At 40.2% G+C, this 60,948-nt stretch overlaps 2 protein-coding genes and 2 pseudogenes across 3 annotated transcripts; 2 read left to right on the forward strand and 2 right to left on the reverse strand.

The window, feature by feature from the left end:
* The first annotated feature begins 36,006 nt into the window (after positions 1-36,006).
* Positions 36,007-37,522, forward strand: LOC126609168 (uncharacterized; annotated as a pseudogene).
* Positions 37,523-37,535: 13 nt separating this feature from the next.
* Positions 37,536-39,828, forward strand: LOC126608332 (uncharacterized; annotated as a pseudogene).
* Positions 39,829-47,389: 7,561 nt separating this feature from the next.
* On the reverse strand, positions 47,390-49,631 carry LOC126608337 (calmodulin-like protein 11). Of its 2 annotated transcripts, none has more exons than XM_050276202.1 (4): positions 49,354-49,631; positions 49,019-49,176; positions 48,820-48,900; positions 47,390-47,767 (listed from the first exon to the last, which is right to left on the reverse strand). In XM_050276202.1, the coding sequence occupies exons 1-4, from the start codon at positions 49,460-49,462 to the stop codon at positions 47,630-47,632; spliced, it is 486 nt and encodes a 161-aa protein (XP_050132159.1). In that variant the 5' UTR covers positions 49,463-49,631; the 3' UTR covers positions 47,390-47,629. The 2 variants fall into 2 exon arrangements, with proteins under 2 accessions (XP_050132159.1, XP_050132160.1); XM_050276203.1 differs by having other exon boundaries at positions 49,387-49,617.
* A 2,229-nt stretch (positions 49,632-51,860) lies between these two features.
* On the reverse strand, positions 51,861-59,965 carry LOC126608335 (2-methyl-6-phytyl-1,4-hydroquinone methyltransferase, chloroplastic-like). The gene is made up of 3 exons (XM_050276199.1): positions 59,265-59,965; positions 58,538-58,844; positions 51,861-52,302 (listed from the first exon to the last, which is right to left on the reverse strand). Exons 1-3 carry the CDS (start codon positions 59,837-59,839, stop codon positions 52,147-52,149), a joined length of 1,038 nt encoding a protein of 345 aa, XP_050132156.1. The 5' UTR covers positions 59,840-59,965; the 3' UTR covers positions 51,861-52,146.
* Between the last annotated feature and the right edge of the window lie 983 nt (positions 59,966-60,948).

Raw genomic sequence — 60,948 nt, forward strand, 5'->3', positions numbered from 1 at the left:
GGTTTTGCTTCACATTGTCTTGATCAAGAGTGTGTGAAGCTTTCTACGAGTTGTAATGTTTGCATTGTTACAGAGGGGGAAATGTCTGAAGCAGATGCAAGAGGGCTGAATAGCTTGATCTTCGTATGCCATGCACTGAAGTTGTTGTTGGCTTGCAATAAGGCTTTGTTGGTGACTATAACTCTTGTTGGGCATAAGTGCTCCCATAGTTGAGTTGTCAAGCTTGAGGGTTTTTTTTTAATTTTTGAATGTTAGGAGTTCACAAGTACAAGTTATAACACTGTCTTCTGGTAGGTGGAATGAATGGTGAGTTGCTTTCATCACTTGGTTGGTGGTACGAAGGTGAGTTCCTTTATCACCTTTCATCGCATTTCATCACCTGGTTAGTGGCACGAAGATGAGTTCATTCTTCACCTAGTTAGTGGCATGAATGGCAAGTTGCCAAATGATATTAGAGTACGAGTTGTACATTTCATCACCTGGTTAGTGGCATGAAGGAGAGTACGGGTTGTACATTTCATCACCTGATTGGTGGCATGAAGATGAGTTCCTTCTTCACCTGGTTGGTGGCATGAAGATGAGTTCCTTCTTCACCTGGTTGGTGGCATGAGTGGCAAGTTGGCAAATGATATTAGAGTGCGGGTTGTACATTTCATCACTTGGTTGGAGGCATGAAGGAGAGTACGGGTTGTACATTTCATCACTTGGTTGGTGGCATGAAGGAAAGTACAGGTTGTACATTTCATCACCTGGTTGGTGGCATGCAGATGAGTTCCTTCTTCACATTTCATCACCTGGTTGGTGAGAATAAGGGCAAGGTGTCGAGGCACATTATAGCAAGTGTTGAATGACACAAAGTATGTTGAACCTTTTCGAAGCATAGTTGGCTTATGTATGAATGTGTTGGAATGTATGATTGAACGAATATACTGTGAAGCTGTTCGTTTATTTGTATAGTCTTGTTGACATATACTTAGACTTTGTTTCATGTTGGAAACATTCATGTTGAAGCTTTGAACCCGAGTGTTTCATTGCTAGGAATGTAAGAGGATTAGGTTCAAGTTATCTAAATCACCTCTTTATTAAATTCATGCCAAATAGTCTTCGTTACATAGGATGTTGAACGGCTGAAGCTTAACACTTGTACAATGTGAGTTTACTTGTAATAGTACTTTAAGTGATCAGCGTTCCATGGATGGCCAAGGGTCTTACCATCGAAGCTTCTAACCTTGTAAAAGCCAGGGCGACTGATGCCAACAACTTCAAACAGTCCATCCCAGTTTGGACTAAGTGTTCCTTCACTCGGGACTCTGTCGTAGAGTAATCTTTTCTTCAATACCCAGTCCCCCACTTTGAAAGAATGAGGTTTGACCCTTGAGTCATAGTAGTTGGAGATGCGCTGCTTATAGGTGACATTCCTCAAGTGAGCCTGGTTTCTGTGTTCCTTGACTAGATCTAAGTTGAGGGTAAGTTGTTTGTCATTTTCGCTTTGCACGTAGTTCTGGACTCGGAACGTTGCTTGCTCAAGCTCAATTGGGACAACTGCCTCTATACCAAAGGCAAGTGAGAATAAGGTTTCTCTTGTTGATGTCCGATACGAAGTGTGGTATGACCAAAGAACTTGGGGTATAAATTCTAGCCAACAACCTTTAGCCTTGTCCAAGCTGGTTTTCAAAGTTCGCTTGATTATTTTGTTGATGGCTTCGACTTGTCCATTAGACTGGGGATGAGTTGGGGAGGAAAAACATAAGTTGATGTTGAACTTAGAGCAGAACATCCTGAACTTATTGTTGTCGAACTGTCGCCCGTTGTCAGTGACTATCGCATTGGGAATGTCGAATCTGCAAAGGATGTTCTTCCATACGAAATCTTCTATTTTTGCCTCAGTAATGTGTCACGCCCCGGACCCGGGGTCTGTAGTAAAAAATAACTCTGAATCCGAAACGTGAGCTAAAAACTTAATAAATAAAAGGAAATCGACACGGGTTGAAAAATAAAATCCTCTTATTAAAATAACTCCATAATCCTTACAGGGTGTACAAAAGTAATAAATTAAAATCCTTAAACTTCTCCTCAATCACAACCTCAGCTCTTCTAACACCTGTCTTGCCAAATAACTCATCTGTAAAATAATAGGTGAGAAGTGAGCAACAACCACCGTCGCTCAGTAAGTAGAATATATAATATGCCAATCAAGCTTGTTATTTTAATCATACTATAAAATAGGATAATAATATCAAAGCTTTAACCACTTAATTGCATATCACATCATCCCTTTACGTGTTCATTACATCCTTCATAAATTGTAACTCACCACGTGACCCCTATTGGCCTTTCCGCCCTAATGTCCTCGTGTGCGGTTTACATTTATCCCTCGAATTAATGCAACACTAAAGTTCTCATGCTCCATGAACATTTCCAAATAATCCACATATCACGATATATAATAACTCCAAAACATTTCAACAAATCCAACATGCTTGACTTGAAATAGATAGAGATTTATAAATAGATAAAACCCATAATAGTTCGTGGCTTTCATTTATCGAAAATAAGAACTTTTAAACACATTACATAAACCACTCACCTCGATAATCCAAGCTTTGGCAAGACAACTCAACTAACATTTCTACAAACCTCAAACCCTAGCTCGCTATCTCTATCTCTTTCTATATATATAGCATAAGTACAAAACATGTTTGCATGCATTTGCATGTCAAACTCTCATACTTTCTTTCTCTGCAAAGGCTTAACATGCACGCCTTGCATGTAATGATATATCTGACTACACCGTCCAACCCGTGCATCAGTTGGTAACCAAAACCAAAGGAATGAAGTCCCTATTTATAGGGAAAAAGGCAGCTACCAATGTAATTTGATTGGATGATGTGACAGCAAGGATAAAACCAATGGACCTGTCTAGATCTTCTACAAGCTCCTGCATGTAAAGATGAGAAAAGCTGATACTGTGCATCCAACACCAAATTGCTTAGTCATTTAGTTGATTCAACAGGTGTCAATAGACACTCAAAAGATTTAACCTGCACCTGCCACCTACAAAAGTGCTTACAAGCACCTTAATTCAGATTGCTAAGAACCAAGTCATAACACGTCTAACCTTAGGTGGATCTCTAAGTTTACTGGAATTACACACCTACTAATCTGCATGAAACATTTAAGCGACCTCCCACCTTTAATCCTCTTAACTCCAACCTTAATCATAAAAATAAGATAGTGTCAATATGCATAACTACATGCATAGTACGTCCACTTTGGTAATTTATCCTAGTTAGAAAAATAATATCCATAATAAATTCTAATAATTTGGGATCTTACATGATGGTTGCCAAGGGTTCTACTTCAGCCCACTTTGTGAAGTAGTCAACTGCAACGATTGCATAGCAGACCTTACCCTTCCCTGCAGGCATTGGGCTGATCAAATCAAGTCTCCATTGGGCGAAGGGCGAAGGGCTGATAATAGGAGTGAGCGGCTTGGGAGGGGAGTGAGGAATACTTGCGTAGCGTTGACATTTATCACATAAGCGAGATATTCTGATGGCATCTTGGTGGAGTGTTGACCAGTAATATCCTTGGTGAAAAGCCTTGTGTGCTAGGGATCGAGATCCAGCATGATCTCCGCAAACTCCTTCATGTATTTCCCGAAGGACAATTTCCGCCTCTGCTGGCGTAAGGCATCTTAGGTATGGTAGGTTAAAATCCTGCTTGTAGAGTTGGTCATTAATGATCAAGTAATTGGTAGCCTTGTATCGAATCTGCTTAGCTTGGACTTTGTCATTTGGAAGGGTGCCATGAGAAAGGAATCTATAAATCGGGGTAATCTAACTATCCCCCTGTTGTAAGTTGCACACTTCCACAACCATGGTGCTTGGTACAGCCAACAATTAGACCTGAATTTTTCTCCCAATCTTGTCTTCCACAGCTGAGACGAGGCGAGCCAAAGCATCTGCATGACTGTTTGCTGCTCGAGGAATTTGGGTGATTTGGTAGTGGAAGTGTTTGAGCAACAATTGTGTTTGTGCCAGATATGTTGCCATCGAGCTATCCTTAGCGTTAAAGTTGTTGGTGACCTGGTTAACCACCAATTAGGAGTCACTGAAGATATCAATTTGTTTAACCCCAAGGTGTTTGGCCAAACGTAAGCCTGCTAAGAGGGCGTCATATTCGGCCTCATTGTTCGACACCTTGAATTTGAAACGAAGAGCATACTCCATCGCCATTTTGTCAGGTCGTAAGGACTAGTCCTGCTCCACAACCCTGTTGGTTGGATGAGCCATCAACATATAGAATCTATGATGGGGCTGCTGGTTCTATTTTCTGAGATTTCGAGGGTAATAAAACCACTTCTTTAGGCGTAGAAATAATGTCAACAGGATATGTGAAGTCGGTGATGAAGTCTGCCACTGTTTGGCCCTTTTCAGCTGGTTTTGGTTGGTAGGAGATGTCAAACTCACCCAATGCTATCGCCCATTTTATCATTCACCCCGAAGTGTCAGAACTTTGGAGTATCTATTGAAGAGAATGATTGGTAATCACGATGATGGAGTGGGCTTGGAAGTAAGGGCGAAGTTTTTGAGCAGACATGACCAATGCTAGAGCCAATTTCTCAATGTTGGAGTATCGTGTCTTCGCATCTTGTAAGGCCTTACTAGCATAGTAGATAGGCCGTTCGACATTACCATCATTTTGAATGAGAACGAAACTTACTGCTGAAGTCGATACCGACAGATAGATAATGAGAGTGTCACCAACCTCAGGTTTGGAGAACAGAGGGGCTTTACTCATGTAGTCTTTGAGGTTCTTGAATGCCTCGGCACATTCATCAGTCCATGTAATGTACTTCTTACTTTCCTTAAGTGCTTTGAAGAAATGAGCACATTTGTTTGTGGCCTTAGAGATGAACCTAGTTAAGGCTGCCACCTTGCCAGTAAGGCTCTGAATGTCTTTTGAAGTTACCGGTTCCTTATCGGGATTAGCCTCAATGCCTCGTTGGCTTATCATGAAGCCTAAGAATTTTCCAGAGCCTACGCCGAAGGCACATTTGTTGGGGTTCAACCTCATTCGATACTTCTTCATAATGGTGAAAGTTTCAGATAGGTTAGCGATGTGTTGGTCAGCATGTTTGCTCTTGACTAGCATATCATCAACGTAAACTTCCATGCTCTTCCCAATCTGTTCGGCGAACATTGAATTGACTAGTCTCTGATAAGTCGCTCCTGCATTTTTTAGGCCGAAAGGCATGACTTTATAGCAATATAGTCCCCTGTCAGTAGTGAAGGTTGTGTGTTCTTAGTCCGGAGAGTTCATGAGGATTTGGTTGTATCCTGAGTAAGCATCCATGAAGCTCAGGAGTTCACACCCTGTCGTAGAGTCTATAAGTATGTCAATGAAAGGAAGAGGAAAGCTATCATTCGGGTATCATTTGTTTAGGTCGATGTAGTCGACACACATTCTCCACAAGACCTTTTGGAGCAAGAGACTTTCTTTGGTCGGATTTTTCTTAACAAGGACCACATTTGCTACCCATGTTGGGTAATTGACTTCGCGGACGAAGCCTATGCCTTTGAGTTTTTAAACTTCTACCTTCATTGTTTCGTATCATTCAGCGTCATAAGATCTTCACTTCTGTCTCACCGGCTTGGTCTTGGGGTTAATACTCAAGAGATGACATATGATATCGGGAGAGATGCCTGGCATGTCCTCCTATGACCAGGCGAAGACCTAAGTGTTCTCTTGCAAAAAAAAGATCAATGCCAACCGAATGGGTGGTGACAAGGTGGTGCCAATCTTCACCATGCGATATGGATAATCTTTTGATATAGAAACCTTCTCCAACTCTTCAGCGGGTTGTGCTTGCTGGGTGAAAGAGTCATCTCGAGAATCGTTGGGTTGACTGTTGCCACCATGAAGATCCAAGTTGGCTTTGTCTGGGCTGGTTTTTATGACTTGGTCATGTATAGAAAAGGTTTCCTTGGGCACAGGCAGGTGTTGTTGCTTGACCGAAGTGTTGTAACATAACCGTGCACTAAGTTGATCTCTTCTGATGTAACCATTGTCATAGGGGGTTGGAAATTTCATCAACAACATATGTGTGGATACCATGGCCTTGAGATCATTGATGCCTGTGCGTCCAAAGATGACATTGTATGTCGTTGGGCAATCAACTACCAAGAAGTTAATGGTAATGGTAGCTGTGTAAGGGCCTGTACCAATGGTGAAAGGTAAGTGTATGCTCTCTATAGGGTGCACGATATCACTGGAAAAGCTTATTAGAGGAGAAATCGAGCGATCGAGCAAGTATTCAGCTACATTAAGTGCCCTAAAAGCTTCAGCAAGCATGATATTGAGCGAAGCCCCGGTGTCTACCAGGATTCGTCTTACTTCAAAGTTGGCTATGTGAGCCTCCACGATCAGTAGATCGTTATGAGGGTAGATGATACCTCTTTCTTCCTCAAGGTAGAAACATATTGGATCCTAGTTAGGCTTTTGATACTTGCCTCCCCTGATGTTTTCCACGTGAAACACTTGGTGGCCAGGCCTTAAAGCTCGTTCGCTGTTTTTCATGGCCCCATTGGAAGATTCAGATATGGGTGTGCCACCGCTTATGGAATATATCACATTCACTTGGCGTTGGTTACGGTTATCCTTTGAAGGGTGAAAGAAGAATCGATCAATTTTTCCTTCACGTGCCAAAGCTTCAATATGATCACGAAGGGTGATACACTTATGACCATTATGTTCGTGGTAGCAGCAAAACGTGCCCGTGTTCTTCGCGGGCTTGTAACCCGACTGCCTCGGCATTGGCTTCGGTATCAGGTGTGCTATGCTGAGGTAAATGGCCACGCATGTGGCGTTCAAAGGCGTGTATGTCTCATACCTCGAGGTAGGGCCTGTCCTGACACATGCTTGGCCCACTGTGTTAATTGCCTGGGGGCGGGCATTATCGTGGCGATACTCTTAGTTATCGCGATAGTGTCCCTTACTCATTTTACTAAAATAGGACTAGTGAGGATGGAAATCTTTCCTTTTGCCCTAAGATTGATATGTGTGTTGACTTGGCGAAGTATTAAGTGAGGCAAGAAGAGGCACCGCTGCCATTTGGAAGGTCAAGGTCTTCTTATTTGGTTGGATCTGGCTTTCACTCCCTACTTGCTGATAAGGGATGGTTGTGGGGGGTTTCCCTTAATATGTCATTGCGTCAGTTGAGGCATGGTTGTAAACCTATGCCATCACCTCAAAGTAAGTCTTCCAAGTGTTGGCATTAATCATGTACTTGAAGAAACAATCACGTAGGCCTGCCGTGAAGGCTTTGAGGGAAGTATTGTCGTCTGCCTAGGCACAACGGGAATACTCATGGCTGAAGCGGCCAGTATACATACGTAATGACTCGTCTAGCTTCTGCGAATAGTGTACAAGTCATCCACAGAGTGCAAACGATCGGTCTGGAAAATGTGTTGAGAAACAAACAGTTTCCTCAATTCCTCAAATGAGTCTACTGTCTCAGGTGGAAGACGACAATACTAGTTTAGAGTTTCGCCAAAGAGGGTGGAGGGGAAGAGAAGACATCGCTCTTCGTCGGTGTGCATCCGGTATGCCATGGTGGACTGAAAGAGGTTAAGGTGTTCAATCTGGTCCTCCTTTCCAGTATAGAGTTGCAAGCCAAGCTTCTGCTTTGTCTTTGCTTGAAAGGGGGTGTTGAGGATCCTCCTTGTAAGAGGGCCAAGCCTAGGTTGGTTCTAATCAGGTATCTCAGCTTGTCATTCGGCCTTCAACTTGTTTACTTCCTTAAGGAGTTGTAGGACAAGAGGGTCCTGAGTGGAGTCATATACCACTGGAGCTTTCTTTCGTAAATCTCCATCTCCTCTTGGAAGTAGGAAAGTTTGATCAAGAGCATGTGATTTTTCCCTGGACTCGCCCTACTAACTTCCAAGGAATGTCTGTTGGAACATCTCTGAGTCCCCTATACCTTCGTGTTTCTCTAGGACTTGTTGCCCCTTCCCTAAATTGGTAACCGGCCTAGGATATGAGAGGGGACCGAGTATTTTAGAGACCCTTGGGTCATTGATCTTCAAGCTTACATGGATGGGATTGTCTCGACGTTGCTTTAGGGAGTCTCGACAGTCGCGAAATACGGCTTTCGATCCTTCCACTCCTTCTGTAAGGAAGTGTCTTCCTCCACTCCTCCTGCTTCGGGTCGAATCAGCTAGGTTGAGAGAAGTCTCATGTTAGTCGCCATTTTGATTAGTAGCTCGCTCATTAACAGGAATACCCTTGTCGAGGGCAAATGACCCTCGACGTTGGGGGGCACCCAGTTGATTGTTGACTTCCACAGGGGTGATGAGCTTGTGTGTTTTAGTATATCTAGCCTCGTGGAGCATCTCGAAGACCTTCTCATACTGCTCTTGAAGGATCTCATTCTTTATCGTTATCTTGTTGTTCTGAGCCTTCAACTCATTGACTTTAGCCTGAAGAGCAAACTTCTTTTGTTCCTTCTTTCGTTGCTTCGTACCAGGTGCAAGAGGGGTGTTATTCTATGTGTTGTGGCTTCCTTCGCTCCCCATGTTGGAAAGGAATTTCTGGTCAAAAGAGAGTGTACGAATGGTGGAAACCAGCTTAACAAAGCTGAAGAGAATGGGAATAAGTGTTGTTCCCACAGACGGTGCTAAATGTTGATGCACAAAATCAGTGAGGACTTTGGTACAACAGAAAATGTTAAGTTTGTGACCTTCGCTAGATTGCTTCGGTCACTAGTGTGGATAAGTATGTAAATGATAGAGACAGGGAAGCAAACATAAGATGTACGTGGTTCACCCAGATTGGCTACATCCACGGAGTAGAAGAGTTCTCATTAATTGTGAAGGGTTTACACAAGTACATGGGTTCAAGCTATCCTTTAGTGAGTACTAGTGAATGATTTAGTACAAATGACATTAGGCAATATTGTGGGAGAATAATCTCCTTTTATAGAAGAGAGTTTCTAGCTTTGTTTTGACATTGACACGTGTCGTGTTATGATTAGCTTATGATGTTGACACGTGTCACACTATGATTGGCTTCTGATGTCAACACGTGTCGCGCTGTAATTGGCCTCCTGGTTGGCGGGAAACTCTTCTGGGTCCTTGACGGTATAACGTTGACTGGTGCTCGGTAGTTTCGGGATCTGTCAAGTATGGTACAAACAAGACTAATGGTTTGCAATTTGTTGTATTTGACTGCTACTAGACTAGATATAATGTTTTCTGCTAGTCTAGGCAATGCTAATTGCCTGATGTGACAATGACTGGAATGTGTAAGAACTAAATCACAGATCATTGACATGTCAATTGAATTACCTATACTCTAAAACAAACCAGGCAATAAGTCTATGACCAAGAACAAAGATTGCTGTGAACATACCTGCAGAATTCGAACTCGAAGAAGCCATAGTAGCTTACAACCAATCAATCTTCTGCTCTCTACAAAACAAAAGTGCTCTTTGAACAATAGGTATCAGTACAATATGAGCAGCGCATTTGCAAGAGCAGTGAATGAGGTTATATATAATATTAATCCAACTCATTCTCCATTTAGAACTCGTGTGGAACAAACCTTATCATTAATTTGGTGTATAGCAAATCAGAGGAACAACTTGCTGATATTTTTACAAAAGCTTTACCTAAGCATCAGTTTCACTACTTGAGAAATTTGCTTGGTGTCAAAGCTACAACAACCTTAGAAGAGAGTGTTGAGGTATAAGGATTGCTGTAGAGTCTGCTCAATGGTTGCAACGATGAAGGATTAATTGTAGGTTGAATTGGGATGAAGAATGTCAGCCCTTGTTCTCTGTTCTTGTATCGAATGTAAATGAACGGTCAAGATTAGACTAGCTCATAGACTAGGATTAAGACATCTGTCATAACAAATGTTTGTTTTAAGTTGGTCCTATGTAGTGCACGTGAGTTTGTTTACACGAGCAAACTGTGTGAAGACTAATGGTAATTTCTTGTACTATTTACTCCATCAGAACTTTTGTGTGAATGAGAGTGTGTGTGATTGTGTAATTGAATCCAAGAAAATAGAGATAGAGCAATGAACTCTCCATTTTTAGAGCTCCATTGTTCTTGTTTTCAATTTTCCAGAAACAACATATAAGAAACTATATAGAAGTACAGAAATGAACAATTGGCACCATTAATAAGTCAAAAATACAGTTGCTTGATGATACAAACTATTCTTCATCCTGCATTCAGTCCTCCAAGTTTTTCTTCTTTTTTTTTTTGGTAAAGAAACCCCAAACAACCTAACTTAAAACATAAGTCCAAGCTTCAATCCTTCAAGATGCTAAAGGAAAAAGAGGGAAAATATCAGTGACAAGTAAAACATGGCAAGGTAGCAAATTTGATGGGTTAATTACAATAACACCCCTTGAGATTTATCGTGCTTTCAAAAAACTCCCTCACGTTTGAAATATTACACAAACACTCTCTAAGGTTGAGCAAATAGGTGTTGACTTAGTTTCTTTTGCAGTTGATTCTAATCCCGATGTTGATCCGACGCAACTTACCGGTGATAGTCGCAGCACCAAGAGCTTTCAAGGGAGGCAGACATGTATAGAAGCTGATAGTGGCATACCTTCTGGATCGAGGGTCCCACCCGGTAAACACCATACAGGAAAAATACCAACACTAGGTGGGGGGGGGGGATCCAATAATCTAAGCACCAGAAGAAATTCTTATAGTTGAATAGGCCTTGTTTGATAAGTTCAATCTTTTCAATATGTTATATTTTGCTTAGTCTCACAAAGTAGGGGATTCCCAAATAGATACGATAGGCATGAAATGTAGAATAGCACGCCACGTTCCACATAAACTTTGTCTAGACACCTCTTCATAAGCTTAGCTTGAGCCATGGAGGCTCCCTTAAACAAAATGAGGTCATTCGCAAAAAAGAAATGTGAGAATCTAATTTCCTTTCACATAACCCCTCAAAGATACTTTTTTTACCCTTTAAATTAATTTTTTTACAAAATAATAAACCTTTTTGAATAAAAAGAAAAACGAAAAAGGAAAAAAAAAATCATAGGCATCTCCTTGCAGTGTATCATCTTCTTCTCCTCCCATATTTTTCCCAGCAACTATCCCCCAAATTTTTGCAGCCACCAAAACTCTCTCTCTCATATGAGATGTTTATAAGGGCATCGTGATTATTAACCTAAATTGGCTAGCTAAGATGATTCACTCTATTTTTCTAAAGTAACACACTTTGACCCGAAATGTCCACCTGAACTTTGAATAGAGCTGTGATGACCGACACCAGGAAAGTGGTGAAGCCATAAGTGTAGTGATAAGGAAAATGTGAGTAAATTTAAAGGGATAGTTTAGTTGCAGTCCCTGATTCCTAACTATTATAGACTCAAATCTTATGCATTTTAGGTTTTTGATTGAAGTCTCTCTCCTGCCACATAAATGAGAAGTCTCTCTCCTGCCACGTAAATGAGATAATAATAAAAAGAAATGCAATAATACTAATAAATACTCAACTATTTTTTTTGCTTTCATTTACACTACCAATTCAATTATTCAAAATTGCTTATGGGTTTTGATTAAAAAAATAATAATAGCATTCTAGATTATAAAATAATTAAAAAAAGGATTTTATTTTATTTTTATAAAGTATGAGTACATGTATATAATAAAATTTGGCTACATTTTACGTATAAAAAATTTGGTACATTTATATAAAAATGTGGGTACATTTTACATACCAAATTGATACATTTAATAAAAAAAAAAGGGGGGGAATGTTTTATATAACAAAAAATGGGTACAATTTATATAAAAAACAATGGGTTGTTGTAAGCCTATTTGATTGAACTAATCTAGGGGATTAGAGAGAGAGGGGGCCGGCAGCAATTAGAGAGAAGAGAGTGATTTAATTGTGAGGTGTGTTTGAGTCACCCCATTGTGCCTTCATTTATACTAGTAGGATAGGCAAAAACCTTTCCCTTTAGGATTACAAGTCTTAATAGGTAATCAACTCCTAATAGGAATATAAGATACATTCTCATATCTAATAGGATTTACACAATCACATTCCTATTCTAAATATGATTGCAACACTCCCCCTTGAGTGTGCAAATACTCAACAAACCATCGCATCAGATATTCAACAAAGAAGGTAAAATAGTTGATGAAGTAATCGGCACAACGGGTGAATGCGAGTCTCAAATTTAAGAAAGTATGCATTTGTAGTAAAACGCACAAAACCTTGCTATGGTAGAACCCAAAGGTATGGGAAAAACCTATAGACTAAAGAGAAAAGTGAGACATATGCATAATGTCTAAAATAAACGTCAAACAGAACAAAAGTAGTGAACTCAATGGAGTATGATCATCCCAGGATGGGTGCCTTGTCAAAACCTTGTCAGGTAGCAAAAACCCAATGGAAAAAATGCCCCTAATCGTAGGAAAAAGAGTACATTAAGATCAAGTAAGTATGCTTCTGGATACTCCCCCTAAGTTAGACATAACTTCTAAATAAGAGAACTACAAGCGATTCAACTTAGATAATTTACGCATATCGATTCCTTGGATGAGCTTCTGAAAAGTAGACCTGGGCAATGACTTGGTGAAGAGATCGATTAGGTTATCCTGGGAACAGATTTTCTTGGCTTCAATGTTTTGCTGACGCTATTGTTGGTGTGAGTAAAAAAAAATTTGGCGCTATGTGCTTGGTGTTGTCTCTCTTGATGTATCCATTCTTTAATTGCTCGATACATGCTACATTATCTTCAAAGATCGTCGTAGGAAGGTCAACAACTGATGTAAGACCACCAGTGCTTCAAATATGTTCCATGACTTCTCTTAGCCAAAAGCACTCACGCGATGCTTCATGCCGAGCGAGAATCTCAGCATGGTTCGACAAAGTTGCAACTAGCGTTTTCTTGGTAGACCTCCAAGATATAGCGGTATCTCCAATGGTTAAGACATAACCCGTTTGACAACGTACCCTATGTGGATCAAACAGATATCCAGCATTTGTGTAACCAACAAGGCGAGAATCAATTTGAGAACTATAAGGAGAGACAATACTCAAAGATTCACCGGTATAGAACAAGCCCAAATCCGTAGTACCCTTGAGGTAGCAGAAAATGTCTTTAACACCATTCCAGTGCCTACGTGTAGACGCATTGTTGTATCTTGCCAAAAGATTAACGGCGAAAGAGATGTCGGGTCTAGTACACTGAGCCAAGTACAATAAAGCCTCAATTACACTTAGGTAAGGAACTTCGGGTTCCAAAATCTCTTCATCATCCTCCTTTAGATGGAAGGGATCTCGTTTAGCATATAGAGTCCGAACGATCATGGGTGTACTCGAAGGCTTCACTTTATCCTCATTAAAACATCACAACACCTTTTGGGTGTAGTTCGATTGATGTACTAGGATTCCATCCGAACAATGCTCGATCTCCAGGCCAAGATAGTATCAAGTTTTCCCAAGATCCTTCATGTCAAATTCTGATTTCAAGTGTGCAGCAATTTCCTCAAGCTCTGCAAAAGTCCCAATAAGGTTCATGTCATCTTCATAAACTACAACGATTGCAAATCCGGAATATGACTTCTTTATGAACACACATGGGAATAATTCGTTGTTCACATAACCCTGACTTGTCAAATATTCACTCAAATGGTTATACCACATCTGCTTGAATTGTTTCAATCCGTAGAGTGACCTCCTCAACCTAATTGAGAGAGTGTTCCGTGGTCTAGAACTATTTGAACCAGTCAATGAAAGTTCTTCTGGAACTTTGATGTATATTTTCGTATTTAGATCCCCATAAAGATATGCGGTCACCACGTCCATAAGCTGCATATTCAGTTTTTTAGAAACTACCAAACTGATTAGGTAACAGAACGTTAGAGCGTCCATTATGGGAGAATACGTCTCCTCGTAATCAATCCCAGGGCGCTAAGAGAAGCCTTGTGCTACGAGACGTGCTTTGTATTGCACTATTTCATTCTTCTCATTACTCTTTCTCATGAAAACCCACTTGTAACCAACGGCTTCAGGCGTGGTGGTGTAGGAAATCGAGTTCAACTTTGATTACGCGAGCGAATCGAGTTCAAACACTTTATGTTTCGCGAGCGAATCGAGTTCAACTTTGATTGCTTGTTTTCAGTTTGACCACCAATCGATTTTACGTCGACATTCATCAACAGAACGTGGTTCAATGTCATCGCTAAGCATGATGTTAGTAGCTACAGAGTACACAAATGCACCATCGACGATCATCTCATTCCTATTCCAAGCCTCATCCAATACTGCATAGTGGACCGAATTTCGTGATTCTCAGGAAGCCGGCATGTTTCATCTAAAACATCATCGTAATCTAGAATAACCTCATGAGTTTGAACGGATGAGTGAGCGAAGGTCGGATTCAAACTAAGGTCACTAGTTAGTGCCATTTTCCTCTTCCGAGGTTGTGAATCCTTTAAACCAAGGGGTCTGCCACACTTCCGGGTCGGAGCAGATGATTGGCTAGTCGCCAATGTACCTTACCACGTGGAAAGTGCAGCCTCCCTACCTTCGGGGATGGTCCGACCTTCCTAGGTAGGTTGTTGACGTACGCGGGGTACATATCCTTGCAGGTGTGTTTGTAGCGGGTATATGTGATCTTGTCACCTTTGCTAGATCATTAAAAGCATCCAACATGTTTTGAGCAATGCTTTGAAGATCTATAATTCAACGTACCTCAGTTTCAGACTAGGCAGTGCGGGGATCTAAATGAGACATAGTGGGAGCATACCATTACAATTCGCAACGTGCGGTTCAAACAATTTATGGCAAATCATAACCGACATAGATTCCTATTTTTCTCTGATGACCCATTTTGGTACGTAGGGACGGCGCTATTGGCACATAAATGGAGCACCCAAACACCCATAAATGCGAGATGTTAGGCTCGTATTCAGTAACCAACTGTAACAGTGAATGTGGTTGAGTAGCGGTGGGCCTCATGCAGACCAACATAGTTGCGTGCAATATTGCATAGCCCCAGGCAAATACCGGTAATTTGGTTCTCATAACAAAAGTTAGAGCTATCAATTGAAGGCACTTTATGAAAGCTTTTGCCAGGACATTTTGGGTGTGAACATGGGGTACAAGATGTTCCACATCAATCCCTACTGACATGCAATAATAGTCAAAAGTCTGTGACGTAAACTCTCTAGCGTTATCCAGTGGAATCGACTTAATCAGATAATCAGGGTGATGAGCCCTTAGCTTAATAATTTAAGCTAGGAGTTTAGCAAACACAACATTGCATGTGGACAACAGGCAAACATGTGACCAACATGTCAATGCATCAACCAACACCATAAAGTATCTAAATAGTCCGCATGTTGGTTAGATAGGTTCACAAATGTCTCATTGAATCCTCTAGAGAAACTTAGAGGGATCGTGAATAATCTTTGTATGTGAGGGTTGAGTATTCAACTTCCTTATAGAACAAGCTTAGAACAAGCTTTGCATAGCGGGAGTCCAACATAGGGAGGTAATCGATGCCCATGTGAAAATTTGAGGATATGGCACATCATGTCATGTCCATGATGTCCCAAACGGTCATGCCAAAGCAACAAAGTGTCCTGGAACTCAAGCATAGGGCCGGCCACACTATGGGCTTTTATGCCGCGAATGGTTGTGATGTACATCTTACTTGACAGACGTTCCAACTTCTCGTGAATACACTTCTGGCCATATTTATACGAAGTGATACAAAGAAATTTAGAACCATTATCTTCAGTGGTTTCAATATGATATTGATTATCTCGAATATCTCTGAAACTCAGCAATGTTCTTTCAGAACATGGAGAATAAAGTGTCTCCTTAATGGTTAAAATAGTACCATTGGACAACATGATACAGGCATTTCCGTATCCTTCAATCAGGTTGGATGGGCCTGAAAAAGTTGTCAAATGAGCTTTCTTGGGTATTAAGTTAGTAAAATAGCGTCATTCACGCAAGATGGTGTGCGTGGTTGCACTATCTTCCAGACAACTAACTTCCCCACTAAACATACCCAGAAGTAAATTGATTGAATTGGTCACATGTATAAATATAAGTCCATTCATTCAATTAAGCAGTTTGAGAAATAATATCGATTCAAAATAACAATCCATAATTCAAAACAAACCAAAACCAAACAAATTACTCCAAATACTTAGAAAAATTGTTCAAAATTAAACCATAAACCTAGAAAAATAGAGGGGAAGGGGTCGGCCACTCCTAGTTGGTTCAGCCACTAAAGGTAAACACCCTAAAAACATGTCTAATTTATTCATCCATAGGAGCTAACACCTCATGAAAATATGATATCTCCATTGATGTAGTAGCATCTTCCAGATGATCCACATGTTCAAAGTTAGACTCACGAAGGGAATGATACTTGGTAATAGCCTCGGGACTAGCTCAGCATATGTGTGACCAATGATTTTTTGATCCACAGCGGTAGCACATGTCCAGTTCAATAGAAGCAGGCTGAATGAGAGTTTTTCCCTTGTTCTTGAAGTTCGAGGCCTTAAGGGCAAATGGTGAACGATGCTAGGTCACATTTCCTCCTTTAAGTGTGGTTCTATTGACCTTGGGCCTGTAGTTGGGCTTGCTGCCCATTACCATGACCACAACAGTTCTTTCGTCATTTGTGGCTACTAGAATTGGTCGCATACGCTTTAGGCACGGCGTTCGAGCTAGTGGGTCAAGCTTGATGATTCTTCATCAAAAGCTAGTTTTGCTTTTCAACGAGAAGTAGTACAGAGATCAAATTCGAAAACTTGGTGAATTTCCGTGCCCTATATTGTTGCTGCAAGACAATATTGGTGGCATGGAAGGTTAAATAAATCTTCTCCAAGAGATCTAATTCGGTTAATTCCACTTTACAGAATTTTAGCAGTGATCGAATTCTACAACCTTCAGTGTTGTATTCATTCATGAACTTAAAGTCTTGGAAGCGAAGATGATGTCAGTCGTGTCTTGCTTTAAGCAAGTAGATGTCTTTCTGGTGATCAAAACGGTCGGCCAGAGCAAGCCAGAGGGTGTGTGGGTCCTCCTGAGCGAGGTACTCGGTCTGCAATGCATCATGGGTGTGTCTTTGAATGAAGATCATTGCATTAGCTTTTTGAGCTTCGTCGACAAGTTTGTCGTTGGTAAGTGCCTTAATGGTGGCTCTAATACCCTTTGCAGTCAGATGGAGCTTCACGTCTTGAACTCACTTCAGGTAGTTTCTTCCGGAGACTTCCAGAGCGGTGAAATTGAACTTGTTCAAGTTCGACATGTCCCTAAAACAGAGGGAAAATACATGATTAGTCATATGGTAAGCCATAAACATATATTGTAGAACATACAAGTTCTATAGACATGTATTGGTTTAATTTATGCATGAAAACTACAGGTTTCATGTGGTATGTTTTGAATGAAAACTTCAGGTTTCAAATGCACTAAATATAAAACTACAGGTTCAATTTAGTTTTTATGAACAATTAGTTCATAAAGGAGAAGTTCCTGCAAGAAACACATAATGCAATATACTAATTTAAGAGTAGTGGGTTTGAGTTTCTTCGGGAACTCAAGTGTGAGAGCTTCGTTACTACGAAACTATGTCAACGGTTCAAAGTATAAAAATAAATTATTGAATCATTAATGTCCAAAAGTGATCTTCAGGTCAATAATTTTGGATTCATTATTAGATTAATGGACTACAGGTCACTTTTAATTAATTCAATAAATTGGGCCATACATGGTCGATTTTAGAAGCAAAAATAATAATAACATTCGGGTTACAATTATTTAGAATGCTAAAAATTAGCATTAGATCGAAACATATAGCCCCAAAAATATTTGGGCTCGCGTTGGCTGCAATATGCAATTCATAGGTGGCTTCAGGCCACGGGCCAAGAGCATGGAGCCCAACAACAACAGCTATTGGATATTTGGGCTAAAACGTGGGCACGAATTAGGCCTAGCGAAATGCTAGCCTAGGGTTCACATGGGGAGCCCAACCGAGGCTTGGTCCAAGTCGGGGTAGGCTTCAACCTATAGACAAAGCTACAGGAAGCAGGTCGGGGTGCGTGACATAGCCCAATAGGCTATGAGCTGCTACAGGCAGGCTCAAAACATGGGACAACAGGCTAAGAAAAAGGCTGCAGGTTTTCTTGGATGGGCTTAAAGGACTTCGGGTCCTATAGAGCTAAGTAGACCGAATGCCTGGTTTGTCTAGGTCAGCATAGCAAGCCTAAAGGCTGCTGCCTTGTGATCCACTCGAATGGGCTTCAGGCCAGTGGTGGTCCATGGAGCCACAATGGCTGCTACGGCGGTGGTGCTGCACAATGCCTAATGTATTTTTTCGACATGGTTAGGGTTTTACAAACCCTGGATTTGCTTCTAATTTATGAATATACTTTGACTCACAATTCCACATAGCAATTTAATTGCGTAATGCATGAAACAATTATATATATTGACAAATATATGAACATACACAATATATATATCGTAAGGAAAAATAAACATAAAGGGGTTCATGCATCATGAGGACTGTTTTCATGCTTCGTGGACGTTTCAAATATCTTCATTTATTTTAAGCGTACCTAATTGGTAAAAAACAAAGAGAAGCCTTTGAATTTTTGTCGAAGATAGCCTCCTCCTACGATCCATCAATTCCTTAGCTTCTGGCAAGAGCGTGCTGATATCGTGTTATAGGCCTATTTGATTGAACTAATCTAGGGGATTAGAGAGAGAGGGGGCCGGCGGCAATTAGAAAGAAGAGATAGTGATTTAATTGTGAGGTGTGTTTGAGTCACCCCATTGTGCCTTTATTTATACTAGTAGAATAGGCAAAAACCTTTCCCTTTAGGATTACAACTCTTAATAGGTAATCAACTCCTAATAGGAACATAAGATACATTCTCATATCTAATAGGATTTACACAATTACATTCATATTCTAAATATGACTGCAACATGGGTACATTTTATATAAAAAAACAATGGGTACATGTTATATAAAAAAATCATAGGTACATTTTAGATTAAAAAAAATAAATAGATTTACATTAAAAAAATGGGTACATTTTACTTAAAAAATGGTACTTACAAAAAACAAAAAACAGGGATACATTTTGCGTATAACAAAGTGGTACATTTATAAAGAAAAATGGGTACATTATAAATAAATTATGGGTACAAAAAAAAGTTGCAAATTAAAAATGGGTACAAACTAGAAATAGAAATATATGACAAAAAGTTTAGCCATAAATATAAATATACCAAATGAAACGGTTCTAACACTAAATGAATATATTTAAAAATAAAATTTAATTATGTTGACATGTAAATATTTTATTTTTGAAATAATTAATGACGTTTATTAAAACCCAAGGACCTTGATCAAAAATTGAAAATGAATAAGGTTTTAAATAGGGATGCGAACCTAATTTCTCCAAATTTAAAACTATCAGTGACTAAATGCAAGAGTGCGCATGTGAGCTGGATTGAACCCAAATCAAACGTAATGTCAAAGCAAAAGTAAAGTACAGTAAAGGTAGGATATGAATTATACCATCGAAGGTAATCTCCTGAACCAACATTTGCCAGGAATCCTCATCGACACAAAAGCTCTGCCACTAAAACTTGGAGGGGTGAAAAATGAGGGTGAGTGGGCCTAAAATAAAGCTTTGTAAAACTTTTTCAAAAATGTAATAACCTCTCGCCATAAAATAAGCATAGTTTCCAAAATAGTATACTACGTATAGTATGAAAATACTTACTGTAACCTGTAATATCTTGAGAATGCAATACTTCACAATATTTCGTAAATAAACACATAACATTCGGTAATCACAATATCTCTCATAAATGAATATATCATATCGAGTGCTCATCAACATATGCTGACACACGAGTTTATGCAGAGATATTCTAACATGAACAAGACTGGTGTAATAATGATTTACGCTCTAGTACTACAATCACATGAAGACACGCTATGCATCACATACGAGTCTTAATTGCCTATAGCAATCTAGGATAGGACTGGCACCTACAATGGATCCAAAGTGAACGTACGGTGCAATGTAAACATACACATGAAGCCTGGCCCTGGCCCGGGCGAGTACTAACACCAATGTAGCACAGGATGAGTAGATAATGTAAATATGATCATGCAACAGTAAATTGATAAGTCGAGTTGACATAATACTATTCATGGCTGTAAATATAATTAAGGCGTCTTGTAGGATTTACAATGATCTCATAATCTCATCACTACGACATTTCTTATAAACGTTAGTTTATTTATGGCATCACGTAGAAAATGCATTATTAATATGTATGGAAACTAAATAAATATATATACTATATAAAAGAAAAGACCCACTCACAGATACTAGCAAGATCACATCTGTTCGAGCTAGGAAAGTCGGAGTCTCTGATAGTAATTGCACCTAAGCATAATATTGGGTCTCATTAATAGAACTCAATTAAAATGTTTAAATTTGAAAAAAAAAATGGATAGCGGATTCGGAATCAGGGCTTCGAAATATGCTAAGAATGGTCCTGGCAAAATTTTGTAAAAAGTCAACAAGAAAGTCAACAATCAACTAGACCCGGCAATTTCTTACACGACACAGTGACACGATACGAAAACGACACGAAAATAACGGGTTTCGAGTCAACATGATAACTAATCGGGTCATTGTCGGGTGAGCCATTAAGAACCCATTAATCACGGGTTCTTAACGGGCATATACATGGGTAACCCATTTCAACCTGATAAGAAAAAAAATATTTTGATAATTTTAAAGTTTAATTACCAAAATATTTATTATAAAATACAATAGCCATATTAATATATACAATATATTTTATATTAAATATATAGTTTTGTATTATTATTCTATATAAGATTGAAAAAAAAAGTTTTAATCATTATTTATTTTTATTATGAGAGTTCTTTATTATCATTATTAGGATAAATTTTACTTAACATGTTGTGGTCCAAAATTAAAATAAACTAGTATAGTATTTGTATAGGCAAGAACTAAGAAGACATACATACAAGTATGAAAAATGTGAAAGAATATATAAACACTCGTGATTCCTCATTATTCCTCCACGAGTAAATAATGGTTACACTTACATTATCGTTTATATTTTTAAAATCCTCCAAACCCTCATGAATAATGTTTTTTATTTGAGGGCAAAATTAATAATAATTATTGTAGAAGTGTAGAAGTATAAAAAATGTAAAAAAAAAAAAATATATATATATATATATATATATATATATATATATATATATATATATATATATATATATATATACAATCACTCATAATGATAAGCTTTACAACTTTCATGAAGGAGTCAGCTTCGAAATCCAACACTATAATCCATAAACCTTAAATTTTTATTTAACTGTCAATTGTCATTTACGCTTTATTCTTCTTACTGAATTTCATTTTTTAAATTTTCTTTTTTGAAAACATGATTATCTGGCGGATGTAAGAAGATGAACGGTTCAGATCTTTGATATCACATTTCGATATTTATGGTTAACTGAAATATGAGTCGATATCATATAGTTTATAGAAACTTTATAAACATCAAGCAAATTTTCACTAACCGTAAAACTTTGAATATAATATCAACGATCCAAACCGTTCATCTTCCTGCATCCTTTAATAGATCATGTTTTCCAAAAAAAAAAAGAAGCGTAAATGTAAACAACAATCAACGGTTAAATTTTGATCTATGATTTATATGATTATAATAGCGAATTTCGAAGTTAAGCTCTTCATGAAAGTTGTAAAGCTTGTCATTACAAGCGTTTATATATTTTTACTATATTTTTTACACTTCTATATTAATTAAAAAACTATTAAAGACTTTACTTAATTAATTAAGCTATTGATTAATTTATACCCATTTTGTTTCAGAAGTAAAGGATGATAGAGATTCAGATTCAGTAAACCTAAGTGATAAGGAGTCCATAGAGATTATAATGGGAGCAGAACGAGATCTTGGAAGCCAAAGTACAGACAATACAAATACGAGTCTTGCATAGAAAAAGGCTAGAGCAATCAATTTAGGTAAGCGAAAATATACTTAAAGAAAAATGCGTTTTTATGTTTTGGATGTAACAATATGGTATGTATACACTTATTTAGTATTATGTTTTTCATTTGATTATTTATTGGTTTAAAATATATTTTCCTTAACGGGTAATGGGTCGGGTCATATTACATGTTAATATTATCGGCAGTGTTCGAAAACGCGGCCTAGGCGGAGCCTAGGCGCTGGGCGGTGGTTCGCCGCCGCGATTAAACCAAAATCGGTGAAGAAATCGGACAGGATATTAGGCGCCGCCTAGACGGGCGCTGGGTTGGCTAGGTGGCCTCGGCAACCGCCTAGGCGGCTTTGAAGGTAAGTCGACGTCGTTCTTCCGTTGTGGTAATGAGGTTGGACGACTGGGCGACCATCCCGACATTTCGATCTGCAGAAAACGAAACGATTTGGCTGGGATGAGAGCGATAAACATCTATCTGCAATTAAAGAATAGAGGATATGCAATTGCAAGGTAAAGAAGAAGGACGACTTGGCTGTTGGGAGAGAGGTAGAGAGAGAGAGGTAGAGAGAGAGAGAGAGATAGAAAAAGGTACCTGCAAATGGGGCGGCGCGGCTGTGCGTGAATAATTAGAGTTAGGGTTGTTTTTTCTTTTTTAAATGGAGAGGAAGATGAACGAGCAACTATTCCGCAAAAGCTGCAGGAACTTATTGCTAAGAGCTTTGAATCTTCAGACCTTAACTTTTCAAGATACGGTGACACCTTTTTTGAGGCAAGCTTCGTAATAATGTACAGACTTTTGGTCTCTTTATTTTTTCCTTTGGATGTAACCTTGGATATTGTTTTGTTTTTAATGTGGTAAACAAAGGAATAAACTAAGGAATAATTAGAGTTAGGGTTGTTTTTGCAGTTGGGCTCTCCCGGTTGGGCTCTCCCCATTGAGTTTCTTTAAAAACTAAGGAATAAACATTGTTTTGTATTAATAAGAAAACAAAGCCCAATTCATTTTAATGAAAAACAAAGGTCCAACAATGATTAAAATAAATAGACTGACTAAATGTTACAAAATCAATATAAAAAGTCCTAAAATTTTACACATATACTTAAATCCGCCTTGGCCGCCTAGGCGTCCGCCTAGACCCTGCCTAGGCGCCTAGGCGCTAGGCCCCTGCCGGCCGCCCGACTAGCGCCTAGCGTTTTTTAGAACCTTGATTATCGGGTCGATTTTGAGTCAGGTCATTTTACCCGTTTATTTTAACGGGTATTACATGACACGACCCGTTAAGATATTGGGTATGACACGAAAACGACATGAACACGTAAAACACGACACGAATGCCAGGTCTATAGTCAACCAAAAAGCCAACCAAGCTGCCCAGGCGGTCAACTACGTTAAAACTTTGGAATTTCACTAAATGGATGCCAAAAATGGACTCGGGGCATCGAAATTAGCCTAGGAGGGAAAATTTTGAAAAAGTCAACTAACGGTTAACAGTTAACTTTAACGGATTATTCCATCCTCAAACAGAATATTCTGGTAAATTAACAGGTTCGAGTTTGGTTTGAGTCAATGGGTCGGATCCCATATTGGATCTGGGTTTTGGGCTATTGGGTCAGGTTGACTCGTTTGGGCTCACGGGTTGCACCCGCCAGACCCATCGAAGAAGAAGACTAGATTTCGTAGGAATTTGGCCGAGAAACTTCCCGAGCTCTGTTATGGGTCCAAACCTAACCTTTTTCAACATACTATATATGGATTTGAAGTTATGGAAGAGTAGATTAGGAATATACCAATATGGGAACGAGTAGTAGCCGAAAACAGCCGGGAAATGGTTTGCAAAACTCGTGGACTTCGCTGAAATCTGGGAAATAGTTTCCCCGAGTTGGTTCTGCATTCAAACATCACTAAAAAATCCTTAGAGATACTAGAAACGTATATTAAGACATGATCCAGGAAGATTTAGGTTAGTTTCGATGCTCACCATTGTCGAAAACTCGAGAACTCACCAGAAGAAAATATGAACAGTGGCGGTGCCACTGTGCAGAGAGAGACCTTAGCCTGGTCTAGGATCGTGACTATGAGAATCTTAAGGTAGTGGTTGCTGGTAAAGATGCTCGTCGGAGTAGCGAGTAAGGTTGGAGGTGATGTTGCCGGTGTTGCAACAAATGAGAAGGACGGGAGATGAGAAAGAGACGAGAATGTTGAGGGAATAGAGAGTTCGAGATATTGGGGAAAGGGACACACGGCAGGGAAGGGAAGAAGGAGAAAAGGGTGTGGGCCCCACTGCCACAAAAAAAATCCTACCTAAAAAAAATATAATCTAAAATAATTAAATAATTAAAAAGGTAATTTTACAAAAATATATTTCGGATTCATAGTTCCGTCGAATCTTCGTTGTAACTCCAATTTCAGTTCCACTTGAGCCTGCACGTTCGTAGCGACAAGTACTACAATAATATGCTAAGAGAATAGTTCATACGTGTTGCGATACGACGGTCAACGAAAGTCAAAATCCTCGCCTCTAGGAGCATTTTGGTCGTTTCACACTTTTAATATTAAAACATCGTAAAAATCAGGGTCAGGTCCTAACAATCTACTCCCTTTAAGAAAATTTCGTCCTCGAAATTTGCCATAACTTGTTGTATGTATAATACCCAAGAGGTAGGAAGAAATATATATAAAGAAAAGATCAAGTTAGAACGGTTGCATAAAAGATAATGTCACTCCGTCACGATCGAATTGCAATGATTCCTCTTTCATGCCTCCAAACTCAAACTTTCCTTCTTATAACATAATACCTTCATAAAAACATAAGGTCAAAAATAGATCTATATATATATATAATTATATAACGTCAAAATACATATATAATAACATGAAATTAATAATTATACTGAAATTAAAATCGAAAATACAAATGATTTTCACATATGCACTCGTAGTGTCACGTACTCCGAGGATATGTGTGTATTATCTTTGGGTCAAGCCCAAACAAACAATAAATAAAAATACTAACTCATACGGGCCTACTTGTCTACTTGCTTAATGAACCCAATGAATAAGTCATTGATATTACAGTCTGCAGTTTGATATACCGACAACTCACTATTGTCTCAATAATCAAGTAATAAATTCTTGAGAGTGAAATATTACCATCTTGTCCCTCATTGGGAAATACACATAAATCGTCCGAATAATGCCTCGATTGCGCTCACGTATTACCCTATCGGGCAACATCATTTATAGTACATAATTTAGTACATCGTAATATCAACCCTTTAAATACCTGTTCGCAATACTCTTCTGTCAATCATGTACTGTGCGTAGAATCTCTATACAACGTCTCAATGGTACCATAGCCAAACTGAAATAATAATCGTCGTTGTACGCAACTCTAATAGAGATAAGTGTCTGTTACAACCATGCTAAAACTGCAAAATGGACAACACACAACATGTCCACTAAGGTCTGGATAATTTGTTCAGACTGGCCATTAGTCTGAAGGTGATATGTGGTCTTGGATAACAATTTAGTACCCATGACTTTCAAGAAGACTTCCCAAGACTTGGAAGTGAAATGACATCACGGTAAGATACAATAGTCATAGGTACACCATGTGCCTGAACAATATGGTACACCAATACCTCAGTGAGCAGATCCATTGTGAATTTCTCTCGGATTTAGCGAAAACTATGCCAAGAAGGCTAAAAGAACAATCAAGAATTTGAGGGTAAAAACAAATCCATCAAATCTAGAATACAAGGTAACTAGATTGTATGCATAACATCTCGCTACAACGGTAGCTTCCGGGAGATTCAATCACCGACGGTAAAGATTCGTTCAACAGAGTACTTGTTAGGTGATTGAAGAATTGACGTTTACAACTAAAATTTAAATGTCTAAGTGATTCTCCTAAACAGTCACAACTAAAATTTAAATGTCCATTTCCTCTCGACACGCTCCAAAATTCTGGCATGAGCGTCCTTCGCACATGTCAGCAGTGTTGTCATGATCAGTCACAAATTGTAAGACGGGGTCCTCTTCGCCTTCACAATGTGCCAAGGGCAGTTGAAGAGGTCTCAAGTAAATAACAATTATTTTTAAAAGGCTTTTTTATTTTAAAAATGTATTTTCTTAAATCGGTTATTATTATGTTTATGTTTACGAAGTTTTTATTTTATTTTTTAAAGTAATTAATAATGATGACAAATTTGTCTTTAAGAAAATATTTTAAGATGATCTCAGCCCTAAAGGGTTATGTGAAAGTGAATTAGAACCTTAGTGGGTGTTAGTGTAATGTTTTTTACGTGAGGCTAACAAAACAGGAGTAATCTCACTAAAAAGAGAGGAGCTTCTCTGCAAAACTCGAGCAGGGGAAGGATCTAGTCCATTGAAAGGCATGACATCTCTCTTTCCAAATCTCCCAACCATTAAACTGAGAAATTCAGAAAAGCGAGGGTGTAGGATTTTCGTGTTTACAGAGGGTTCGACAAAGAAGGCTTTGTACCATACCTAAGAACCACGAACCCAATGTTGTAACTAGTTGAGGATTAGGCTTGTAGTTTAACAAAGAGCCAAACCAAACACACATCACTCTGGGGCATAAAAGCAGCACGCGTTCCATAGATTCCTCAAACATTTTACAAAAGGGCAAAGAGGGTTTGAGGCAACCTTGCGACAAAAAAATGAGAAAGCTTTGTAGGATGGCATTGGTTATCGCTCTCCACGGAAAATTGTTCGCCTCTGGGACCGCTCTGATGTTCCAAATCAATTTCCTTACCTTGTTGTCAATTTGATGAAATGAATGCATCGAGACCCACCTTTATCAATACTAGTCAAAATTTGACTTCAGATACTGGATCCGCTATATCCCTAGAAATTCAGGTGGATTTAAACTTCCCCAGGAAATTTCATTTGCTGAGGTTTTCCTTGGTTAGCTTTTCAAGTATCCTTCCAACATTCTCTCCCTTAGCAGAATTGTAAGGACTGCTTCCAGTAACTACATCTCTACACTCATTAGGTTCGCCCATTTCCATAAGAAAGCAGTAATGGGGGCGATGGGTTCGGTTAAAAACTTCTTCAATGAAATAGGAAAATTGACATAAACCCAAAAGCATTGATGTATTTAAGGCAAAATTCAAAAATTTGAACTTTTCAAATTAAATCATTTGACTATCTTTTTACTTAAGCAACTTAACTTATATTTTTACTGATAGACTATCTTACGGTTGCTATTACAACAACAACAACAACAACAAAGCCTTTTCCCACTAAGTGGGGTCGGCTATATGAATCCTAGAACGCCATTGCGCTCGGTTTTGTGTCATGTCCTCCGTTAGATCCAAGTACTCTAAGTCTTTTCTTAGAGTCTCTTCCAAAGTTGTCCTAGGTCTTCCTCTACCCCTTCGGCCCTGAACCTCTGTCCCGTAGTCACATCTTCGAACCGGAGCGTCAGTCGGCCTTCTTTGCACATGTTCAAAATCACCGGAGCCGATTTTCTCTCATATTTCCTACAATTTCGGCTACTCCTACTTTACCTCGGATATCCTCATTCCCAATCTTATCCTTTCTCGTGTGCCCACACATCCCACGAAGCATCCTCATCTCCGCTACACCCATTTTGTGTACGTGTTGATGCTTCACCACCCAACATTTTGTGCCATACAACATCGCTAGCCTTATTGCCGTCCTATAAAATTTTCCCTTGAGCTTCAGTGGCCTACGACGGTCACACAACACGCCGGATGCACTCTTTCCATCCAGCTCGTATTCTATGGTTGAGATCTCCATCTAATTCTCCGTTCTCTTGCAAGATAGATCCTAGGTAGCGAAAACGATCGCTTTTTGTGATCTTCGCTAGATTGCTCCGGTCATTAGTGTGGATAAGTATATAAATGGATAGAGATAGGAAAGCAAACACAAGATGTACGTGGTTCACCCAGATTGGCTACGTCCACGGAATAGAAGAGTTCTCATTAATTGTGAAGGGTTTACACAAGTACATAGGTTCAAGCTCTCATTTAGTGAGTACAAGTGAATGATTTAGTACAAATGACATTAGGAAATATTGTGGGAGAATGATCTCGTAGTCACGAAACTTCTAAGTATCGGAGTGTGGTGTCGTCTTGACTTGCCTTATCTGTCTCATAGGTAGATGTGGCATCTTCTCTGGAAGTACTCTTCCTCCATCCAGGGGTGGTATCTTTAACTGGTGGAGATGCACAAGGTAATGTATCAATTTCACTTGAAGCTTACTTGTAGTTTCAGGCTTGGTCAAGCGCGATACAAACCATGTAGTAGGAGTCCCCCAAGTCGCCGAGCTAGGGGGTCTGCTGAAAGAGGTGACAGACAAGGTAAGCAATCAGAGCTCCGACTGATTGTTCACCTTCTCCCCATCTTGCAGCAGCATGAAGGATAAAGAGAAGAAAAATGAGAAGAGATGATATGAGATACTTTTGCTTTTGAAGAAGTAACTTTCCACAGGCTTATTCTTGAACTAAGCTGGAGGGTTTTCTGGTTTCCTCCAGAGTATAAGGCCGACTGAAGAATTTGAGGGTCAAAACAAGTCCATCAAATCTAGAGTACGTTCCACCCTGCTGATATGGGATACTTTTGCTTTTGACAGAGTAATGAATGTATCGGCACGTGTGCTGTTACGCTTGTCTCCACATGCTTCCTTGTATCCTTCGCACTTGCCCTATCTGTTCCTCAAGCAGATGCGGAATCTTCCCTGGAAACATAAGATGTTGAAGATGAGTACTCGAGAGCAATGCCAGGTAAGTAATCAGGTAAGGGGTTCCAGGCAGTCAGTTCCTGGCTGGGAGCTTGATTCCAAGTGCTGACTGATTGCCCTCTTTCTCCTTGTCTTGCAGGTAAAAACAAGGCCAAAAGAAAAGACAGGGAAAAAGCATGATATGGGATACTCTTGCTTTTAACCCTGATGATATGAGATATTCTTGCTCTAGTATAGCTTGTTTGCAGAGGTATTATCGGGGGGAAAGAAAGCTGAATATTTCGAAAGGCTTCGTTGGGAGTGCCCTCTCAGATATGATGAAGGGTTGAGCATTTTTGCAGGTCTGCCTGTCCGTTGGGGATGGAGGTCGACATATATAGGAGTCTCCCTAACAACAAGTAGTAATGCTATTCCTTTACCCTGCTTGGTCATAGCACGGTAGTGGGAGCTGCCAGTTTCACATGTTTTAACTCTGTCAGAGCACTTTGAAAAAGTGGTCTGTGGTATCTGGCTCTCGAGATTCGGAGAACGATGCCTCTTCGATTTTTGAGAAAGCAATCATGCTGGGGGTATGACTCTCGAGATTCGGAGAGCAGTGTCTCTTCGATTTTTGAGGAAGTAATCATGTTGGGAGTCTGGCTCTCGAGATTCGGAGGGCGGTGCCTCTTCGATTTTGGAGCAAGCAATCTTGTTGGGAGTGTTGTCTCGAATGTGAGTAAAGGTTGGGCATGTTTGCTAGTCTACCTTGCCACGAAGCACAAAGGTTGACACACAGGGACTTTCCAATTATCCAGCAATGGTACTGTTCCTTTACCCTCTCTTCGATTTTGAGAAAGTAGTCATGTTGGGAGTCTGGCTCTCGAGATTCGGAGGACGGTGCCTCTTCGATTTTGGAGCAAGCAATCTTATTGGGAGTGTTTTCTCGAATGTGAGTAAAGGTTGGGCATGTTTGCTAGTCTACCTTGCCACGAAGCACAGAGGTTGACACACAGGGACTTTCCAATTATCCAGCAGTGGTACTGTTCCTTTACAGTTGTGGGTAATAATATGGTAGCTAGACCTTCAAAATTTATGTGTCTAAACTTTTGTTAGTGCTGTTTCTTTGCTATTCTTTTACCTTTCTTGGTCAGAGCGATGTAGTGGGAGCTGCAAGCTTCACGTGCTCAACTTTGGCAGAGAACTTTGGCAAAGTTATTTGTGGTACCCATGAGCTATTGTTGCGTGTGGGAAGTGGGTGATTGAACAGTAAGATTCATGTGCTTTCTACTTCACCAGAAGTCTTCGACAGAATGCCCATAATTTCTGCAAAGCTGAGTGTGCGTGTGACAGGTGCTGACAAGGCTAGAAAAGTAGGTGCCTCTTCGATTTCTGAGATCGGCCCTCGTGGTCTCTGAGCAGCCCAGCTTTTGAGAAAGCGAGCGCCTCTTCGATTGATTCGGAGAACGATGCCTCATCGATTTTTGAGAAAGCAATCATGCTGGGGGTCTGGCTCTCGAGATTCGGGGAGCAGTGTCTCTTCGATTTTTGAGAAAGTAATCATGTTGGGAGTCTAGCTCTCGAGATTCGGAGGGCGGTGCCTCTTCGATTTTGGAGCAAGCAATCTTGTTGGGAGTGTTTTCTCGAATGTGAGTAAAGGTTGGGCATGTTTGCTAGTCTACCTTGCCACGAAGCACAGAGGTTGACACACAGGGACTTTCCAATTATCCAGCAATGGTACTGTTCCTTTACCCTCTCTTCGATTTTTAAGAAAGTAGTCATGTTGGGAGTCTGGCTCTCGAGATTCGGAGGACGGTGCCTCTTCGATTTTGGAGCAAGCAATCTTATTGGGAGTGTTTTCTCGAATGTGAGTAAAGGTTGGGCATGTTTGCTAGTCTACCTTGCCACGAAGCACAGAGGTTGACACACAGGGACTTTCCAATTATCCAGCAGTGGTACTGTTCCTTTACCCTTGTGGGTAATAATATGGTAGCTAGACCTTCAAAATTTATGGGTCTAAACTTTGTTAGTGCTGTTTCTTTGCTATTCTTTTACCCTTCTTGGTCAGAGCGATGTAGTGGGAGCTGCAAGCTTCACGTGCTCAACTTTGGCAGAGAACTTTGGCAAAGTTATCTGTGGTACCCATGAGCTATTGTTGCGTGTGGGAAGTGGGTGATTGAACAGTAAGATTCATGTGTTTTCTACTTCCCCAGAAGTCTTTGACAGAATGCCCATAATTTCCGCAAAACTGAGTGTGCGTGTGACAGGTGCTGACAAGGCTGGAAAAGGCTGGAAAAGTAGGTGCCTCTTCGATTTCTGAGATCGGCCCTCGTGGTCTCTGGGGAGCCCAGCTTTTGAGAAAGCGAGCGCCTCTTCGATTTTTGAGATCGGCCTTCGTGGTCTTTGAGCAGCCCAACTTTTGAGAAAGCAAACGCCTCTTCGATTTCTGAGATCAACCCTCGTGATCTCTAAGCAGCCCAGCTTTTGAGAAAGCAAACGCCTCTTCGATTTCTGAGCAGGCGCCTCTTCGATTTCTGAAGCTTCGTCGAGTGCAGATTTTTATAGGGGCTGGCATTAAGTTCCAAAGCACACTTGAATCTCCACCAGTAGAAGCTTCATTCTTGCACTTCTAAGATCTTGATTTGTCCGACCTCTTCTCTCTTCAACACCTTTGAAAATGTCTGGCCCCTCCGACCGTCGTTTTGACTTGAACCTTGTTGAAGAGGCAGCCCCGCCTTCTCCAGACAACATATGGCGCCCATCCTTCGTCTCCCCTACTGGTCCTCTTACCGTTGGGGATTCCGTGATGAAGAATGATATGACCGCTGCGGTGGTGGCCAGGAACCTTCTCACTCCCAAAGATAACAGACTACTTTCCAAACGGTCTGATGAGTTAGCTGTTAAGGATTCGCTGGCTCTTAGTGTTCAGTGTGCAGGTTCTGTGTCTAATATGGCCCAACGCCTATTTGCTCGAACCCGCCAAGTTGAATCATTGGCGGCTGAAGTGATGAGTCTCAAACAGGAGATTAGAGGGCTCAAGCATGAGAATAAACAGTTGCACCGGCTCGCACATGACTATGCTACAAACATGAAGAGGAAGCTTGACCAGATGAAGGAAACTGATGGTCAGGTTTTACTTGATCATCAGAGATTTGTGGGTTTGTTCCAAAGGCATTTATTGCCTTCGTCTTCTGGGGCTGTACCGCGTAATGAAGCTCCAAATGATCAACCTCTGATGCCTCCTCCTTCTAGGGTTCTGTCCAGTACTGAGGCTCCAAATGATCCCCCTCCGGTGCCTTCTCTTTCTGGGGCTCTACCGACTGCTGAGACTTCTCCTAAGCAACCTTTGTGAAGGCTCCCTCTTGTGTGCTTATTTTGACTCATGTATATGTACATATTTGTAGCTTATCGGGGATATCAATAAATAAGCTTTCCTTCATTTCAACGTATTGTGTTAAATACACCAAAGCCTTCTTCGCTAAGTTCTTTGAATTTTCTTTTGTTAAAGCTTGTATGTTGAAGCTTTCTGAGTGGAGCATGTAGGTTGGGGTAGTGTTCCCTTAATTTCCCGAGTGAGGAAAACTTCTCAATTGGAGACTTGGAAAATCCAAGTCACTGAGTGGGATCGGCTATATGAATCTTAGAACGCCATTGTGCTCGATCCTGTGTCATGTCCTTCGTTAGATCTAAGTACTCTAAGTCTTTTCTTAGAGTCTCTTCCAAAGTTTTCCTAGGTCTTCCTCTACCCCTTCGGCCCTGAACCTCTGTCCCATAGTCGCATCTTCTAATCGGAACGTCAGTAGGCCTTCTTTGCACATGTCCAAACCACCGTAACCGATTTTCTCTCATCTTTCCTTCAATTTCGGCTACTCCTACTTTACCCCGGATATCCTCATTCCTAATCTTATCCTTTCTCGTGTGCCCACACATCCAACGAAGCATCCTCATCTCCGCTACACCCATTTTGTGTACGTGTTGATGTTTCACCGCCCAACATTCTGTGCCATACAGCATCGCCGGCCTTATTGCCGTCCTATAAAATTTTCCCTTGAGCTTCAGTGGCATACGGCGGTCACACAACACGCCGGATGCACTCTTCCACTTCATCCATCCAGCTTGTATTCTATGGTTGAGATCTCCATCTAATTCTCCGTTCTTTTGCAAGATAGATCCTAGGTAACGAAAACGGTCGCTCTTTGGTATTTCTTGATCTCCGATCCTCACCCCTAACTCGTTTTGACCTCCATTTGCACTGAACTTGCACTCCATATATTCTGTCTTTGATCGGCTTAGGCGAAGACCTTTAGATTCCAACACTTCTCTCCAAAGGTTAAGCTTTGCATTTACCCCTTCCTGAGTTTCATCTATCAACACTATATCGTCTGCGAAAAGCATACACCAAGGAATATCATCTTGAATATGTCGTGTTAACTCATCCATTACCAACGCAAAAAGGTAAGGACTTAAGGATGAGCCTTGATGTAATCCTACAGTTATGGGAAAGCTTTCGGTTTGTCCTTCATGAGTTCTTACGGCAGTCTTTGCTCCTTCATACATATCCTTTATAGCTTGGATATATGCTACTCGTACTCCTTTCTTCTCTAAAATCCTCCAAAGAATGTCTCTTGGGACCCTATCATACGCTTTTTCCAAATCTATAAAGACCATGTGTAAATCCTTTTTCCCATCTCTATATCTTTCCATCAATCTTCGTAAGAGATAGATTGCCTCCATGGTTGAGCGCCCTGGCATGAACCCGAATTGGTTGTCCGAAACCCGTGTCTCTTGCCTCAATCTATGCTCAATGACTCTCTCCCAGAGCTTCATTGTATGACTCATTAGCTTAATACCCCTATAGTTCATGCAATTTTGTACGTCGCCCTTATTCTTGTAGATAGGCACCAAAGTGCTCATTCGCCACTCATTTGGCATCTTCTTCATTTTCAAAATCCTATTGAAAAGGTCAGTGAGCCATGTTATACCTGTCTCTCCCAAAAGTTTCCACACTTCGATTGGTATATCGTCTGGGCCTATTGCTTTTTTATGCTTCATCTTCTTCAAAGCTACAACCACTTCTTCCTTCCGGATTCGACGATAAAAAGAGTAGTTTCTACACTCTTCTGAGTTACTCAACTCCCCTAAAGAAGCACTCATTTCATGTCCTTCATTGAAAAGATTATGAAAATAACCTCTCCATCTGTCTTTAACCGCGTTCTCTGTAGCAAGAACCTTTCCATCCTCATCCTTGATGCACCTCACTTGGTTTAGGTCCCTTGTCTTCTTTTCCCTTGCTCTAGATAGTTTATAGATATCCAACTCTCCTTCTTTGGTATCTAGTCGTTTATACATATCGTCGTAAGCCGCTAACTTAGCTTCTCTGACAGCTTTCTTCGCCTCTTGCTTCGCTTTTCTATACCTTTCACCATTTTCATCAGTCCTCTCCTTGTATAAGGCTTTACAACATTCCTTCTTAGCCTTCACCTTTGTTTGTACCTCCTCATTCCACCACCAAGATTCCTTTTGGTGTGGGGCAAAGCCCTTGGACTCTCCTAATACCTCTTTTGCTACTTTTCGGATACAACTAGCCATGGAATCCCACATTTGGCTAGCTTCCCCCTCTCTATCCCACACACATTGGGTGATTACCTTCTCTTTGAAAATGGCTTGTTTTTCTTCTTTTAGATTCCACCATCTAGTCCTTGGGCACTTCCAAGTCTTGTTCTTTTGTCTTACTCTTTTGATATGTACATCCATCACCAACAAGCGATGTTGATTAGCCACGCTCTCTCCTGGTATAACTTTGCAATCCTTACAAGTTATACGATCCCCTTTCCTCATTAGAAGAAAATCTATTTGTGTTTTTGACGACCCACTCTTGTAGGTGATCACATGTTCTTCTCTCTTCTTAAAGAAGGTGTTGGCTAAGAAGAGATCATATGCCATTGCAAAATCCAAGATAGCTTCCCCATCCTCGTTTCTCTCCCCAAAACCATGGCCACCATGAAAACCTCCATAGTTGCCTGTCTCCCTGCCCACGTGTCCATTTAAATCTCCTCCTATAAATAACTTCTCCGTCTGAGCAATTCCTTGCACCAAGTCTCCAAGATCTTCCCAAAATTTCTCCTTCGAACTCGTATCCAACCCTACTTGAGGTGCGTACGCACTAATCACATTGATAAGTTCTTGTCCTATTACAATCTTGATTGCCATGATTCTATCTCCTACCCTCTTGACATCTACAACATCTTGTACCAAGGTCTTGTCCACGATGATGCCAACACCGTTTCTCGTTCTATTTGTGCCCGAATACCAAAGTTTAAACCCTGAGTTTTCTAGATCCTTTGCCTTACTACCAACCCACTTAGTTTCTTGTAGGCACATAATATTTATCCTTCTCCTCACCATAACTTCCACTACTTCCATAGATTTTCCCGTTAAGGTTCCTATATTCCACGTTCCTAAACGCATTTTGCTCTCTTGAACTCTACCCTTCTGTCCTAGCTTCTTCACCCTCCCCCGTCTAATAGGATCAAAGTACTTCTTTTGTGTGTCCCGGGTAAAGTTGATAGGAGCATATGCTCCCAAACAACTTTGAGTGGAGTCGTTCGAAAAGAAGTTTCTATGGCCCCCTTGCTCATTTAACACTGCATCCGGGTGCCGATGGAGATACAGCGACCCTTGCTCACTTATCACTGTGCTCAGGCCACACAGCGCGCCACTTACGGGTGACGCCCTAGCTTTAGCGCGATTTTGTTCTGGATTCATTTTCATAAGGATTCGACGTGATCATGGAGTGCCGGCTGTCGACTACCTGACGCCCTCCCCCTCCTCCTTTATCCGGGCTTGGGACCGGCCATGTAAGACATAGGCGGAGTTTTACGGTTGCTATTAAATTAATAAATTTTGTCCTTCTCCTTAATTTTTGTTTTGATATAATGTTCTTCAACAAAAGAGTTTTTTTTTTTTTTTTCCTTTCGAAATGTGATGAACCATGCTATATTACTCTTTTCTCAAGTGAATCACAACACTTTCATTTCTAGCAAGCCATCTGATGTTTTCATTCATCAATCCACAAGTTATCTAACAAGTAGGTATAATACAATATAGGTTCATATACAAGTGGATGACAAGTAATGAGAATTTGGCAGGAAAGAAAAAATAATAGAGCAGAGGGTCACACAGATGGCTGCAATATGGTGTAATCATTCCATGGCTAATATTTTGCTAAAAAGTGACTACACAACTCATCTTTTCATTGTGGGAGGGTCCAACGACTCCGTTGTTGCTTGCTTTCAGGCATGTAGAAAAGGCATGTAGAAAGGCTAAGGGGTTCCAAAAACAATGCACAGCTATCATGAGCCCCTATCCTTTTAAATTATGTAAGCATCAAAGCTCCGTCAGAACCAAGTGTCCTTCCCTTCTAATCATTTCTCCCTAATCTCATAATCTGGATGTTCACATCCAACCCAATAGTCGACACAATTTATAGTTGATAGAATGTTTTCCAAGAGTTCTTTACATGTCCCAATGTTCATTCAGAAAAAGTAGTGCTGGCAAGCACAATGTGAACATAAGACGAGCTGTAAACTTAAGTATACTAAATTCCGACCACCGTCACATATGTGAAACATATGTAGTTTGTTGTGATTGGACGTATTTGAAATCCATTGTCTAAAATGTGGAAAAGAAAATGGCACAAGCACAGAACATAGTTGATTCTAATATAGTATTAGTGTTGTGTCACTAGAGTGTTGTGTCACTAGATTGCACAACACAAAGCTGCTCATGGCGCCTCATCCGGAATTTGAGCAACATCCATTTAAGCGCCACTTGTATGTCTGCGAGGCGCATGTACAAATTTGGTTGCTAAAAAAACTTAATTAGCTAGGTTAATAGCGTCCTTAAGATAATATAGCCTAGACTTTTGAATAAACAACAATTTAAATATTAATTAAACATTTGGCACAACATAATCGTAGTGGCAGGTCAAGAAAAACTAGTGAAGTAGTAGTAGTATATTTTATCAAGTGCTACACCCTGGAAGGGCAACTTAAGAGAATGAAATTACGTTCTTCTCAAATGTTTATAGCAGTATGCAAGTGAATACATCAATCCATATGGTATTAGAAATTAGACTCAGATTTTCAATTGAATTCCTCTCTATCCGACAATAGTCGAGAGGATTCGTAATGTTTTGTTGATTCATATATCTTGAGATTTGCAATTGCATTCTCCTACAGATGAAGAGAACACAACAGTTGGTGAAGTTGCCGATAAACCTTTGGCAGAAACTACTCTTGCAAATGACACGAAAGAAGAAAATGTAGTAGTACCGGAAGATGAAGGAAAAGATTTTCATGAAAACGTTACCAACTTGGCTTCCGATGATCCAAAGAGAATACAAGATACTTGTGTTGATGATCATACATCAGACATAACAGGTTAGCTACTTTCTTAATACTGAATCGCTGATTAGAAAAACTATTGTCACTTAACATTTGGTCTTCTGTCCATAGAGCAAGAAGCTATTTAAGTTAATCCTCTTGATGAACCATTAAAAGTTCAACTCGAATCGAATGAAGCAGGTGAAGAAGACGGTAAAATGCAACTAGATCCATCAATTAACAATTCGGGATATGAAAAGCCGGTAGAGCGAGATATAGAGGAGAATGATCTGCAAGGAACAATCGAGCACTAGTTGAATAGTTTCTTAGATATTTCAGTAATTAGTCTTAGTACAAGTAATATATTTATTTGAATTATTTCTGTACTTTTAATTGAACTTTAATTCTATGCATTTCTGAATAAAATTTGACTATATATTTAAATGAGAAGGAGAAAAAAATCCCAACATAATACTTATATGCTATAAACTGCAACAGAGGAAGAGGGGACAATGTCCACTTCACATGATCCCGGACCTAAAGAATCCACACATGTGGAGTTACATCATCATGAAATGGCTACAGTTGATGCTGATGACCGAACTGTAGAAGATGTCAGTGGATCTTTAGAAGGAGGAAGTGAAGACTCTCTGGGATCAAATCCTGATTTTGAGGTGAATGGCCATCTCTCGGATGCTGAGGCGTTGGAAATTGTGGGCGAAAGTGTTGATCCAGTTATGGAGAAGCAAAGGGATGACTTATTACTGGAGCCGAAGGCATCCCAAGAACAATTTGAATCCTTCGAAGAGAAGTCTGAAACTACAGACGGAGGTAAGGTTGAATGTGGATTCAGCATCGTTACAGCAATGGCATCAATGGTGTTCTGAGTGGTTTAGGAAACGAAAGTCATGAGAAGTTTCCAAATGAGATGGATTTGATTGGAAATTATTGCTCTGAATTTGAACAGGAAGCAGTTCGAGTGCGTAAGTCCCCAAACTCCCATCTAGAAGCTCCTGAACCCGAAGACAAATGCATGATTGTAGAAGAGGAAATCAGACTAATCGAAAAAGAGTTGGAAAATGGAGAGAACAACCATGATGGTAACACAATCCAATCTTGTGGAGAGCCAGTGATAGAACCAGATTCTTTCAACTTAACTGAGCCTCAATCTGAAGTTGCAACGATTGTCTCTATACTTAAGAGCGTCGAAAAGGTACATGTATTTAATCCTTTAAGCGACAGAGATTGTCGAATAGAGGAGACAAAAGTTGATGAGAACGGCAACCTAGTTGTCATGTGTGTTGGAAACCAAAGTGAGGATTCTGTGTACCACTTCTCCGACTTGGAAGAAAAAGTTGAGGTGTTTCCTGAACTTGTAATGGTTCCAGTGGAGTTAACTGTCGTGCTTTGCAACGACGATGAAGAGGAGGCAACAGAGAAGACAGTTGTTGAAGAAAATGGGAGAAGCTCTGGCCCCTCAAAGCACCGACTCAATTCTAAATTCTAAGTACGAGAATTGTGGTGAGTTCTTTGCTATGAAAGCTTCCACTGTTTCAATAACTGGATAGCCGAAGCATTAGACTCCATGAACAAGTTGGCACTTGATATGCCTGGTCAGCATGTTATAAAACATAATAAATCGTCTCAAACAGAAGCAAAGGCAGAACCAGAAACTAAAGTTGCAGCCAGCCAATCCAATGGACAATGTGAAAAAGTTGAAACATCTGAATCTGTAAGCTGTTATTTTGAAACACAAGAAAATATGAGAAGGTCCAGCACTGAATCAGATGCTGATAACCTGAATGTTTGTGCTCAGATACAAAAATCTCCAAGCTTTAGCGTTGACCTCCAAAATGAAGCGAGAACTGAAGAATCAGATTCTACCCCTTTGCTGTACCATGTCAAGGCTGCAATAGAAGGCTCAACAAGCCAAGGTGATGATGTTACTCTTGGAAGCTTTATCGAGTACACTGGATATGATCAAGAGGTTTCACAGTACCAAGCAATGCTGGTGGAAGGGAAAGTCATCGCATTAGAAGCAAGTAACTCACAGAAGTCAAATACTCCATTCATAGGATTCTTGAAGGAAGAGGAAGAAGCACGTACCGTTGTTACACCACAAGAAGATGATAAGCATTCGACTGCTGAAAATTCAACCAAGAAGCTGCTAGGGCTCCAACTACTTCATCAAAAGGTAAAGCGAAGCGCAGGCAGCGGTCTTCGCTCTTTACCAACTGCATGTGTTGTGCAACTGTGATTAACTGAATGCCTCTTAATTCATATATATTGGTTTTTCTTGGTGATTTTTTTTCTAATTAATTTGAGTTTTCTCGGAAATAGAGTTCTGATCAAGAGTGTTTGTTTTCACTTGTTCCTTCTGTTTCTTTATTTATTTCATTGCCTTAAAACTTATATTACCTTGTCATGTAAGTTATCCTTTAATGTAATTCCATCTATTTATATGATTGAGAGATAATTAATTTGTATGGTTTTGGAGGGAATTGTATTATATATGCTGCTTCTGATTGTAATATTTGTTCATTTTTATTCATATGTTACAATGACATTGATATTGAGGGTTTATTCCTCATCAACTTAATATTGAGGTTAGTGACAAATCTCTCCGTTTTGTTATAATTATCACGGTCTAAACTTTTGATGATGCATCCTGATGACCTTTTTGCGTTGGTAATGGATGAGTTAACAAGACATATTCAAGATGATATTCCTTGGTGTATGCTTTTCGCAGACGATATAGTGTTGATAGATGAAACTCAGGAAGGGGTAAATGCAAAGCTTAACCTTTGGAGAGAAGTGTTGGAATCTAAAGGTCTTCGACTAAGCCGATCAAAGACAGAATATATGGAGTGCAAGTTCAGTGCAAATGGAGGCCAAAACGAGTTAGGGGTGAGGATCGGAGATCAAGAAATACCAAAGAGCGACCGTTTTCGTTACCTAGGATCTATCTTGCAAAAGAACGGAGAATTAGATGGAGATCTCAACCATAGAATACAAGCTGGATGGATGAAGTGGAAGAGTGCATCCGGCGTGTTATGTGACCGCCGTATGCCACTGAAGCTCAAGGGAAAATTTTATAGGACGGCAATAAGGCCGGCGATGCTGTATGGCACAGAATGTTGGGCGGTGAAACATCAACACGTACACAAAATGGGTGTAGCGGAGATGAGGATGCTTCGTTGGATGTGTGGGCACACAAGAAAGGATAAGATTAGGAATGAGGATATCCGGGGTAAAGTAGGAGTAGCCGAAATTGAAGGAAAGATGAGAGAAAATCGGTTACGGTGGTTTGGACATGTGCAAAGAAGGCCTACTGACGCTCCGATTAGAAGATGCGACGATGGGACAGAGGTTCAGGGCCGAAGGGGTAGAGGAAGACCTAGGAAAACTTTGGAAGAGACTCTAAGAAAAGACTTAGAGTACTTGGATCTAACGAAGGACATGACACAGGATCGAGCACAATGGCGTTCTAAGATTCATATAGCCGATCCCACTCAGTGACTTGGATTTTCCAAGTCTCCAACCGAGAAGTTTTCCTCACTCGGAAAATTAAGGGAACACTACCCCAACCTACATGCTCCACTCAGAAAGCTTCAACATACAAGCTTCAACAAAAGAAAATTCAAAGAACTTAGCGAAGAAGGCTTTGGTGTATTTAACACAATACGTTGAAATGAAGGAAAGCTTATTTATTGATATCCCCGATAAGCTACAAATATGTACATATACATGAGTCAAAATAAACACACAAGAGGGAGCCTTCACAAAGGTTGCTTAGGAGAAGTCTCAGCAGTCGGTAGAGCCCCAGAAAGAGAAGGCACCGGAGGGGGATCATTTGGAGCCTCAGTACTGGACAGAACCCTAGAAGGAGGAGGCATCAGAGGTTGATCATTTGGAGCTTCATTACGCGGTACAGCCCCAGAAGACGAAGGCAATAAATGCCTTTGGAACAAACCTACAAATCTCTGATGATCAAGTAAAACCTGACCATCAGTTTCCTTCATCTGGTCAAGCTTCCTCTTCATGTTTGTAGCATAGTCATGTGCGAGCCGGTGCAACTGTTTATTCTCATGCTTGAGCCCTCTAATCTCCTGTTTGAGACTCATCGCTTCAGCCGCCAATGATTCAACTTGGCGGGTTCGAGCAAATAGGCGTTGGGCCATATTAGACACAGAACCTGCACACTGAACACTGAGAGCCAGCGAATCCTTAACAGCTAACTCATCAGACCGTTTGGAAAGTAGTCTGTTATCTTTGGGAGTGAGAAGGTTCCTGGCCACCACCGCAGCGGTCATATCATTCTTCATCACGGAATCCCCAACGGTAAGAGGACCAGTAGGGGAGACGAAGGATGGGCGCCATATGTTGTCTGGAGAAGGCGGGGCTGCCTCTTCAACAAGGTTCAAGTCAAAACGACGGTCGGAGGGGCCAGACATTTTCAAAGGTGTTGAAGAGAGAAGAGGTCGGACAAATCAAGATCTTAGAAGTGCAAGAATGAAGCTTCTACTGGTGGAGATTCAAGTGTGCTTTAGAACTTAATGCCAGCCCTTATAAAAATCTGCACTCGACGGAGCTTCAGAAATCGAAGAGGCGCCTGCTCAGAAATCGAAGAGGCGTTTGCTTTCTCAAAAGCTGGGCTGCTTAGAGATCACGAGGGTTGATCTCAGAAATCTAAGAGGCGTTTGCTTTCTCAAAAGTTGGGCTGCTCAAAGACCACGAAGGCTGGTCTCAGAAATTGAAGAGGCGCTCGCTTTCTCAAAAGCTGGGCTCCCCAGAGACCACGAGGGCCGATCTCAGAAATCGAAGAGGCACCTACTTTTCCAGCCTTGTCAGCACCTGTCACACGCACACTCAGCTTTGCGGAAATTATGGGCATTCTGTCGAAGACTTCTGGGGAAGTAGAAAACACATGAATCTTACTGTTCAATCACCCACTTCCCACACGCAACAATAGCTCATGGGTACCACAGAAAACTTTGCCAAAGTTCTCTGCCAAAGTTGAGCACGTGAAGCTTGCAGCTCCCACTACATCGCTCTGACCAAGAAGGGTAAAAGAATAGCAAAGAAACAGCACTAACAAAGTTTAGACCCATAAATTTTGAAGGTCTAGCTACCATATTATTACCCACAAGGGTAAAGGAACAGTACCACTGCTGGATAATTGGACAGTCCCTGTGTGTCAACCTCTGTGCTTCGTGGCAAGGTAGACTAGCAAACATGCCCAACCTTTACTCACATTCGAGAAAACACTCCCAATAAGATTGCTTGCTCCAAAATCGAAGAGGCACCGTCCTCCGAATCTCGAGAGCCAGACTCCCAACATGACTACTTTCTGAAAAATCGAAGAGAGGGTAAAGGAACAGTACCATTGCTGGATAATTGGAAAGTCCCTGTGTGTCAACCTCTGTGCTTCGTGGCAAGGTAGACTAGCAAACATGCCCAACCTTTACTCACATTCGAGAAAACACTCCTAACAAGATTGCTTGCTCCAAAATCGAAGAGGCACCGCCCTCCGAATCTCGAGAGCCAGACTCCCAACATGATTACTTTCTCAAAAATCGAAGAGACACTGCTCCCCGAATCTTCGAGAGCCAGACCCCCAGCGTGACTGCTTTCTCAAAAATCGATGAGGCATCGTTCTTCGAATCAATCGAAGAGGCGCTCGCTTTCTCAAAAGCTGGGCTGCTCAGAGACCACGAGGGCCGATCTCAGAAATCGAAGAGGCACCTACTTTTCTAGCCTTGTCAGCACCTGTCACACGCACACTCAGCTTTGCAGAAATTATGGGCATTCTGTCGAAGACTTCTGGTGAAGTAGAAAGCACATGAATCTTACTGTTCAATCACCCACTTCCCACACGCAACAATAGCTCATGGGTACCACAGATAACTTTGCCAAAGTTCTCTGCCAAAGTTGAGCACGTGAAGCTTGCAGCTCCCACTACATCGCTCTGACCAAGAAAGGTAAAAGAATAGCAAAGAAACAACACTAACAAAGTTTAGACACATAAATTTTGAAGGTCTAGCTACCATATTATTACCCACAAGGGTAAAGGAACAGTACCACTGCTGGATAATTGGAAACTCCCTGTGTGTCAACCTCTGTGCTTCGTGGCAAGGTAGACTAGCAAACATGCCCAACCTTTACTCACATTCGAGAAAACACTCCCAACAAGATTGCTTGCTCCAAAATCGAAGAGGCACCGTCCTCCGAATCTCGAGAGCCAGACTCCCAACATGACTACTTTCTCAAAATCGAAGAGAGGGTAAAGGAACAGTACCATTGCTGGATAATTGGAAAGTCCCTGTGTATCAACCTTTGTGCTTCGTGGCAAGGTAGACTAGCAAACATGCCCAACCTTTACTCACATTCGAGACAACACTCCCAACAAGATTGCTTGCTCCAAAATCGAAGAGGCACCGCCCTCCGAATCTCGAGAGCCAGACTCCCAACATGATTACTTCCTCAAAAATCGAAGAGACACTGCTCTCCGAATCTCGAGAGCCAGACCCCCAGCATGATTGCTTTCTCAAAAATCGAAGAGGCATCGTTCTCCGAATCTCGAGAGCCAGATACCACAGACCACTTTTTCAAAGTGCTCTGACAGAGTTAAAACATGTGAAACTGACAGCTCCCACTACCGTGCTATGACCAAGCAGGGTAAAGGAATAGCATTACTACTTGTTAGGGAGACTCCTATATATGTCAACCTCCATCCCCAACGGACAGGCAGACCTGCAAAAATGCTCAACCCTTCATCATATCTGAGAGGGCACTCCCAACGAAGCCTTTCGAAATATTCAGCTTTCTTTCCCCCCGATAATACCTCTGCAAACAAGCTATACTAGAGCAAGAATATCTCATATCATCAGGGTTAAAAGCAAGAGTATCCCATATCATGCTTTTTCCCTGTCTTTTCCTTTGGCCTTGTTTTTACCTGCAAGACAAGGAGAAAGAGAGCAATCAGTCAGCACTTGGAATCAAGCTTCCAGCCAAGAACTGACTGCCTGGAACCCCTTACCTGATTACTTACCTGGCATTGCTCTCGAGTACTCATCTTCAACATCTTATGTTTCCAGGGAAGATTCCGCATCTGCTTGAGGAACAGATAGGGCAAGTGCGAAGGATACAAGGAAGCATGTGGAGACAAGCGTAACAGCACACGTGCCGATACATCCATTACTCTGTCAAAAGCAAAAGTATCCCATATCAGCAGGGTGGAACGTACTCTAGATTTGATGGACTTGTTTTGACCCTCAAATTCTTCAGTCGGCCTTATACTCTGGAGGAAACCAGAAAACCCTCCAGCTCAGTTCAAGAATAAGCCTGTGGAAAGTTACTTCTTCAAAAGCAAAAGTATCTCATATCATCTCTTCTCATTTTTCTTCTCTTTATCCTTCATGCTGCTGCAAGATGGGGAGAAGGTGAACAATCAGTCGGAGCTCTGATTGCTTACCTTGTCTGTCACCTCTTTCAGCAGACCCCCTAGCTCGGCGACTTGGGGGACTCCTACTACATGGTTTGTATCGCGCTTGACCAAGCCTGAAACTACAAGTAAGCTTCAAGTGAAATTGATACATTACCTTGTGCATCTCCACCAGTTAAAGATACCACCCCTGGATGGAGGAAGAGTACTTCCAGAGAAGATGCCACATCTACCTATGAGACAGATAAGGCAAGTCAAGACGACTCCACACTCCGATACTTAGAAGTTTCGTGATTACGAGATCATTCTCCCACAATATTTCTTAATGTCATTTGTACTAAATCATTCACTTGTACTCACTAAAGGAGAGCTTGAACCTATGTACTTGTGTAAACCCTTCACAATTAATGAGAACTCTTCTATTCCGTGGACGTAGCCAATATGGGTGAACCACGTACATCTTGTGTTTGCTTTCCTATCTCTATCCATTTATATACTTATCCACACTAATGACCGGAGCAATCTAGCGAAGATCACAAAAAGCGACCGTTTTCGCTACCTAGGATCTATCTTGCAAGAGAATGGAGAATTAGATGGAGATCTCAACCATAGAATACGAGCTGGATGGATGAAGTGTTAGAATGCATCCGGCGTGTTGTGTGACCGTCGTAGGCCACTGAAGCTCAAGGGAAAATTTTATAGGACGGCAATAAGGCCAGCGATGTTGTATGGCACAGAATGTTGGGCGGTGAAGCATCAACACGTACACAAAATGGGTGTAGCGGAGATGAGGATGCTTCGTGGGATGTGTGGGCACACGAGAAAGGATAAGATTGGGAATGAGGATATCCGAGGTAAAGTAGGAGTAGCCGAAATTGTAGGAAAGATGAGAGAAAATCGGCTCCGGTGATTTGGACATGTGCAAAGAAGGCCGAATGACGCTCCGGTTCGAAGATGTGACTACGGGACAGAGGTTCAGGGCCGAAGGGGTAGAGGAAGACCTAGGAAAACTTTGGAAGAGACTCTAAGAAAAGACTTAGAGTACTTGGATCTAACGGAGGACATGACACAAAACCGAGCGCAATGGCGTTCTAGGATTCATATAGCCGACCCCACTTAGTGGGAAAAGGCTTTGTTGTTGTTGTTGTTGTTGTATTCTTTCGTGAATGATATGACAAATTTTCTTCATGAAAAAAATGCAAGGTTACTCAGTGCAGTTATTGAGGAAACATCAAAGCTCCCCATACTCATGATTGAGCCATTTTTAATTCTGGATTCCAATAGAACTATGGTTAGCCTAAGCAAACTGGGGCCAGGTCATTAGGCCGTCTCCAACCGAAGGCTGGCCAAAGGGCTCGTTTTAGCCCTCTGGTCCTCCAAGAAATTAATATTTTAATGAACAATGCAATGTCATATTCCTTACCATCTCCAACCGAGGACCATAGGGCTCGTTTTAGCCCCTGTCACAAAAAAAAAAATCTTCAACCGAGGGCCAAGGGGTTATAGTATGGAATGTGAAGAATTGAAATAAAATGAGGTAAGATAGTATGAAATTGTGAAAAATATGTGAGAAATAGAGTAGGAAAAAAAAATTAGAAATTAAAAAAAAAGGCTACTGGGCATAAAAGCAAAAAGTGGGCTGGGACCAAAAAAAAAAACTAAGCCCTAAATCCTAAAGTGGGCTAGGCAAATGGAAAAGAACAAAAAAAGAAAAAAGAAAAAGGGCTGGGCTAATGGAAAAGAACAAAAAAAAAATGAAATTGGGCTAGCCAGTGGGCTGGCTTGCTAGCTGAAAATGGCCAGCCGGTTTGCCTTTTAGCCCTTTTTTGTCCAGTGAGGCTCACGAGCCCTTTGACCTGGCTCTCGGTTTGAAACGGTTTTCAGGCTATTTTCGACCTTTTAGCCCTCTGGACCCTTCAGTTAGAGATGACATTAGGGCCAATAAAAAGCCTTATCTAGTTTTAAATCTTTCACGATACATCAAGTTTCTTTATCGATGCAAGTGATATTTTATTTTAATAGGGATGAAGATTTAAATTCAGATGCATAAAAAGGAGCACATTTGCTACAGTTAATATGTCTATTTCCGCGTCCGCAGAATGTCTTTGAAGTGATAAGACATCGTCAGAGAAGATCATTCGCAATGTAGGTTTTGGAAGTTTCCACATTCCACGCGGTTTTGAGGACGGTCTAAAGTTTGAACCTTCGAAGCTATAGCAAAGAAAACATGAAATTCAATTGATATTAGAAACCACATTTCCAACCATTGATCTTCGGTCAAAGTCAGACTTCACAACAGAAAAAGTTGGAGAAACTTCAAATCAAGAAACCCCTCTTATGAGTTGGAAGATAATCTAAAAAATTACCCAAAAATTCAAAAAAGAAAAATGAGAAACAACTTCCACGTCACTATATTTTTTTTTTTTTTGTACATTTCTTTTTTTTTTTTTAACAAAAATATCATCTACAGTAAACGATGAAGGGTAGGCTAAGCCTCAGAATGAGCTAGCAATAATGTGGTTTAAATTCGCATTTGTCGAGAATCGAACCTAAGAACTTTCACTTACCAGTTAAGAGGAATACTACTAAACCGTAATACTCAATAATTGTATATTTTTACTTTTAAATTGAGTAAATTAAAACAAAATCAATAAAATAAATTTAAAGGAGTGTGCAAAAGAGAAAAATTGGGGATAAATCATTCTAAAAATGGAATGAAATGAATACAAAACAGAAGTAGATAAATACATCCCATAGAACAAAGATTTTGATACATCATCACATTGAAACACACCATGATATTGACCAAGTAGAAATTGAAAAAGAATTACAATGTGGAATTGAACAAATTGAACAAATCAAAGGGTACAAGTCAAGTCCTCCTACATTTTTGGTCATTTGACAACACGAATACAAGTTTATATTGCCTGAGGGCTAGTGAGGATGAATTTGAATGAGAGAATTTTGTTTAAATTTATCATCCAATGGTCATCATCATCTTCACAAATTCATCGTAATTCACTTGTCCATCACCGTCCAAATCCGCCTCCTTGATCATCTGCTCGACCTCTTCGTCCGTCAATTTTTCTCCTAGATTGATCATTACATGCCTCAGCTAAAAAAAAGCAAGAACAAGAACAAACACGATATGTGAAGTGTTAGATTATGTTGGCAATAAAATGTCCACGTGGAAAACAATATAAACATTGTCTAATGAAGGTTTGGTTAGTGTTCATTGCATGGGAAAAAGGTACAGGGAATCAAGATAAGGATGGATCCTCGTAAGGAGAAATTTTTCATTGTGACGGGAATACGAGTGGTACATCACATGTTTTTATGTTAGTGGTGGAAAATTTTATTTTTTAAGTTATTAACTTTTTGACATATATATTCTACCATTTATATAATGACATATAGTGTACCATCTCGTATGCCGGTTACAATGAAAATTTTTTCCGTCAGAAGAACTTGGGTTAAAATGATGTGATTTACTTGGATTAAATATTGGGAATTATTTCACGACTACCCAAATAAAACATTTTATAAGCAAGCATTAGCATCACTTAAGCTATATGATTCTCCCTATTATTTTTCTAAGTACATCTTATCAGAAACCATGCTGGCGATCCCTGCTACCAATGCTAGAAATTTAAAGTCAGTGCAGTGAAGCCATCACTCATTCTGAATTTGATGGTGGCCTCTCACTGCTCTAATAGCTGAAAGTTTGTTTAGGCCATTAGTTGGTATTATTAATATTGTTTATTGAAATAACAGAATTTGAATACATGTAAATGCTCTTAACTATTTGAGTTATAAATTTTATGCAAGTAATTGTCCTTTAGAAATCAATGTAACCTTGTCTCTATATGTTACAGTTTCTTCAATACATGTTTTTTGAGTCTCATAACCATGTCTTGGTGCTAGTATGTTCTAAATTTTAGTGCAACACTATGAATAATCATTTCAAACAAATGAAAAACATGTTTTGTTTTGTGAGCAAAATTGTCACATATGTAAATAGACAACCGTCTTATTGGCAAGTGCATTTTATTTGATAAATGCAAATTAAGTTGATAAAAATTAACCTTTCATCCAGTTAATTAACTTTTTGTAGAGAAAATGTTGCTAAAAATTAAATTAATCAGATGAAATTTTCATTGTGTTTACCTCAGTAGCTGAAATATAACCATTCTGATCCTTGTCAAATACTTTGAAGGCCTCTTTGAGCTCCTCCTCTGCATCAGTTTCCTATTGAAAAAAAATCATACAAACAGAATTCAGAACATTTAAATAACATTTCAGCCTAATTAATTTTTATATAGTCAAATTATATATATCTGCAATGCCATGCACATATATTATATACCTTCATTTTGTTTGCCATTAAGCTCAAGAACTCTGCAAACTCTATGGTTCCATTTCCGTCAACGTCCACTTCGCTTATCATGTCCTGAAGCTCCTTCTCCGTCGGATTCTGATCCAGAGACCGAATCACCGTGGCCAGTTCATCCACAGTAATGCAACCTAATAAAACACATATTCAAAAATATTTTCCGTCAATGCCAGTTCATGGTTATCAAACGAGTGCTTAGTTTTTGTGCATACACTTCCAAATCTGAGAAGGTAAAAAACACTATATATAGCTGTCTAATGCCAGAACATGTTATTTGTGTGTATATCTTATAGAATATAAATACTAACCAAGAATGGAGGATATGATAGTAGGAAACTCACCATCTCCATCCTTGTCAAATAGACAAAATGCTTCTTTAAACTCAACAATCTGTTCTTCGCTTAGTACGTCTGCCATCTTCTTCTTCTTTAAGTTATACAACCAACCTCCCAAGTCTAGAGAGATAAAGAAAGAGCTCTAGAGAAGAGTTTTAGAGAGAGAGAGAGAGAGAGAGAGAGAGAGAGAGAGAGAGAGAATGTTGAGTATAGCTCAATCTTAGCTGGGTTTAAGTAGGAAGAAGTCCTCCTCCATTGGGGCAATTAATATGCAACTGAAAGCACATTTTTATTGTTTAAGATTTAATAAACTAATATTTAACAATAATACGTAAGAAGAAGAAGAAAGTGAAATTACAAAAACGGTGGTCAAATCAAAGCTTTATATATGCATGACTGGAATTTGTTGTTACAGTCATGGCTTTATTGAAAAGTATCGTATGACTTTTAAATCTTTGGCTTAGTTAGAGGGAGGGAAAAAAACAAGTATAAATAAATATGGGGTTCCATATTTTAAAAATCCAATTGTTTAATTTTTTTTATATCTTTCTAAAGATCATGTCTACTTAATATCATTCATATCTGAAATCATATTACGTTGAATTAAATGATAGTCGTTTTAGTATTTATTTACAATATTATATTTGTTCATTTTCTTCATTATAAATAAATATATCAATTATTTTGAATGTTACAAAAATAATTTATAATAATAAATTAAAATATAAACCATTCGAATCATTGAAAATTTTAAACCCCATATATAGTTATAGAAACTTTTAGGGCAGAAATGGTAGTTGGTTGAATGTAAATGCAGATGAATAAATATAAGGATGGACAGCTGTAAGGGTTTGATGTTTGGAAGACAAAGGGCATTCAAAGAGCATGACGCTAAAGGGTATGGGGAGGTGTGGAAATTGCTCACACATTCACATTTTCAACCCCAAAAAGCACGCTGCGTTGCTTGCTTGCGAGGAACCCATGAGTAACAACTTCTTATTTATATCTTTTCGATTTATTTTTTCAGCTCTTTCTTATGAAAACTTTAACGAAAAAATTTCGATATTATTCATTTTAAAGAAAAATCATATTTTTATATTAAAAAGTCAATTATGGTACTATTCACTTTATCTTTTATTTTGTTCTTATCGTTAAAACTCAAAGTTTTCAAACCCTTTTCATTAGTTTTTCTCTTTTGTATTCTGATATGTCGTACCACAATTCCAACTGTTTGATTTTTACTCAAATGAATAAGTTTCACATTTATTTTAACTTTTTTCAAAGTTAATATTTAAATTACGTAAATTATAAAGATTTTGAATTATCGTGATATTGGAGCATGAAAATAAAAACTAAAAAAGAAAAAAATGAAAATGTGCGAGCCAAAAGGTCATTAGCACCCCTTGATTTCGAATACATAATACAATAATATTACTTGGTATTTTCAACGCGTTTATATGGATGGTATTTGCATTTTGCAAGTATGTTTTGCCTATAGAAATGAACCAGGATCCTTTCCTAAGCAGTTCCCTAGGGATCTTAGGGATCCCGCAATCTTGTCCGTTCATTTTATATCGTGCGTTCAGTTTTCGTTAGGTACTATTCATATTTGAATTTTAAATTTTAAATAATTTCTGACCGCACGATATACGATGAACGGACATGATTGCGGGATCCCTAGGGAACTGCTCAAGCGAAGATCCTGGTTCTTAGAAAAGGACCAAGCGGCTTTCCAAAACTGCAAAATACAAAAAATATCGAACATGCTTCATTAAATAAATGAAATGAAAGCTTAGCATTCAACATAACCCTTACCATGGTTCACACCATACATGTCACTCCTTTATCAATGAATTAATTTTTTATTATTTTTTTGCTTGCGAACCAAATCGTGGTACGGCAAATTGAAAATCAGAACATCGGATGCATAGTGAATGCTTTTATCCGCTTGAGCTAAAACACCTTGAAAAATTTTATATCGACTAGATGCACTTATTCACTATCACATAAGGCCTACGTTTACGTAGAACTTAAAATTTGGGGTTGAATGTTTCTTTGTTAGTTTTTCTATCGTGTTATTAGAGAACTCAAATTTTAGTTACCTGTAAAACCAACTTCCATTGACTCTTCTGGTACTTGAAACCCACGAACACTTCAATTTGTTCATCAAGCATTGACACATTCCAACTTTGCCAAAGACTAGCACAGTCAAGTCATCTTCATATAAAATTACAAATCACCCTGTAATTAGTAAAACCTGGTGAAATAACATGCTCCCTGCTTCGATAGAAATGTAGAGTAACGGACCCGATTCTACGAGGTCCAAGTCTTCGAACCAAAACCGACTCTTCAAAACTTAGCAGGACTCCGCCATCCCACGGGATCTGTTCAATGGCATCCACTGTTTCATTGGCAATCAGATCACGGCTAACATTTCATCAAGGAAAACAAAAATTACGGCTAACATAAAAACTAATAAGTAGGTCAGGAGCAAAGAAATTTGTTCCTTAAATTTATCCCATTTCTACAGCGTGAATAGATTGACGGCATTACAAAACCAGTGAAATGAAATGTGTTGACATAAAAAACGACGACACCATGGATCAAGTAAGTCACTTGTACAACGCAGTTCCAAAGAACTTAAGCAGTAAAGGTGCATCCCCGCAGTAGATTATCTTAACTGGCTAGCTTCACAGCAAACGGGGAAAAAATGGATGCAAACTGTAGGAATTGCTGACAATCCTTACACATTTTGTAACTCCCGTTTCAGATAGGCTGGCCTTTTGGAACGACTTGATCTTTAATCCACATGTAAATTGGAACCAGCACATAGTAAGCTCCTGCAGTTGCACCGAGAATGAACCGAAAAAGAAACACCAAGGGATTCACAGGCTTCCTTACGTCCTCCACCTTTGGACCAAGCTGCACCAAAGAAAACATCGCAAAATGTGACAAGCGAATGTATCAAAGTGAAAATAAGCCTCCTAATATAAATCTACAGCATCTTCTGCTGAAAGTCAATATGTTAGATGATGACAAGTGTCAAAGGATTAAGAATAGTTGTTAGTTCTTAGTCTGATGTGTTTGTTATATAAATACTCTTGAACAGTGTTGCTTAATGATCAAGAAATACAGTTGATACAGTTTTTACTTCTCTCTCTTCTTTCTCTGTCATAGCTTTCTCTTCTTTCTTTGTTATAGTTCTTATCATCTACAAGATTAACATGGTATCAATCGCCGTCATCGCTCGCGCTTGATCTCCGATCCTTCTTTTGCTTCCGCTACTGTCTCACGTTCTTCTTCTTCGTCTCTGTGCTCGGTGTTGCTGCTCTTCGTTGTTTGGCAGCTTCGATCTTGAGTTCTCTCTGTGCGATTCTAGGGTTTCATCAACTTTCTGCCCTGTGTTCGTTTATTCGGCCGATTCGCCGTTGTGTTCTTCGTAGTTTCTTCGAGCCTCTGTCGTCTGCCTACCAGGTGTTTGTTATAATTCCTGTTCACAATTTCTTTCTTAATTTGCGATCATGGTCACTGCTTCGCAATTACAACTTCTTCAGTCTCCCATTACTGCGCTTATTGCTTCTATTTCTACATCTGTGAGTGTTAAACTTGATGACTCGAATTATCTCAATTGGCATTTTCAAATGCAATTGCTGCTTGAAAGCAATGGGATTATGGGATTTGTTGATGGTACGACTTCATGTCCTGCTCGTTTTAGTCCTCAATCTGGAGACTCTGGCGTCGTTTCTACTTCCTCCACATCTGGTGAATCTGATGAGTATCGTATATGGATGATGCATGACAGAGCTCTAATGCAGTTGATTACTGCGACTTTATCTCCGATAGCCATGTCGTGTGCTATTGGTAGTACTTGTTCTCAGGATTTGTGGACTCGCTTAAAGGAGCAATTTTCAACTGTTTCTCGGACAAGCATATTCCAAATGAAGTCCAACCTTCAGACTATCAAAAAGGGTTCTGACTCAATTGCTCAGTACTTACAAAAGATTAAGGAGGCCCGAGATTATCTCTCAGCTGCTGGTGTTCAGTTTGCCGATGAAGATATTGTTATCCTTGCACTGAATGGTTTACCTGCTGAGTATAACACCTTTCGATGTGTTATTCGGGGTCGTGAAAATGTGATTTCAATGAAGGAGTTCCGGTCTCAGTTGCTTGCTGAAGAGACTATCCTTGAGTCTCATACTCAGGTTCCATTTCTGTCTGCTATGGTTGCTAATACTTCTCCTCCAGTTTCCCAAGGGGTATTTTCTAGTGGCAATGGCCAATCTCCGCCTGTGCCTGGTAATTTCCGAAGCTTTAATGGTAATAAGAATCGAAATAAGGGCAAGTTCACTCAAGGTCCTCGCCACTTTCAGTCTAGGCAGTCTTATTTACCTCAAATGCATGTTTTTCCTACATCAGCTCCTGGTGTTCTTGGTCAACCACCAGGCAGTTATTCTTCAAGGTCTTCTCCTCCTCAAATGGTTATATGTCAGTTATGTAACACTGAGGGTCATTCTGCAGCTTTTTGTGTGTCTACACCATCCACAAGGACTCAGTGTCAAATCTGTGGTAAAACGAATCATACCACATGGTTTTGTTTTCATAATGATAAAGGCCCTAACTATATGGGTTCTCGGTCTGGAATTGCTTATCAGCCGCGGTCTTCTTCTTTTTCTCCTTTCAGTGGAGTACAAGGTTCTCAGCCTTCAGTGGCCTCTCCTCCATTTACTCAGCAACCTATGCATGCTATGCATACTGCTCTGGCTCAGCAGCCTCAATCCTCTACACAGTCTTCTCCTCAGATATGGCTTACTGATTCTGGCGCAACAAATCATATGACTGCAGATTTGAGTAACCTTGCTCTTGCATCTCCATATCCCTCTCATGAAGTCATTCAAACAGCCAATGGTGAAGGTTTGCGTGTATCTCATATTGGCAACACTACCCTTAAGATGAATTCTGTTCAGCCTCTTAAATTAAACTCTGTGTTATATGTTCCACAATTAACTCAGAATTTGCTCTCTGTGCACAAAATTTGCCTTGACAATAATTGTTGGCTCATTTTTGATGCATTTGCTTTCTGGATTCAGGACAAGGCCACAGGGAGGATCTTGTTCAAAGGGCTGTGCAGTAATGGCCTCTACCCCATTTCCTCTCTTGCTACTTCCACTCTTGGCGTTTCCAAACCTCTTCACCAACCTACGGCACTTCTTGGACAGCTGGTTAATTCTTCCATTTGGCATCACAGATTAGGTCACCCGTCTAATTCCATTGTTACCTTAATGTTGAATAAAGCCAACCTATCCTGTACTAAGGATTCTTCCCCTGTTTTGTGTCAAAGTTGTTTAGAAGGAAAGTTTTGTAAACTTCCTTTTCCTGTTCATGTTAATAAGTCTGTACAACCCTTTGAGGTGGTGCATAGTGATCTTTGGGGTCCTGCACCTTGTTTGTCAGTTGATGGCTTCAAATATTATGTTACATTCGTTGATGAATGTACCAGATTTTGTTGGCTGTTTCCCCTTGTGAATAAATCTGATCTTTGTGCCACTTTTATTACCTTTTATTCTTTTGTTCTCAATCAGTTTTCAACCACTATTAAAGTTCTACAAAGTGATGGGGGGGTGAGTATATTTCTCACAAACTTCAAACGTTTCTCTTACACAAAGGGATCTCACATCATATTTCTTGTCCTTATACCCCTGAGCAGAATGGTTTAGCCGAACGGAAACATAGGCACATTATTGAAACCACCATCACTTTACTTCAAACAGCACGGTTGCCTTCTCAGTTTTGGTCTTTTGCATGTCAAACAGCCATTTACCTTATTAATCGAATGCCATCACCTGTTCTATCCAAGACCTCTCCATTTCAGCGTTTATTTGGTGCAGAGCCTGTTATATCTCATCTCAAAATATTTGGTTGTACATGTTATCCTCTCCTTAAGCCATATACTACCTCTAAGTTACAACCTAAAACCATTAAATGTGTGTTTCTAGGATATGCCTCAAATTACAAAGGGTATATTTGTTATGATGTGTCTCACAAGAAAGTATATGTTTCTCGGCATGTAGTTTTCTTTGAACAAGAGTTTCCCTATACAGATTTATTAGTTCTTTCAAAATCACCAGGTTCTTTCCTTCTACCTCCTCTTGATCCTGTCACTTGTCCTGTTCCTTTTGTGACTCCCAATAATATAATAGTGTCCTCTTCCTTATCTCATACACATTCCACAGGTCCTGTGCTTGCCGAGAGTTCATCCAATTCCCCTGCCTCATCTCAAATTCAACCTCCACCTTCTCCAACCCACCCTACACCTTCTCCAGTCCCTACCACACCTACTTCCTCTCAGTCCATTACTGTTTCAGTCCCTGCTCCTTCACAACCTCCTGTGGTGCTTGATCATCGTCCTGAGGTTCTTCCTGTGGTGCTTGACATTCCACCCCTTAATCTTCATCCCATGCAAACCAGGAGTAAGAGTGGCATTAGTAAGAAGAAAGTATTTTTGTCTGCATTATCTGCTTCCTCCTCAGTTGATTTATCACTCACGGAACCAGCTACATATAAATCTGCTCTTAAGTGTCCTATTTGGTTCAATGCTATGAAGGATGAAATTGCAGCATTGCATACACAGGGTACTTGGAATTTGGTGGATCTCCCTGTTCATAGGAACTTGGTGGGTTGTAAGTGGGTGTTTAAGATAAAACGACATGCTGATGGTTCTGTTGCACGGCATAAAGCCAGATTGGTGGCAAAGGGCTTTAGTCAGGAACCTGGAGTTGATTATACTGAGACATTTAGTCCGGTTGTTAAGCCTACAACAGTACGGTTGGTTTTGGCATTGGCTGCTCATTTTAATTGGCCTTTACGGCAACTGGATGTGAAAAACGCCTTTTTACATGGCATTTTGCAGGAAGAGGTTTATATGGCTCAGCCACCTGGCTTTGAGGATCCGTTCCATCCTCATTTGGTCTGTCGGCTTCACAAATCCCTTTATGGTTTGAAACAAGCCCCCAGGGCTTGGAATGAGAAGTTCATTGCCTTTCTTCCCAAATTGGGGTTCCAGAATACATATTCCGATTCATCTCTATTTGTGCAAGTTCTTGGTTCTGATATTGTGGTTCTTTTACTTTATGTCGATGACATCATAGTAACTGGCAATACTTCACTTGGCATCTCACAAGTGATTTCCGCCTTAACTACTGAGTTTGATATCAAGGACTTAGGTCCTCTGCACTATTTTCTTGGAATCCAGATTACCAAAACTGCTACTGGTTTATTTCTTTCTCAACAGAAGTATGTTCAAGACTTATTGACCAAGACTGAGATGCTTGATTCTAAGGCCTGTGATACTCCCTGTCTTCCTTACACTCGGTTGCTCAAGGATGATGGTGATCCTTACAATAATCCCATGTTATATAGAAGTGTTGTTGGTGCTTTACAGTACCTTACTTTCACTCGGCCTGACATAGCCTTCTCGGTTCATCAAGTGTGTCAGTTTATGCAGACACCAATGAATGCTCATTTCACTGCTGTCAAGCGAATCCTGCGGTATTTGAAGGGTACCATGCACTTTGGCATTACTTATTCTCCTGGTGATCTCAGCTTGAAAGCCTTTAGCGATGCGGATTGGGCTGGTGACCCTAATGACCGCCGCTCCACCACTGGTTTGGTGGTCTTTTTAGGTAATAATCCTATTTCTTGGTCTTCCAAGAAACAACAGACCGTTTCTAGATCTTCTACTGAAGCTGAGTATAGGGCTCTGTCCTCCACTGCTGCTGAGCTCGATTGGATTCAACAGCTTCTGGTTTTTCTGCATATTCCATTGGTGTCTCCTCCTACTTTATTTTGTGATAATCTCTCTGCTATAGCGCTGTCCTTCAATCCTATTCAGCATCAGCGTACCAAACATATTGAGATTGATGTCCACTTTGTCAGAGAGCGCGTTGCCAAGCGTCAACTTTCTGTGCAGTTTGTTTCATCTCAGGAGCAGTTTGCAGACATTCTGACAAAGGGTTTAAGTTCCACTTTGTTTCGTATCCATTGTAACAATCTCATGCTCAGTTTATCTAAGCATGAGATTGCGGGAGGATGTTAGAGATAAGTCAATATGTTAGATGATGACAAGTGTCAAAGGATTAAGAATAGTTGTTAGTTCTTAGTCTGATGTGTTTGTTATATAAATACTCTTGAACAGTGTTGCTTAATGATCAAGAAATACAGTTGATACAGTTTTTACTTCTCTCTCTTCTTTCTCTGTCATAGCTTTCTCTTCTTTCTTTGTTATAGTTCTTATCATCTACAAGATTAACAGGTACGTGTGTAAAACTAAAACCTCAATAGCACAGTTGAGCAACTTCTGATTAAATGGTCCCCACATCTTCATTGTAGACCGTCATATGATCTCAATCCTAAAATCTTAGATTGTATTAAGTAACATTGCTTCTTCCTGTTTTGTGTAATTGTGTTTAAAATCAACCAAAACCAGCGTTGTCACCACCAGCACCACTACTATTTACCATTGCTTCTTCCTCACCACAGCCACTAGAAAACCCCCACCAACATCACTTTTTCCGCTAATTCAAGCACCATCGTGACTGCCCATTACGATTTCCACCAGCATCACCATTTATGTCACAATCACCACCATTGTCACACACTGACACTCGTAGCTAAGCTAGTACAAGAACTGACCACCATAACCTCCACGACCAAACAACAATTTCTATGGTTGTGTTTAAATTCCCATATATTTACTGTTTCCGGGAGAATTTTGAAACAATTATGAAGAAATAAGAGATAAAAAAAACCCCAATGACATTCTTGCAGCCACCTCCACCTCCATGGCCAATCTCTTCTTGTACCACAACCGCCACTATAGTCGTGTTTAATTTCCAAACACATCTAGTTTCCAAAACAATTTGGAAACAAATATTAAAACCAAAAAGCATTAAGTTTTAAGAAAACAAGAACATGGAAAGACAAATGTATGCAAACATGCTATCAGGGTAATATGCAGAATCCATGTCATATCACCTTCTGTGGAACAAACTTCATTCTTAAGGTGCCAGCTCGAAAATAAAATATTGCCGCCTCTAGACAAAATATTTCAAGAGTATAGCAACAAGCAAGTCTCTAATTTCAATTGGAAGAAATATATTACCTGAAGAGGGGAGTCCCCACTTAAGGGCTTCACACCTGTCACAGAGCAACCCATAATCAAGCCATGGCGGCGGACACCACGGTACCATTTTGGACCAATCCTTTTCAGTTGAACATCTTCGAAACCAGCATTTTTGAACCACTCAATGTACTCCTCCTCCTTTGGGAAGAGCATCCACACATCCGAAAAGAAACGAGACAGCCAAAAGGTTGGGTACACAGGGCCTATGAGGCAAGCCTTTCCTCCTATTTTTAGTACCCTGTATGCTTCCTTGATTCCTCGCTGTGGGTCGGGCCAGTACTCAATACTGAGGAACAAAATAATGAAATGGTATAAGATAAACAGAACCAACAGCAGCATATAGACCACACATTTTGTATAGTATTACAGCACCATCACTGTAAACATATGCTTTGTATTGGAATACACCAAGTTTTAAGAATTATAAAACGTAATATTCCCTTGAATTTTCTTACCAATAAGTACTAATCGTCCGTTAATTAAGATTAACCACATAACCAGTATATAATCCTTCTCATTCACCTCAATGAAATCTGATATAAGCAATAATAAGCTTGGCTACATTTAGGATAAGATCAAGGTTCCAATCACAAAACTCATCTGAAGTTCACACAAATAACTCCATTGCTCAAAACCCCAATTGAAATTCCTTTAAATGGCAACAGATGACACAGATTACAGGAAGCAAAACAAGCAGAAGTGTTACCTTCCAGCAGAGACATATCGATCTGCATAATCGGTTGGGAACGGCAGATCCTCCGCATCGCCTTCAATGATCTTACATTCTTTCAACGGCTCCTTCTCCTTAGCCTTGGCAAGCTGGTGCGGCGATTGGTCGAGAATGGTCACATTCTTGGCATCCACATGCTTAACAATGCCAAGAGTCGTAAACCCAGTTCCACCTCCAACATCCACCACCACCATATTCCTATCGTAAAGATCCGCGGGCTCGAGCGCATCATCCCGCATATCCTCAGTCCAATGCCCCGGGTTTATAACATGATCATACACTATAGACAAAAACCTATAGAACCAGAAAGCCTCCTGCTTGTGCTGGATGAACCTAGGCTGGGAAGCAGGCCTTGACGATGACACACTGCATATGGGTCCCACTAAAGTTCTGGTCTTTTGACTCCTGCAGCCATAGCTCACTAAACCCTTGTGCGAAAAACCCCCATAAGGGTAATTTTTCCCACCAGAACCTAACCCGTTTGGTGCTACTGCTACCATTCCATTGACAAGCTTGAGATTCTGAGCTCCGTAGAGCATCGAAATCGCCATTTTCCGATAAAAGAAGGAAAACCCACAAATTTAAACAGGTAAATTTACACTTGTTGTCACTGATTACTGGAAACTAAGGTGAAAAGTTGCACTGAGGATTGAGATTTATAGTGAAGTGGGCATGCGAGCAGCAAACGTTGTGTGACTCTGGGTCCAACGCGCGCCACATGTTGCGGCAGTACTGCTGATGCCCATCGCTATCAGGTGAACGGCTGTACCACGTGTAATTCCCTTATTATGGGACAAAGCATTTAGTGCTTCATGGGGTGGTTGTCTGTCCTGTAACATTTGCGTAGGGACCAATCACGACAAGACAACCTCACTCTTGTAATTTATTTTCAAGTGACATAATAAGATAAAATTGATTTGTGAAATTGGGGTTACGATTAAAGTTTCGTGGAGTTACGAACCCAAAAGTATATGGAATGAATCATTATTTTAATTATCTTACACTGTATTTTTATTATTATTACTAAATGATTTTTATGATATATGTGTGTGGGTGTGGCTGGTGGAAAAAGGGAGAGGAGGAGATTGGGTGGACCTGCCCAATCTGAGGAGAGAAGAGGAGAGGGCTGCTGCCTTATCAAAAAGGAGGAAGATGGGAGGACAAATCAAAGAGAGATCAGGGAGGGAAAGGAGGAAGGTGAGAGGCACCTAACCATGATATCCTTCCCCTTGACCCGTTTCTGACCCACATGACCCGTTTTAAAGCCCAAACGCCCGTGTGTTTTTCCGATAGTTTTTTCTCCAAATCTCCGACAAGTTACAACCTCCCATCACCACTAAACATCATCCCAACATCCCATTGTTCCACTCTAGCCAAAATAGGCATGAATTGGTTAAGACTTCATGAAGATTGTACCGTGGGTGTCGTGGCCCTTCTTGTTCGAATTCCCCCAAATATGAAACTATTTGGATCAATTACTACCACCAGTCGACTTCCCTTGAGGTATGGAACAAAGCCCAATCAGTTGTAGGGGCGGCAGATCATCGAGGAGGAAGAATTGAAGCACACCATTTTCTAGGGTTCCTGCGGGTTTGAGCAAAATTGGAGTTTTTCCCGATCAAATTAGATTTGGCCACAGGTATAAAGTTTACTTTACTCA

This window comes from Malus sylvestris, chromosome 16 (genome assembly GCF_916048215.2).
Source record: "Malus sylvestris chromosome 16, drMalSylv7.2, whole genome shotgun sequence".
Lineage (NCBI taxonomy): Eukaryota > Viridiplantae > Streptophyta > Magnoliopsida > Rosales > Rosaceae > Malus > Malus sylvestris.

Coding starts and splice junctions, on each gene's coding strand:
- LOC126608337 (XM_050276202.1), bottom strand. CDS start 49,462: ATGGCAGACGTACTAAGCGAAGAACAGATTGTTGAGTTTAAAGAAGCA. Junction 49,177..49,353: donor TATCATATCCTCCATTCTTG/GTTAGTATTTAT, acceptor GTGTTTTATTAG/GTTGCATTACTGTGGATGAA. Junction 47,768..48,819: donor GTTATATTTCAGCTACTGAG/GTAAACACAATG, acceptor GCTTTTTTTTAG/CTGAGGCATGTAATGATCAA.
- LOC126608335 (XM_050276199.1), bottom strand. CDS start 59,839: ATGGCGATTTCGATGCTCTACGGAGCTCAGAATCTCAAGCTTGTCAAT. Junction 58,845..59,264: donor CGATATGTCTCTGCTGGAAG/GTAACACTTCTG, acceptor TTTGTTCCTCAG/TATTGAGTACTGGCCCGACC. Junction 52,303..58,537: donor GTGGGGACTCCCCTCTTCAG/GTAATATATTTC, acceptor TCTTTGGTGCAG/CTTGGTCCAAAGGTGGAGGA.